This window comes from Triticum aestivum, chromosome 3B (genome assembly GCF_018294505.1).
Source record: "Triticum aestivum cultivar Chinese Spring chromosome 3B, IWGSC CS RefSeq v2.1, whole genome shotgun sequence".
NCBI lineage: Eukaryota > Viridiplantae > Streptophyta > Magnoliopsida > Poales > Poaceae > Triticum > Triticum aestivum.
Window position 1 is genome coordinate 659,271,124 of NC_057801.1, and position 72,089 is coordinate 659,343,212.

Here is a 72,089-nt window from a genome sequence, read left to right on the forward strand (position 1 = left end):
ACTAAAGTTGGAGAAACTGACACCCGCTAGTCACCTGTGTGCAAAGCACGGCGGTAAAACCAGTCTCGCGTAAGCGTACGCGTAACGTCGGTCCGGGCCGCTTCATCCAACAATACCGCCGAACCAAAGTATGACATGCTGGTAAGCAGTATGACTTATATCGCCCACAACTCATTTGTGTTCTACTCGTGCATATAACATCAAACTATAAAACCTAGGCTCTGATGCCACTGTTGGGAACGTAGTAATTTCAAAAAAATTCCTACGCACACGCAAGATCATGGTGATGCATAGCAACGAGAGGGGAGAGTGTTGTCTACGTACCCTCGTAGACCGAAGCGGAAGCATTGACACAACATAGAGGAAGTAGTCGTACGTCTTCCCGATTCAACCGATCCAAGCACCGTTACTCCAGCACCTCCGAGTTCTTGGCACACGTTCAGCTCGATGATGCTACCTGGGCTCCGATCCAGCAAAGCTTCGGGGAGGAGTTCCGTCAGCATGACGGCGTGGTGACGATCTTGATGTTCAACCGTCGCAGGGCTTCGCCTAAGCACCGCTACAATATGACCGAGGTGTAATATCGTGGAGGGGGGCACCGCACATGGCTAAGGAACGATCACGAAGATCAACTTGTGTGTCCATGGGGTGCCCCCTGCCCCCGTATATAAAGGAGTGGAGGAGGGAAGGGCCGGCCCTCTCTATGGTGCGCCCTAGGGGAGTCCTACTCCCACCGGGAGTAGGATTCCCCCTTTCCTAGTAGAACTAGGAGCCCTTCCATGTAGTAGGAGTAGGAGAGAAGGAAAGGGAAGAGAGAAGGAGAAGGAAGGAAGGGGGCGCCCCCCTCCCTAGTCCAATTCGGACTAGTCCAAGGGGAGGGGTGCGGCCACCCTTTTGGCCCTTTCTCTCCTTTCCCGTATGGCCCAAAGAGGCCCAATACGAATTCCCGTAACTCTCCGGTACTCCGAAAAGTACCCGAATCACTCGGAACCTTTCCGAACTCCGAATATAGTCGTCCAATATATTGATCTTTACGTCTCGACCATTTCGAGACTCCTCGTCATGTCCCCGATCTCATCCGAGACTCCGAACTCCTTCGGTACATCAAAACTCATAAACTCATAATATAACTGTCATCGAAACCTTAAGCGTGCGGACCCTACGGTTCGAGAAAAATGTAGACATGACCGAGACATGTCTCCGGTCAATAACCAATAGCGGAACCTGGATGCTCATATTGGCTCCTACATATTCTACGAAGATCTTTATCGGTCAGACCGCATAACAACATACGGTGTTCCCTTTGTCATCGATATGGTACTTGCCTGAGATTCGATAGTCGGTATCTCAATACCTAGTTCAATCTCGTTACCGGCAAGTCTCTTTACTCGTTCCGTAATACATCATCTCGCAACTAACTCATTAGTTGCATTGCTTGCAAGACTTATGTGATGTGCATTACCGAGAGGGCCCAGAGATACCTCTCCGACATTCAGAGTGACAAATCCTAATCTCGAAATACGCCAACCCAACAAGTACCTTTAGAGACACCTGTAGAGCACCTTTATAATCACTCAGTTACGTTGTGACGTTTGGTAGCACACAAAGTGTTCCTCCGGTAAACGGGAGTTGCATAATCTCATAGTCATAGGAACATGTATAAGTCATGAAGAAAGCAATAGCAACATACTAAACGATCGGGTGCTAAGCTAACGGAATGGGTCATGCCAATCAGATCATTCAACTAATGATGTGATCCCGTTAATCAAATAACAACTCTTTGTCCATGGTTAGGAAACATAACCATCTTTGATTAACAAGCTAGTCTAGTAGAGGCATACTAGTGACACTCTGTTTGTCTATGTATTCACACATGTATTATGTTTCCGGTTAATACATTTCTAGCATGAATAATAAACATTTATCATGAAATAAGGAAATAAATATGTCAGGACCCCGACTCGATGTCACATCGATCTAGCCGGTAACACCTCATATCACTTTGCGGCCTCACGCACGGTATCCCCATGGTGTCGCCTTACCTTTGCCCGGGACCGTTTGCGCATTTTGGCTCACGTATATGATAGTGTCGCTAGCATCCATATGATAAAGAGCCCGGGCTGACATGACTAGTCGTAAACCCAAAGTGGCACAGACTTACAGGGACAGGCATCCATGACCCAGCTTCGAACGTGTCGGTCATCAGCAAGTGGGTCCGGGCTGTAGCACTGGGCTAGCAGGACTCCGATAAACCGGGCTGTAGCGGGCTAACAGGACTCCGGTACTCAAAGCGTGACATGTCCCCGAAGGGACAGACACAGGAACGAAGAAGGACACATGCCGGCCAGCCTAAGTGTTCCAGAGCAGTAGCAAGCTACCATGGCTCAGCGGTAACACTAGGAGACATTTCCCGGTAAGAGAGGCTACTAAAGATAAACAACTAGATAGTCAGATCCCACACATACCAAGCATTTCAATCATACACACAATATGCTCGATATGTGCAAATACAACGAAGCATCACAACATGACTCTACGACACAAGTACTTTATTTAAGGCTCAGGGAGCCATACATAACATACACAAAGGTACGGGTCTCACGACCCAACATACAAGTCATACAGTCATACAAACCAGCAGCGGAAGTAACTTGTCTGAGTACAGACAACTAGTAAAATAAAAGAGGCTTGGAAAGCCTAGCTATACTACAAGGTCCTTCACAAGCTCAGGGTCACCACCTGGGTCTTTAGCCTACTCGTTGATGTCAACGTCTACATAGAACCCATCAGAAGGGGTTGCAGTGTCTTCTGTAAAAATGTAGATTATAGCAACATGAGTACAAAGGTACTCAGCAAGACTTACATCAGATCCTACATACATGCATATTATCAAGAAGGGTTGGTGGAGTTATTGCAGCAAGCCAGCTTTGACTCTTGGCTAGACTATCCTACGATACTCCAACTTGAAATGGTTTTTCGCACACGAGTCCACTACTCACCACTTCAATACACTACCGAGGATCCACCTCCGTCTTCCTACGGAAGAGCCATCCTCGGCACTCACACTTATCTTGAGGCTTTTAACAGTTTCCATTTACATTGTCTATGAACTGTATAGGCAACCAAGTAGTCCTTTACCGCGGACGCGGCTATTCGAATAGATTATGATAACCCTGCAGGGGTGTACTTCTTCATACATGTTTCCACCACTTAGCGTCTGCACACGACATGTGCTCGGCAGACTTCAAGCGAAAGCCGACGTGGGTGTAGACCACGACCTACCTAAACACTTAAGCCTCTAGTCCAGGTTTATCGCCTATTCAGGTTCCATCCGCAGGGAGTCCGGCTGAGGTTTCCCATACGGCCCCGAACGATGTGAACAGGGTTCCCGAGATACCTAACGGGTATTCGGTACACCGTGCCACGTACCTACCGCATCACAGCCCACCCCTACGGTCAGCGCTGTCCACGGCCTCCAGTAGGCTACAAACACCAGAAACTACTTGCAACTCCTGGACAGAGAGCTAGGGTGAGTAAGAAGTCGAGCGGGGTCATATTTCAGGGCCCAATGCATGGTACTAGCTGTATCTTAAATCACACATACAGATCTCAGTGCTTAAGGTCAGCTTCAATGAAACAACCCACCATGTACTCCTACATGGCCTCTCATCGATACCTTTACCAAATCGTGTTCAGCACACCACTCTTATTACCGACATAATCATTTCACTCTAGCCATCACCCAGATGAACCAGACCTGACACGACTCTAAGCATAGCAGGCATAGCAAGGTAGGAACAACACATACATAGGGCTCAATCAACTCCTACACATGCTAGTGGGTTTCGTCTAGTTACTGTGGCAATGACAGGTCATGCAGAGGAAATGGGTTCAACTACCGTAGCACACAGCAGTTTGAAACGCGTTGTCTTAATGCAGTAAAAGAGAGCAGGAGCGAGAACATGGGATTGTATCGATATGATCAAATGGTTGGTTGCTTGCCTGATGGTTCGATGCACTGATATGGTTCTTCGTTAGGGTAATCACGGTACTCCTCGGAGGCAGAACCTGTCGCAAAGGACACCGATACACAACCATCTCCAAACAATGTGCAACAATATGATGCATGCATGAAACATGGCAATATGAGTGTGTTGGGCTAATGCAACTAAAACCAGAAGGGTTTGAACAAATTTGAATCAAAGATTCAAATTTCAAACTCAAACATGGCCTTTTAAAGTGCTTTTCCTTGTTCTGCTTAAAACATCAATTTAACTTGTTTGATCATGCATGAAAATAGTACAGATGGATAGATTGGATTTTTCTGATCATTTTTCATATATAATTTGTCCAATTTGGAGTTACAGAATAAAAGTTATGAATTTTTGAAGTTTAAATAATATTCTGGAATTTCCTGATTAAATTTAAATCCAGAAATATAATTATTGCGCCAGCATGACGTCAGCATGACGTCAGTGGTCAACTGCGGCTGGCTGAGGTCAAACCTGACGTGTGGGGCCCACACGTCAGTGACAGGGGGGTTAAACAGGGTTAATTTAATCCTAATTACTAATTAGTGGCGCTGGGGCCCACTGTCAGTGTCAGGGGGGTAGTTAGTTTAACTGATTCGGTTAGTGCTAATCCTAATTAGCTACAGGGCTGGGCCCACCTGTCAGGGACACAGGGGGGTTCCTGCCGTGGTCAAGGTGGGTCAAACCCACCGGCGACATGACGCCGGCGAGGCCCGAGACGGCGGCGCGATGCGGGATCGCGCTACAGGGCACGGGCGAGGCCGTGCTTGGGCTCGTTGGAGAGCCCTTGCTCCCGCGCGTCGAACGGTGGTGGTGGCTGTGCCTGGGATGGTCTGTACCGTCGACGGCGAGCTCGTGAGCGGCGGCCGGAGTTCGGGTGCGGTCGGAATCGGCGTTGCAGGGCGTTTGGGGAGGCGTTGGTGCGTGCTGCGTGCTCCTAGTGAGGTGTGGAGCACGATGGTGTGCTCGGTTGGGCGCTACGGTGACCGTGGCCACGACGGCGACATCGCCGGCGGCGTCGAGCTTCGGAGCTCAAGGGGGCGGCAGCTACAGAAGGCTAGGGACGACGGGGCAAGGGGGAATCGAATCGGTGGCTCACCGCGGAGCTGTAGGGATGGTTAGCGGGCTCGGGGACGGCCGGAGTGCAGCGAATCGACGACGATGACCTCCGGTGGCCGAGGAGGGGAACGGCGACGTAGGCGGCGATGCAGGGCTTCCGGAGACCCGTGGAGCGGTGGGGAGGAAGAGGGGGTCGAGGCGGAGCTCCTGAGCTAGTCGGGGGAGCGAGGGGTGGCCGGTGACGGCTGCTATGGCGAACGGCGGCGAGGGTGGTGTTCGGCCGTGTGAGAGAGAGAGCGAGGGAGAGGAGGGAGGAGCCGAGGGAGAGTGAGAGAGAGCAGGGGGGAGGCGTGGCGTCGTCCGGGGCATCGAGCGAGGAGGGGAGGGCAGGCAGGCAGCCGAGCAGGTGGCGTGGCACGGTGGCGCGCGCGCGCGCCGGCCACACTCCCCTCCCTCTGTCGAGGACGAAGACGACAGAGGAGGGAGGCGGGCTGGGCCACCTGCTGGCTGGGCCGGCCAGCTGGCTGGGCCGCACAGTGGAGGAGCCCAGGTAAGCTCCTCCTGTTATTTATTTTCTGTTTTCTAATTTCTGACATTTGTTTTGATTTAAATAAAATATTAAATCATTTATTTACCTTATGCCAATTTTTGCAGGAGCTAGATATATTATTCCAGAGCTCCTTTATAATTGGCATAATATTTGGACATATATTAATATATATAATTAATATATCTCTAATGCAAATATTTATGCATTAATTCCAAATGCCCAAAATAAATACCTATGAGCTCTTAAAAATATTGGTTTGATTTTTATCTCTGTCCAATATTTTCTGAGAGCAACATGAGCATTTTCTTGGACCCTTTTGGAGAAATTTTTATTTGGATCATTTCAAAAATGATTCTGAGGGTTTCACAGATCCCCATTTCAAATTAAATGGAAAATTTAAACATGATGCACACACTCTGATGCATGACTAGCTAGGGTGTGACAACTCACCCCCACTCAAAAGAATCTCGTCCCGAGATTTGGGTTCCTCCGGGAAGAAGGCGGGATACTCAAGTCGAAGACGATCCTCCCTTTCCCAAGTTGCTTCATCCTCAGAATGGTGCGACCATTGAACTTTGAGAAACTTGATATTATGACGTCGGGTGGTACGTTCGGCCTGATCGAGGATACGAATGGGGTACTCTCGATATGTAAGATTATCTTGGAGATCAAGCGTTTCGTGGTCCACTTCACGGATAGGATCTGAGAAGCAACGCCTGAGTTGGGAAACGTGGAAGACATCGTGGACTCTGGAGAGGTGCGGAGGTAGTTCTAACTGGTAGGCAACTTCTCCTTGTTTGGCGAGAATGCGAAAAGGTCCAATGTAACGAGGAGCCAATTTGCCTTTGATACCGAAACGATGGGTTCCCTTCAGAGGGGTGACCCGAAGATAAGCCTTCTCGTCAACCTCGAAAGTCATAGCCTTATGTTTTCGGTCATATTGACTCTTTTGACGAGATTGGGCTGTTTTCAACTTTTCACGAACGATACGAACTTGTTCTTCTGCTTCCTGAATCATATCTGGGCCAAAGAATTGTCTTTCCCCGGTCTCTGACCAGTTAAGGGGTGTTCGACACCGTCGTCCATAGAGAACTTCAAAAGGGGCTTTACCCAAGCTAGATTGATAGCTGTTGTTGTAAGCGAATTCGGCAAATGGAAGGCACTTCTCCCAGTCCATTCCGAATGAGATAACAGAGGCTCGAAGCATGTCTTCTAGAATTTGGTTGACGCGTTCCACTTGACCACTCGACTGAGGGTGGAAGGCGGTGCTAAAGGAGAGACGAGTTCCCATAGCATTTTGGAAACTTTCCCAAAATCGAGAGGTGAAAAGACTTCCTCGATCCGAGTTAATTTCCAGAGGAACACCATGGAGGGACACTATTCGGGAGATGTATAAGTCTGCCAGCTGACTAGCGGTTATACTCTCACGAACAGGTAGGAAATGGGCTACTTTGGAGAGACGATCGACAACGACGAAGATAGCATTATTCCCTCTCTTGGTCCTGGGAAAACCGGTAATGAAATCCATACCAATTTTATCCCATTTCCATTCAGGAATGGCTAAGGGTTGAAGGGTGCCAGCAGGCCGTTGGTGCTCTGCTTTTACACGACGACAGACGTCGCAATTAACAATATACTGAGCAATTTCTCTCTTCATCCTAGTCCACCAGAACCTCTGGCGTAGGTCCTGATACATCTTAGTACTACCGGGATGAATAGTGAGAGGAGATTCATGAGCCTCCTTAAGGATCAACTGCCGTAGATGCTGGTTCTTGGGAACCACTAGACGGTTCTCAAAGTACACAACACCATGATCATTTGTGGAGAAACAAGTAGCACCTCCGCTAGCAATGTTCTCTTTGATTTTAGATATTCCCTTATCTCGCCTTTGGGCAGCGATGATTTGATCCGTAAGAGTAGGTTTTGCTACCAAGGTGGAAAGAAAACCTTGAGGTACAATGTGAAGGTTAAGCTTCCGAAATTCCTCATGGAGAAGCGGTTGACTTTGTTGTAACATCAGGTTGTTACAATAAGATTTACGACTTAGCGCATCAGCCATGACGTTGGCTTTCCCTGGGGTGTAGGTTATTCCTAAGTCGAAGTCTGTGATCAATTCAACCCAACGTCTTTGCCTGAGATTCAGATCCGGTTGGGTGAAAATGTACTTCAGACTTTGGTGATCAGTGAATATTTCGCAACGATTACCGAGGAGGTAATGTCGCCAGGTTTTAAGTGCATAGACTACAGCTGCAAGCTCTAGGTCATGAGTAGGATAATTCTCCTCATGTGGGTGCAATTGCCGTGAAGCGTAAGCAATTACATGTCGATCTTGCATAAGGATGCAACCTAGTCCTTGTCGCGAGGCGTCGCAGTAGATAACAAAGTCTTTGGAGAAGTCTGGCGGTACCAGTACGGGAGCAGAAGTCAGGCGTCTTTTCAGTTCCTGAAAGTTGTGCTCACATTGTGGAGTCCATTCGAACTTCTTATCTTTCTTGAGGAGTTCGGTTAGAGGTTTAGCAACCTTGGAGAAGTTCTCGACAAAGCGGCGACAATAGCTCGCTAAGCCTAGAAAACTCCGAACTTGCTTGACCGATTCAGGTGGAGTCCAATTAAGGGCGGCTTGAACTCGCTCAGGGTTAACAGCAATACCTTTACCAGATATTACATGTCCTAGATAGGTCACTTCTGACAACCAGAATTCACATTTAGAAAATTTGGCATAAAGGCGATGCTCTCGAAGTTTCTTCAACACTAGCCTTAAATGTTCGGCATGTTCTTCCTCGTTCTTGGAGTAGATGAGTATATCATCGAGGTAAACCACGACGAATTTATCCAAATACTCCATGAAGATTGAGTTCATTAACCGAGAAAAGGTGGCTGGAGCGTTGGTTAAACCGAAGGACATGACGGTGTACTCGTATTGGCCATAACGAGTAACAAAGGCCGTTTTAGGAATGTCCCCGTTTCTGATTTTGATTTGATGGTAGCCCAACCTCAAATCCATCTTGGAGAAGACTGAGGATCCAGCGAGCTGATCATACAGGTCGTTGATCCTGGGAAGCGGATATTTGTTCTTGATTGTGACCAAATTGACAGGTCGGTAATCTACAACCATCCGGTCCGTACCATCCTTCTTCTTGACGAATAGGACGGGGCAAGCCCATGGAGATGAACTAGGGCGGATGAAACCCTTTTTCAAGGACTCATCGAGTTGTTTCTTAAGCTCGGCTAGTTCTAGGGGTGCCATCTTATAAGGTCTTCTAGCAATCGGAACGGTTCCGGGGATGAGGTCTATTACGAACTCAACATCCCTGTCAGGTGGAACACCTGGCAATTCCTCTGGGAAGACATCCGGGAAGTCACGGACTACCGGAATGTCCTCAAGGTCTGGCAAAGGGCTGGCGTTAAGAGAATATAACTGTCGCTTGGCTATTCGGGTCAAGACATTGACTATCTTCCCCGAAGGGTGAGTGAGTTGAACAGTCCTAGAGAAGCAATCAATTTGGGCATGATGAGCTGACATCCAGTCCATACCCAGAATGATATTAATATCTGAAGATTTAAGGGCTATCAGAGACGCGAGGAAAACAAGTCTGTCGACTTGGATTTCATTTCCATGGCTTACTCTAGAAGTTTGCCATTTGGATCCCGGAGTTTGAATTACCATAGAGGTTGGCATATCACCGAATGCGACGTTATGCAAACGAGCATAATTTTCAGATATAAAAGAATGAGAGGCTCCTGTATCGAAAAGAACAGATGCCGGCTGGCAATTAACAAGAAGCGTACCGAGAACGACGTTGGGATCCTCTTGAGCTTCTTCGGCAGAGATACAGTTGACATGGCCACGTGAAGCGGTGACCGGCTTGGCGTGGAATATTTTTCCTGTCGGCTTGCCACGGCCAACAGCTTTAGCAGACTGGTTGGGGTTGGTCTGGGGACACTCACGCATATAGTGACCAGATTCCCCACACTTGAAACAGGTCACGGAACTGGTACGTGGAGGAGCATTGTTAGTTGGACCCCCATAGGGCTTGGCCGGTGCAGACTGTTGAACGGGGCGAGGCGCCTGGAAGGATGGCCTCGGTGTGAACCTGGGTGGCAGGGCGGTGTTGGGTACCCACACGCGGCGCTTCTGAGGACCAGCACCGGACGAGGAACCCATATCACGGCCATGCTTGCGTGTTGCGTCATAGTCAGTCTGACCAGTTTCAGCACTGATGGCTTTGTTGACAAGTTTCTGAAAAGATGTGCACTCATGCAGACGGAGGTCACGGCGAAGCTCAGGACTAAGGCCCTTACGGAACCTTGCTTGCTTCTTGGCATCAGTAGACACTTCCTCAGTTGCATATCGTGCGAGATTACCAAACTCCCTGCTGTAAGCATCCACAGAAAGTCGGCCTTGGGTGAAACTGCAAAATTCCTCACGTTTACGGTCCATGAGACCCTCCGGAATGTGATGTTCACGGAAAGCCTCGCTGAATTCAGCCCAAGTAGTGACATGGCCCGCTGGGCGCATAGCTCCATAATTCTCCCACCATAGACTGGCGGGGCCTTCAAGATGATATGCAGCAAAGGTGACCTTGTCAGCCTCCGCTACCAGCGCGGAACGCAGTTTGTGAGCGATACTGCGAAGCCAGTCATCAGCGTCGAGAGGCTCGACGGAGTGGTGGAACGTGGGTGGGTGTAATTTGATAAAATCACTGAGTGACACCATGTTAGTCCTCTGATGCTGTGCTGTGTTCTGTTCAATACGATCCAACAAACGGTTGGTCTCCCGCTTGTTTCTCTCAGCTTCCATCATAACCTCGGTTAGGGAAGGAGGATGAGGCAGATTTGCATCCCTGACTTCACTGCCTTCGGCCTGCTCTTGAGGAGCAGGGTTAGTGCGCGTGTTGACCATCCTAGGTAAACAAGACAAAGATTTAGTCAGGAGGATAAAATTCCGACATAGGATATAAAATGTAAGGAATAACTCGAAATGCAAGATGATCATCCGTATGACATGGTAGATACAGAAACTGCCTTTTTTATTCCATCGTCATACACACCATACAGGGTTTAGTACAAGACCAAACAAAGTACTATTACGGTGAAAAGAGGATTACATCTCATCGGAGGCATCCCAAGCTCCTATACATTATTTTTCTACACCTCCGGAAAGAGTACAAACTAGGTCATATCCCACGAGTCACGCGGGACGATAGATGACACAGCTAGTGCGAACTAGTGATATTATCACTAACTCAGACCGATCCGTAGTAGTCCTCGTAGAAGTCACCTCCATAGCCTGGAAGCTCAACATGATCATCCGGAAACAGACGATCTCGCGGAGCTTGTGGACCATAGGGGCTAGGATGAGGCCTTGGACCAACAGACGGTGGCCTGCGGGGACCACGAGGTGGGGTGATGCCTCCTACATCACGCCAACCCATCACGTCTGGCAGAGCAGATCTCACAGGATAGAGATCGCGCATATCTGAATATCCAGCTTGCACCGCTGGTGCAAACCGAGTCAATGTGGCCCAGTGGTCAGCACGGGTATTGAAGAGCTCTAACCTCAAGGCCCGATTTTCACGATCCTTATCCTCGAGCATCTCAGCAGTGGTGCGAGTCCGTGAATCCTCCTGAGTGGGGTCAGCATAGATAGCCTGGAGATACCCTTGTGCTCCCGGAAGTGATCCTGGCATATACCGGAAATCAGAGTCCCGAAATAGACCAGATCTGACTCGCATAATGGTCATCATAGAGTAGGCGGCGTCCTGCACAGCCATCTCAATAGTAACCCCGAGTCCATAGGAGCAGTGAAGGGGCTCGGTGGATCCAGGATAAGATGGAAATATCCGGACAGTGCAGAGATACTGGCTTTGATTGAAGTCCCGATATTGCTCTTCGACCGTGTACTCAGGATACCAACGGTATCCAGCCTCAGTCATTACCCTGACCAACTTGGCAGTATGGCCGGGTACATCTAGGCATCGAGTCAGGCGAACCACTTGATTGAGGTCACGAGTGGCCATCTGAAAGCACAATCATAATGCAAGGGCATTAGAATTTCTAGCAAAATTTCGGCAGCATAATAGCTGTAAATGCTCAAGAAGGATTTTGAGACATTTGACAAAGGATTTCGTACACACTCAACATCATCATATCAAAGTTCTGAATCCATTCTAACAACATAATGTGGTAGTAGAACTGAACTAGGCTTGTATCCATCAAACTTATAAGGTACTACTGATTAGTAACACGTGATCCTGATAGAGAGAACAGATCCTAATTCCTTAACCCCCGGTGGAAGAATGGACTGACTCAGATCAGAATGTCATAAGATAAAGGAGTAAAAAGAGCCTTACGTTCCAACCCACAAACAATTCCCCTACATATAACTAAAGAATTTCTAGACTCAACATCGACCAGTTTGGCTTGGAGAACCTACAGGCAGTCCGGCTCTGATGCCAACGCTGTCAGGACCCCGACTCGATGTCACATCGATCTAGCCGGTAACACCTCATATCACTTTGCGGCCTCACGCACGGTATCCCCACGGTGTCGCCTTACCTTTGCCCGGGACCGTTTGCGCATTTTGGCTCACGTATATGATAGTGTCGCTAGCATCCATATGATAAAGAGCCCGGGCTGACATGACTAGTCGTAAACCCAAAGTGGCACAGACTTACAGGGACAGGCATCCATGACCCAGCTTCGAACGTGTCGGTCATCAGCAAGTGGGTCCGGGCTGTAGCACTGGGCTAGCAGGACTCCGGTAAACCGGGCTGTAGCGGGCTAACAGGACTCCGGTACTCAAAGCGTGACATTTCCCCGAAGGGACAGACACAGGAACGAAGAAGGACACATGCCGGCCAGCCTAAGTGTTCCAGAGCAGTAGCAAGCTACCATGGCTCAGCGGTAACACTAGGAGACATTTCCCGGTAAGAGAGGCTACTAAAGATAAACAACTAGATAGTCAGATCCCACACATACCAAGCATTTCAATCATACACACAATATGCTCGATATGTGCAAATACAACGAAGCATCACAACATGACTCTACGACACAAGTACTTTATTTAAGGCTCAGGGAGCCATACATAACATACACAAAGGTACGGGTCTCATGACCCAACATACAAGTCATACAGTCATACAAACCAGCAGCGGAAGTAACTTGTCTGAGTACAGACAACTAGTAAAATAAAAGAGGCTTTGAAAGCCTAGCTATACTACAAGGTCCTTCACAAGCTCAGGGTCACCACCTGGGTCTTTAGCCTACTTGTTGATGTCAACGTCTACATAGAACCCATCAGAAGGGGTTGCAGCGTCTTCTGTAAAAATGTAGATTATAGCAACATGAGTACAAAGGTACTCAGCAAGACTTACATCAGATCCTACATACATGCATATTATCAAGAAGGGTTGGTGGAGTTATTGCAGCAAGCCAGCTTTGACTCTTGGCTAGACTATCCTACGATACTCCAACTTGAAATGGTTTTTCGCACACGAGTCCACTACTCACCACTTCAATACACTACCGAGGATCCACCTCCGTCTTCCTACGGAAGAGCCATCCTCGGCACTCACACTTATCTTGAGGCTTTTAACAGTTTCCATTTACATTGTCTATGAACTGTATAGGCAACCAAGTAGTCCTTTACCGCGGACGCGGCTATTCGAATAGATTATGATAACCCTGCAGGGGTGTACTTCTTCATACATGTTTCCACCACTTAGCGTCTGCACACGACATGTGCTCGGCAGACTTCAAGCGAAAGCCGACGTGGGTGTAGACCACGACCTACCTAAACACTTAAGCCTCTAGTCCAGGTTTATCGCCTATTCAGGTTCCATCCGCAGGGAGTCCGGCCGAGGTTTCCCATACGGCCCCGAACGATGTGAACAGGGTTCCCGAGATACCTAACGGGTATTCGGTACACCGTGCCACGTACCTACCGCATCACAGCCCACCCCTACGGTCAGCGCTGTCCACGGCCTCCAGTAGGCTACAAACACCAGAAACTACTTGCAACTCCTGGACAGAGAGCTAGGGTGAGTAAGAAGTCGAGCGGGGTCATATTTCAGGGCCCAATGCATGGTAGTAGCTGTATCTTAAATCACACATACAGATCTCAGTGCTTAAGGTCGGCTTCAATGAAACAACCCACCATGTACTCCTACATGGCCTCTCATCGATACCTTTACCAAATCGTGTTCAGCACACCACTCTTATTACCGACATAATCATTTCACTCTAGCCATCACCCAGATGAACCAGACCTGACACGACTCTAAGCATAGCAGGCATAGCAAGGTAGGAACAACACATACATAGGGCTCAATCAACTCCTACACATGCTAGTGGGTTTCATCTAGTTACTGTGGCAATGACAGGTCATGCAGAGGAAATGGGTTCAACTACCGTAGCACACAGCAGTTTGAAACGCGTTGTCTTAATGCAGTAAAAGAGAGCAGGAGCGAGAACATGGGATTGTATCGATATGATCAAATGGTTGGTTTCTTGCCTGATGGTTCGATGCACTGATACGGTTCTTCATTAGGGTAATCACGGTACTCCTCGGAGGCAGAACCTGTCGCAAAGGACACCGATACACAACCATCACCAAACAATGTGCAACAATATGATGCATGCATGAAACATGGCAATATGAGTGTGTTGGGCTAATGCAACTAAAACCAGAAGGGTTTGAACAAATTTGAATCAAAGATTCAAATTTCAAACTCAAACATGGCCTTTTAAAGTGCTTTTCCTTGTTCTGCTTAAAACATCAATTTAACTTGTTTGATCATGCATGAAAACAGTACAGATGGATAGATTGGATTTTTCTGGTCATTTTTCATATATAATTTGTCCAATTTGGAGTTACAGAATAAAAGTTATGAATTTTTGAAGTTTAAATAATATTCTGGAATTTCCTGATTAAATTTAAATCCAGAAATATAATTATTGCGCCAGCATGACGTCAGTGGTCAACTGCGGCTGGCTGAGGTCAAACCTGACGTGTGGGGCCCACACGTCAGTGACAGGGGGGTTAAACAGGGTTAATTTAATCCTAATTACTAATTAGTGGCGCTGGGGCCCACTGTCAGTGTCAGGGGGGTAGTTAGTTTAACTGATTCGGTTAGTGCTAATCCTAATTAGCTACAGGGCTGGGCCCACCTGTCAGGGACACAGGGGGGTTCCTGCCGTGGTCAAGGTGGGTCAAACCCACCGGCGACATGACGCCGGCGAGGCCCGAGACGGCGGCGCGATGCGGGATCGCGCTACAGGGCACGGGCGAGGCCGTGCTTGGGCTCGTTGGAGAGCCCTTGCTCCCGCGCGTCGAACGGTGGTGGTGGCTGTGCCTGGGATGGTCTGTACCGTCGACGGCGAGCTCGTGAGCGGCGGCCGGAGTTCGGGTGCGGTCGGAATCGGCGTTGCAGGGCGTTTGGGGAGGCGTTGGTGCGTGCTGCGTGCTCCTAGTGAGGTGTGGAGCACGATGGTGTGCTCGGTTGGGCGCTACGGTGACCGTGGCCACGACGGCGACATCGCCGGCGGCGTCGAGCTTCGGAGCTCAAGAGGGCGGCAGCTACAGAAGGCTAGGGACGACGGGGCAAGGGGGAATCGAATCGGTGGCTCACCGCGGAGCTGTAGGGATGGTTAGCGGGCTCGGGGACGGCCGGAGTGCAGCGAATCGACGGCGATGACCTCCGGTGGCCGAGGAGGGGAACGGCGACGTAGGCGGCGATGCAGGGCTTCCGGAGACCCGTGGAGCGGTGGGGAGGAAGAGGGGGTCGAGGCGGAGCTCCTGAGCTAGTCGGGGGAGCGAGGGGTGGCCGGTGACGGCTGCTATGGCGAACGGCGGCGAGGGTGGTGTTCGGCCGTGTGAGAGAGAGAGCGAGGGAGAGGAGGGAGGAGCCGAGGGAGAGTGAGAGAGAGCAGGGGGGAGGCGTGGTGTCGTCCGGGGCATCGAGCGAGGAGGGGAGGGCAGGCAGGCAGCCGAGCAGGTGGCGTGGCGCGGTGGCGCGCGCGCGCGCCGGCCACACTCCCCTCCCTCTGTCGAGGACGAAGACGACAGAGGAGGGAGGCGGGCTGGGCCGCCTGCTGGCTGGGCCGGCCAGCTGGCTGGGCCGCACAGTGGAGGAGCCCAGGTAAGCTCCTCCTGTTATTTATTTTCTGTTTTCTAATTTCTGACATTTGTTTTGATTTAAATAAAATATTAAATCATTTATTTACCTTATGCCAATTTTTGCAGGAGCTAGATATATTATTCCAGAGCTCCTTTATAATTGGCATAATATTTGGACATATATTAATATATATAATTAATATATCTCCAATGCAAATATTTATGCATTAATTCCAAATGCCCAAAATAAATACCTATGAGCTCTTAAAAATATTGGTTTGATTTTTATCTCTGTCCAATATTTTCTGAGAGCAACATGAGCATTTTCTTGGACCCTTTTGGAGAAATTTTTATTTGGATCATTTCAAAAATGATTCTGAGGGTTTCACAGATCCCCATTTCAAATTAAATGGAAAATTTAAACATGATGCACACACTCTGATGCATGACTAGCTAGGGTGTGACAAAATAATAACTTTATTATTGCCTCTAGGGCATATTTTCTTCAATGTGTCCACCCGCCAATCGGTGTGCTAAAACACTGAAAAATAGTAAATAAATTACCATACCCAGATGCACCATTCTCATTGTTGCCCATAATCATGTTGACAGACTTGGAGTCCTGTCCTGACTTCTTAAACTTGTTTGAGCACTTGTTGGCCCAATGTTCAACCGAACCACAAGTAAAGCAGCTCGCATCCTTCTTGTTCTTCTTGAAGGTCTTCTTACCCTTCTTCTTAAAGTCGGTATTGTGCTGTGGGAGTTGAAGTTCCTCTAGTTCACCATGTTGGTGACAGAAGTCCCTTCGGCCAGTTTTCCGTGCGAGTCATTTGCCCTTGAATTATGTGCAACACTCAGATGGCTAATGACATTCTCCACAGAGAATTCACGCCTCTGATGTTTCAGAGTGGTGGCAAAGTTCCTCCAGGAATCAGGGAGCTTAGCGATCATGCAGCCTACGACAAACTTGCCCGGTAAATCGCACTTAAGAAGCTCAAGCTCCTTAATGATGCATATTATCTCACGAGCCTGCTCCAATACATGACGATTCTCAACCATCTTGTAATCGTGGAACTGCTCTATAATGTACATCTCCCCCCCCCCCGGCATCGGTGGCCCCGAACTTAGATTCGAGCGTCTCCCACAAGTCCTTTGACGATATGCACATGTAAATATGCGTCGACCAGTTTATCTCCGATCATGCTAAGAACTGCTTTGAGAAATATGATGGTGGCATCCCTGAACGCCTTCTCCTGTTCAGGAGCAATCGTTCCCATGGACACACAGGCGACCCAGAACATGTTCATAGCCGTGAACCATAAAGTGGTCTTAGACTGCCAACGCTTAAAGTACGTACCGGTAAACTTACCCGGTTTCAGTGCAGCGGCAAAGCCACTTGCCGAAAAATTCCTACACATAATAGGTTTTTGGATTGTTGAGTAAATAGGAAATTTTTCAGCTAATTTAATCCATAGATAAATCACTAGCATGGCATTGATAGAATTAACGACATACTGATTCTGATCTAGACAAGCACGTACTACGCAAACAGTAGACACATTTACATATAATGCTAGTATTGCTAATGCGGAAATAAACGGGAGCGGGATAAACGTGGTATACCCTCCAGTAAGCCAGGCAGAAGCCGCGGCGGCGGTGGCGGCACTGGCGGCCTTCTTGTCGGCCTCGAGCTTCTCAGCGGTGGACTAGGAGATGGTGATGAAGGCGATGCGGACGTAGATGAAGCAGACAAATGGAGGTGAGAAGTCGCGTAGTCGCTTCCCAAAAACCTATTTTCACCTCTCCCGTACAGGATCTGGAGAGGCGGGGTTTCGAAGACCTGATCTCCCGTCGACCGTGTACGCGACGGACGGGATGAAGTCACCGGCGGCAGCAGCAGCAAAGGAACGACGGCGGGCGGTTCGCGTGGAGCATATGTGATATGTTCGTGGCAGCAGTCGCGTGGAGAGACGTGGGCTCAACCCATGTTCGAGCTGTGACAGCCCACGATCCGACGTCTCAGATCGTGGCCAAGCTGTCGGAAAACTCTATGTTACTGACTGGCAAAAATAAGCGCGTAGGTGTGAGCTCGACTCAGCTGTGCGGTGAGGCGGGCAGCAGAGGAGCAGTGCGTGAGGGCCTCTTCTCTTCTCAAACTCCAATAGCATGTAGAAGAGAAACCCTTATAAGGAGGTCCAACTCCTCTCCAACTTCCAGGGTGGGACTAAACTTCTCACTATACCTAGTGCCACTAAACCCACATGGACCCTTAGAGATTTTCAGAAATTGCTAGATGGGCCAAAAGCCCACCTCATATTTCAGCAACAGCAGCCGCAGGTGTTGCAATGCCGGCGGTATCGTCAGCATGCTACGAGCGTCAAGCGCGGTGCCAGGATACACATGCAAATGCGATGTCGTGGTGCAGCGGACCGCCGTTGCTGGGTGCTGCAGGGGTGGGACAGACGCCAGTTTCCGTCGTGTTGCCGACGTGGCTTCATGAGCGTAGGAGGGTGATGCGGCTGCGACGAGCAACACTACACAAGGGCGAAATCACTAATTAAGGAGTACTCCTTGCGGAGATCACTCCAACTTCCCCAGGTTACGACAAGTGGCGCGCTGCATGTGCGCCACTTGTCGCAATCCGAGAGTTTTCCCTTTTTTCATAGATCCGTTTATTCAAAATGTTTTATCTCTTAAACCGTGCGTCCAAATCTCGAACCACTTTCACCATTGGATTCCTTGCGTCGAGATCTTCAAAACTAGATCCCATGTTGATAGGTATTGACGAACTTTTTTTTCACGAAAAAAACGGACAAAAAAAACCGACGAAAAAACCGAACCGGAAACACGAGTTTTTTTTCTTTTCGAAAGAGGCACGCCCGTGCCTCTGACGAAAGCACAACCGTGCCTCTGGCGGAAGCAAAACCGTGCCTCTCGCGAAAGAAAAAAAATCAGAAAATGCATTGTTTTCCCTTTTCGAAAGAGGCACGTCCGTGCCTCTCGCGAAAGCACAACCGTGCCTCTCGCGAAAGAAAAAAACAGAAAACATGTTTTTTCCCTTTCCAAAAGAGGCACGCTCATGCCTCTCGCGAAAGCACAACCGTGCCTCTGGCGGAAGCAAAACCGTGCCTCTCGCAAAAGAAAAAAAAATAGAAAACGCGTTTTTTTCCTTTCCGTTTCCTTTCCGAAAGAGGCACGCCCGTGCCTCTCGCGAAAGCACAACCGTGCCTCTGGCGGAAGCAAAACCGTGCCTCTCGCGAAAGAAGAAAAAAAAATAGAAAACGCGTTTTTCCCTTTCCGAAAGAGGCACGCCCGTGCCTCTCGCGAAAGCACAACCGTGTCTCTGGCGGAAGCAAAACCGTGTCTCTCGCGAAAAAATGCATTTTTTACTCAAAAAAATTTATTTTTTTTGATTTTTTTTATCAAAATGCTAGGGAAGACCGGTAGAAAACCAAAACGTCAAAAAAACCAAAAAAACCTTTTTAAAAAGCCGAAAACGCGTGCGTAAAAATAAAAAAACAAAATTCGAAGGGAGTGCCCAGAGCGCGACACGTGGCGAATGACTGTGAGCGCGCCAAGTGACACTGATCGTTGCGAGGCTCCCGAAGGAGCGCTCGTTAATTAGTTGCTCCCACATAAGGGGGTGTTGCGCGGGGTTGGGTGGTGTTAGGAGCCCACCTTGCCTATGTGGGTTTGCCCCGTCCAGCTCATGGGCCTGGCCCGCTTGAGAATCACCAGATTACAAGTACGCGAGAGACCCCTAAAAAAAACAAGTACGCGAGAGGAGCCGACAAAGGAGGCCATCCAGTGGATCAGAAACAGCGGCGGCGGCACCTATCTTCGTGTTCCTCTTGTTCCTCATTCCCTGTAGGTTGGTGATTGTAACTGAAGCTTGTATCCTGAATTCGTGAGCTATACTAATAGATCGAGAGAGGTTACTACTAGTTCCTTACAGGTCGGACACTGCGTGAGGATGAACTGGGTCAGCCTATGCTGGCCGTTGCGAACTTCGATCAGCGGATACGGGTCCAGATCGGACGGCAGGCCAGCCGACTAGCAGCCGCCGTAAAATTTATACTACTCGTACTATGCGATGCGATGCATTGTCATTGGATAAGTACGGAAGGCTGTCCGAGTTGGTTGATGCCGACCGGGAACGAGCACAGCCAGGCACACGCTCGGCTCCACGTTGTGTAGTCCCACACCGCTCCCGTGCAAGCAATCTAGCCAGCTTATATAGCCTTGCACTGATCGTTGTATCGGCTTAGGAGGCATTCGCGGACCAGCCATGCTAGCTGGTCGCTGGTCGATCGACTTTGCTCAGGCGACTCCGACGACGCAGAAATGAGCCAGCTAAGCTTGGCCTATCAGGTCTGCCGAGGAAAAAAAGCATTCACTGGCCTAGCTAAACCAGTGAAGTAAGTCTTTTTTTGTTTTGTTTTCTCTTTATTCCATGCCGCTAAGATCATTGATCATCATTTTTTTTGTATTCCTTGTGCTAAAGAACGTTGATCATCATTTTTTTCTTTTCTTTTTTCTTCTTCATCGAACCATGGATTATTAATAGCAGCTACTATTTAAATTCTCATTTCCTTCCACTAAGATGCCAAGCAAATTTTAAGATGGTCTTAACTATTATGGATAGTCCACATCTTCTTACTCTTTGTGCTAAGATCGTTGATCATCAAAAATAAATATTTCTTTTTTTCTTCATCGTACCACAGATTATTAATAGCAACTACAATTTCTATTCTCGTTTCCCTCCGCTAAGACTCCAGGCAAATTTTAAGATGGTCCCAACTATTATGGACAATCCATTATTAAACATCTAGCTTCGTTTCCCTCTTGCATGTAGAGCTGGGCACTTTCAACCTGAAAACCGAAACCGAACCGTTTTAACCGAAGTATAGGCTAAATCGGTTTTTGGTTATTTGGTATGGTTTTAAAAATAGACACTATTTGGTGTTCAGTTTTAAGTCGGTTTTCAGCTCAGAAAAACCGTATACACCGAAGTAACCGAATTGTTAGTGTGACACCCTCATCTCTCTCCGGCACAAGCAAAACAAGCTAGCCGATTAGTTTAAGTCACTAGCTATCAAAGTGAGGAGTAAAACGTCCCCTAAAAAAGCGAGGAGTAAAACGAAGCAAATAATCAAAAATTCCACTCTACGTGCCACCGTGCTAGTGACAAACCGACATCAACGAGATTCCCGACCACGAAAGCATTCACTCAAGCTTTATTAGCGAAGCAGGCCTGAAGGGTTCTGCAAGCCCCCTCCTCTTTGTGCGTCAGGGTCCTCAAGGCCCGGTATTTCAGCGAGGATACTATCTTGACAGCAACCTGTCCGGCCACGGCTTTGTACACTTTCCAGAGTATATTGCATGGAAGAGATCTACTTCGGGAGGGTCTAATTTGGCGTATCGGAGATGGGTCTCAGGTGCGCATACACCATGCCAATTGGATCCCCCGAAATAACATTATGAAACCTTTGGGACAAGTATATATGCCCGGGGTCACAAGGGTAGCTCACCTTCTTACCTCGGATGGCAAGAGCTGGAACGAAGGAAGACTTCAAGCCATGTTCACGCCGGATGATGTCCAGGACATTAAGCAAATCGCGGTAGGTGGACCAGGCCGGGATGATTATCTTGCATGGAACTTCACGAAAGATGGACGCTTCACGGTCAAATCGGCATGTCACCTGAAGATGTCAACCCTACGAGCAAGGTCCGGACAGCTAGAGGCCTAAGCATCATGGATTCATGGCGCTATGGGATACACAAGTGCCAGCCAAGGCCAAGATCCATATGTGGCGACTTATCAAGAATGGTTTGGCCGTGGGAGCCGAACTTCATCGTCGTCGGATTAACCCGGAGTTTTTTGTGTTGCATGTGGAAGAGAGGAAACTACGTATCACAGATTCTGGGCATGTCAACATTCCGTTCTGTTTTGGCAGCTTCTACACTCGGAGAGGGGAGTTTCGGCGGCGATCCCACCGTGTCAGGTTGGCTCCCAGAGTGCTCTAGCTAGCTGGCTTTTGGAATGGTTCTCGGGTGCGTCTGGCGAAGAGAGGGAGATGATGATACAGGCTACATACGGACTGTGGCTAGCTACTGTTGTAGCTCACTTACAGGAGTGGAGGGTTGTGCATCCGGTGCAGCAGTAGCCAGCTGTGCCAAAATCACGTCAATAGTGGTAGCCACCTGATGAGGGATGGCTTAAACTCAACACGGATGGTGCAACGTCGCGACATGGTGATAAAGGAGGAGGGGGTGTTATGTTGAGAGATCATCACGACGCCTTTAGGGTTGGGCTATGCCATCACTTCCCCAACATTGTAGATCCAGAAGCTGTGGAAATCTTGGCCTGCAAGAGGGCTTTGGAGTTGGCTCGGGAGGTTAATGCGGAAGGGTTACATGTCGAGCTTGACATCCAGAGTGTGGTGAAGATGCTCAACCAGCCCATGAAGAGCTTGGGCATTGCTGGTCCTTGGGTGGAAGACATAAAGATGATTTTTTTTTTAGATTGACAAGGGGGCAAAAAACCGCACCAGTTGTTATATTCCAACTTGAAGGTGACTTGGCGGTCAGTACAGATACAAGTAAGCGTACAAAGTCGCAAAATAAAATTACAGGGGAGGGCAAGAGAAAGCCCAAAACTAGAAGAAAGAAACAAAATGGAGGGGAAGGCTGGCAACAGAACCAAATCGAAACCCCTAGAGGCCGGCAACTCGGGTAGCGAGCTCCGCTGAGTAGCTTGTTCCACCCCTGACGAAGAACCACAACTAGGCCTAGGGAGAAACATATGGACACCAGACCAACAACTCACAATGGAACATCACAGGCACGAACGAAGGGCGTCGGATAGCCGAGTTCGGGCGGCGACACCGGTATGCGCCGGCGAAGCCAAAAGACAACGCACCACCGAGACCGAAGGGCGCGGCACCGGTGTACCGCCACCGAGGTCAAAGGGCGCGTGCTGCCGAGGCCACCCCAGGATGTCCACGTGAATGTCGTTCAGGCCACCATGAAGCACAGCCCTGACGGAAAGGAGACACCGAAGTAGAAGCATACTGAGAAGCATCACTGGCGCGAACGAAGATCGTCGGATAACCGAGTTCAAGCGGCGGCACCGGTGTGCCGCCGGCGAAGCCAAGAAGGCAATGCGCCACCGAGACCGAAGGGCGCAACACCGGTGTACTAGCGCCGAGGTCGAAGTGCAGCGTGTCGTCGAGGCCACCCCAGGATGTCCAAGCAAGCTCCACTCGAGTCGCCAAGAACAATGGCCGGCCAAGATCGAAGCCAAGGTGGAGATGAAGCAGCAAGAGGCGAGTCCAACCGAAGTAGAAGAAATCCAAGAAGATGCCCCCAAGGAGGAAACGGCGTAGAGACGTCGACACCATCTGACACGGGGAACCCCGGGTCCGAGATTTCTCTCGGGATCTGAGAGCTTGGGGGAAGGGTAACAATGCCAAACTCGACACCTTCAAGAAGGGAAAATGGCGACTGCAGCCATCATCGTCGATGAAGTTTTCACCCGGCAATGCCTCCTCCACCTCGCAACCGGAGCAAGCCAACCACCACCGTAGCCCATCGGTCTAGGCAGCCATGAGCTGCGAAGCGAGCTACGGAGGGCCAAAGAAGAAGCAACATATCGGGCCGCCGCACGCAGAACAAGGCGAGGCCGAGGTGCACCACGGCCAGCGCGAGGCCGCAACTAGAGAGCACTGGGAGCCGGTCGATGAGGCCATGCGAACCCGCCCGATTTGGTGCAGAAGAGCGACCACCAGGAGACCGGCGACGGCAGATGGACGAGTGGTGGGGCCCACCTAAACCCGTCTTATCTGGCCAGAGATCGGCAATGGCCTCGCGAAGGCGGCCAGCTGGGACCCCATTCGCGACGGGGAGGCAGGGGACCGGCCAGGCGGTGCACTAGCCGCACAGATCAAGCAAGGGGAGGCACCGAGGCGTAGATCAAGCCGCCGGCAAGGACGAGGTCGTCGGCCGGAGCCCGAAGCAGCCCGCCGAGAGGCGGCGAGGACGCGTGCAGCCGCCGCGTGAGGCGCCTGGGAAGACGCGGAAAGGAGCGCCAGCCAGGGGAGCTTCACCAGACGACGACGGAGACCGCCATGGAAGTGGGAGGGGCGGAAGTGGGGAGGAGCCGCACGGGGGCTACACCTGACGACGTTAGCCGGCGGCGGCGAGGAGAGGTGGTGGAGGAGGGGGTCTGACGACGGGGGTATTGGGGTTCCGCCCGAGTCGCCTCTAGGAGACGACGCGGGGGCCTGCCATTTCTCTGGTCGTGCGTCGACATAAAGATGATGTTGCAATTGTTTGCAGGTTTTAAAGTGTTTTTTTTTAGCATAGCATTTTTTTTAGCATGGTTTTAAAGTATTTTGGATCGGTGTTCAGCCGATATTGCTGCGCATAAATTTGCTAGAGTAAATGTTTGAGATGAATTTTGTAAGGTTTGGTCAGGGGCTTCCCCGGACTTTGTTGCTGATGTAATCTCGGATAAATAAAGCGGCGATATTTTTCCCTAAAAAAAAGCGAGATTCCCGACCGACCCGATCACAAATTCACGGTACACTCGACCCGTCTCGACGGCACCATGAGCTGCAGCACCAGCGGGCACTTCACCGACAGCGTGCTCGCCGAGGTCGTCATCACACCGCCGTACCTGTACCGCACTTTTCCGTCGAGCCACAGGTCCACGGGGAAGACCGCTGCCGTCAGGTCATCGGCCGAGGTCCCTTGGAGCACGGCCCGCACGCGGTCCGCGCAGTTCGCGGCCTGGAACGACATGGGCAGGGTGATCCGGTCGAAGCTCCGGCCGCGGTAGATCCCCTCCGCGTGCAGCAGGTCGTAGTAGACGGCCACGCGCCTGTTGGGGTTGGTGATGATCAGGCCGGCGGTGAGGTTGAACGACAGCACCGGCGGGGCCGTCGTCGAGTTCACGACGACCCGGGACGACAGCGTCGCGGCGTGGACGGCCACCTGGACCCCGCTGGGGCGGTAGATGAGCCACACGAGCAGCGCGACGACGCCGGCGAGCGCGCACGCCCCGACGAAGGCCAGGATGAAGATGCGGAATGGGCTCAGCCGGCGGCGCGGTGGAGGAGGCTGGGGCTGATCATGGTCAGGGCGGGGGGAAGCGTCGGCGGCTGCTGGCACGACGCCGACGCCGTGGGCGGGCGCGGCGCCGGCGCTGTAGCCGTAGGCGTGGATTTCTTGCGGCGGCTGCTGCATGGCTGGAGGCAGATAAGGCGACGTGACACGACTCGCACGAAGAAGATATATAGTTGGGCGACGTTGTATTTTTTTGACAGGCGAGGACGACGTTATAGAAGGGTGATACGATGCTGTGGCGTTGTTTCAAGGCTAGATACAATGCCGGTGCAACACGTATGGCAAGAATCCGACGAGACCTTCAAGGCTCGTAGCTGCAGTACAGCTGTTTTAAGTGCACGACGACAGGAGATGCCTAAGAAACTCCGGCAGCACGGACAAGAAGGACAGAGGGTACAACCGTGGAAGTACGCAGCGAAGTCTAGCCCAACTACTTGGAAATTGATAAGCGTGGATGAAATGGAGCAACGACAAGTGATAAACATCAGGAATAGGAATCAGAGTGTGAGATGCAGCAACCGAAGCTTGCTGACTGGATAATTAGTTTGCGCTGCTACTGTGTGGGGTGGGACAAGAGTTGTCCACAAGCAGAATATACTTGACAGCAAGCATAACAAACACACCCTCTCGAATCCGAGCAAGTTTGATAAACAGATACTCCCTCCGTCCAAAAATACTTGTTATCAAAATAGATAAAAAGAGATGTATTTAGAACTAAAATACGTTTAGATCCATCCACTTTTATCCATTTTGATGACAAGTATTTCCGGACGGAGGGAGTAGATAAATAGTGGGCCTTTAATCGCGTGGCAAGTGTGACAAGCAAGTTTGATAAACAGATAGTAGATAAATAGTGGGCCTTCAATATGCATACCTTGGTATGCAGATTTAACATTATTTTTTACATGTCTTATTTCCGTTTACAAGTCTAGGCTATTTACAGAATGTACCGTATACAACTGGGAACCACTATCACACAAACATGGGACTAATATACATATAGCACGTGAAATGAGGGGGCCTGAGGTGGTCAAACTTTACAGATTTCGATATTTCAGGGCATAAATAAGAAAAGAAAAAGGTTAATGTTACGGGCACTCACGTTGAGCTGCGACTCGCTTCATCATTCATCATCCCTTGAAAACTTCTGGCCAACCAGATCGCCGTTTCTCGCGGGGACACCTTAGCCTTCCCGAACGGCCTCAGAACCACCGCAAGCTCCTCCAACCTGTTGTTTTCCAGGAGATCGGCAGAAAGCTCCAAGAGCCCTTCAAGAGCCTCAGACCGTTGCCTGAAGGACTTGACATCAAGCATTTCCTTTGCTGAGGTTGCCAGTATTTCCTTTGCTGGGGTCGCCTCCTCCTTAAACGCACCGTTGGTCTCCGGAGAAGTAGAATTTGCTTCTGGGATGGCGGGCAATTTTGCCACATCTGAATTGGCGAGTTTCGGACCGATAGTATTATCTTCTGAAATGTTGGGCTTCACAGCGGCAGAACCAATAAGTCCGCAAGGTATAAGGCTTGGTGTGATGCTTCTCACATCCACTTCTTCTTTTATAACATCGCAAAGTTCGCCAACATCTCTGCTTTGGGCTTCCATTTCAGCATTCCCTACTGCCGGCTCATCACTGACGCTGAAACCGCTGGGCCTTATGACATGTATAATGTCCTCAACTGGAGGACTCAAACAAGGAACTGGTGATATCTCTGATGAATGATTGACGGAATTGGATCCTTTGTCCAATGCAATTGTTTTAGTTGCTGAAGCATCAGGAGCAATGTATGGTACTGATGAGAGCAGTTCTTGTACTGTGAACTTATCTTCCTCACTCTGTACAGTGATAGTGGGAGTGCTCTGCACCATCTTACTGCAGGGAATATCATCCTTGCAAATAAATTCTTGCACATTTGTATCAACAGATGGGTCCAAGGCTGAGCTTACACTACTATCATCATTACTAGCCATACTCTTCTGCAAATTGGTGGTGTTGAGCTCTGAGCTTGGCATATCAGTTTGATCATGCTTTTGTATGGCAGTGTCCAGGGTTGAGCATTTGCAAGATGAATCCAAGTGGGTTAGTGAATCAGGTTCAGATGGTTCAGACTGCTTGGTGCTGTCAGCATAATCAATCATGGAACTGGAGCAAGCACTGCTAACTTCTTTGGTTGCTACATCTCTGGGTGGAGCACATTCCGCCTGTGAATTGCCAACTTTCATTTGATTACCCCCCAGGGGGCTTGGAGGAGCCATTAGAACACCTGGAAGCTCAGTAAAAGCATTTTTTGGACTATGGACAGGTCGAGAAGGGCTTTTTGCATGCTCTATGGTGACCTTACTGTGAGCTCGTTTTGTCCCAGTGTGCTGTGGACTCTCTGCTCCCATTTGTCTACGGGGAGGGAAGCTGGTGCGTCTACTAAAACTGAGTAGAACCCTATTCTTGACCTTCCCTTCAGCAGCATCAACATCTTCAATTGTCTGCTTGGTAGGGTCTAGCTGCTGCGGCTCATCCGCTTTGACCTTAATTTTTGGAGAATGTTCAACAATTGGCGACTGCATGACAGGATCAGAAGAAAATTAGCAACAAAAAAAAGGTGATTCAGCACAAAGAAATGATTAATCCTCATTCCTCACCAAATGCTTCAGGGGAGGAGATGCTTGTATGTGTTTCACAGTATCACGGTTGACCTTTGCTGGTGCATGTGGCGTCACTTCACTAGATTTTACACTGGAGGAAACACTGTTATGCTCTGAATCATCAGACAAGAGCTCTCTGTGACTAGGTGAATGTAGCTTTACACGGCTAGCTCTCAAAGGTGAATTGTTTACCCTGAGCTTACTAGTCTCCTCTCTTAGAGTTGTTAGTATCTTCTTGATGATTTTTGGCTGCTTACTCCCGTATTTGGGACGCTGATCAACATGTATGGATTTAGGTGAGTCTTGTCTCTCCAGTTCAGGACTATCAATGTCCTTATGGCTTTTAAGATCACGTGGTGTTGAACATGTTTTAACTGACGCATCATCAGTAGCTTCAGCACCTTCAGTACCAATGGTGGTGTTGTTGGAACTTGTAGCTAGCCCTGACGTGTTTCTTTCACTTGATTGTATACTGTCCAAATCACTGCCAGTGCCAGAAATGCTGCTACATTGGCTCCCAGACATGCTCCTCCGACTGCTCCGTGAACTGGTAATGGATTTCCCTGGTGATCGCATGGGATGCGGTACAGCGGTAAATGCGCGGTGCTGATCAACATAAGGTTGCAGATATGGATTTTTCAGAATATCAGATGCCTGTTTACAAATAGTAATAAATAATTAATGTCAGAATCGAGTAAATTTGGTAAACAGGGATTGTAGTGAGATTCTATGCGCATAGTAACTTACAGTAGGCCGGTGTTCAGGATTCTTCCTCAACATGCTTTTGATAAGCGTTTTCCTGCAAGCAACGGCCAAAGGGGAACCTTTTAGCTAACAATGGACTAGGAAGCTCATCAAAATATGACAATAGAACAATGATGTTTTGTAATGGGATAAAACGTGCTGCATTTTCCAGCAGACATCGCTTGACTTTGAAGAAGTTGAAAGACAACGTATCTAAGAATTAAATGGTAGGTTTAGAGAGGATAGAATGGTCCATAATATGACAACAACAGATATGACAATAGAAGTCTGAAATTACTTTAAACAAGAGTGATAAGGAAAACCAGAGTACCAGACTTCCATGCATGCCTACAACTCCCTCCGTTCCTAAATATAAGTCTTTTTACTACATACGGAGCAAAACGAACAAACCTACACTCTAAAATACGTCTATATACATCCGTATGTAGTCCGCATTGAAATCTCTAAAAGAACTTATATTTAGGAACAGATGGAGTATATGTAGCATGAAGGTGCACTTACATAGATGGAGAGTAGCAAGTAGGTATAGGGCCAATGGAGGAGCGATTTATTTTGCTTATCAGTCCAGCCATATCCTGAAAGGAGCAAATTTAAGCACAAGTAAGCTTTTACGATTTCGAAACCAATAACGCCATCACAATGGTAAACTGTATTCACTAGTATGAACATTTAAGGGAAACCAATTACGCCATCATAATGGTAAACTGTGTTGACTGTATGAACATTTAAGAGAAAAAATGGAACAGATACTACAGTCCAGCAATTCGACAAAAATACCGTGCAGGGAAACTAATAATCAGCATCATTTTTTCCAAAGAAATCTTGACTTCGAGTTAGTTTAAGTAAACATGGATCTGCGTAAAAGCAAAATATTCATACTTAAGAGAGAGCAGTAGACCTCTTCAAACATATTTTTGAAGGTCAACAAGACAAAAGATCTGCATCATTCACATAAATCCAGAAATGAATTTCCTGGATGGATCGTGGATAAGTATGTTTCAGTATGGTATGAATATGGAAAGAAACCCATCCTTCTCTTATAGCACAATGTTAGACATGTGCATGAAAATTGCACACGTGCGCGCACACACTCACACACACACACAAAAGTCGATATTGCGAAGAGTTCTACACAGAATGAAGACATCAGTGCTTCTTAATTGTCGAGTGGTTTTCCTTAGCTGACTTCAATGAATGTGAATAGAAGTGGGGTCATACTTCCTTCGCCTAAAAGAGAATTTAATTTAGCGGCTCTTTCTAAAAGGCGTGAATGCAAATAAAAAACAATCCCTGGATAAGCCTCATGGCCGGGAGGTCTTCTTAATAGAAGGGACAAATTATTCAATGCCGATGCAAATGCCACAACCTCTCAAATGGAAGCTACCAATGATCACTCTTTCCCTACTAATAAAAGAGGCTGGAAGCCATACGGTCCTTACATTGGGTTCGTGGCCATTTGTAATGCCACAAGAAAGTGCACTTGAGGTTTTCTATATGTTCCATTCTGTTTGTTGATAGCAACTACATGCTTTTTTGAAGTATTCTAGTAAATCTTATCCTTCTATGGGGAGTCGGCAGGCACTTTCTAAATACTACAAGCTATGTAGCATTGATTACAAGCTATGTAAAATCCATGGAAATATAATTACTGCTAGGTAGGAGATCGTAGTGATATAAGAACATGAGCTGATAAGAACTCACAAAAGCCTTGAAAGCAGGTCGATGAGCAGCCATCTCATACATACAACATCCTGTACAGATATATACCAGTTAAAAACTAGGCTATATGACATTGCTTTTTAGAAACAAGGTTTATAAATAAAGCCAAATGGCATAAATTTCCTAAAGTATCTCCATAAAAGTAGGTAGTTACCAAGAGACCATATGTCTGACTTGAATCCATAAGGAATGTCGGTAAGAAGCTCTGGGCACATGTAATTTGGTGTCCCAACAACCTAAGAAAGCATCATGCTAACATATTAGATTCAGGGAATAAAACAGAACATGATTAATCAGTATCTGTATATGAGATAGAAGGATATCACAGAGAAGTTTACCGAAGATGTTAGATCATCTGCCTTTAAGGTCTTAGCAAGGCCAAAATCCCCTACAAGTAAACTAGAGATATTTAAACTCCAGCAATGAAGCATTGCAGAGTGCAGACGTAATAATAGATAAGAGTTATTTGAGTCAATGTGAGGCACTAACCAAGACGGATGTCATGATCTTTTGTGAGAAATATGTTTGAGCACTGCAGAAAGGACAAGGACATGCTATATATTACTGGTTGCTTGATGAACTAAATGACAGCATCATCCCTGTTTGTCACTTACCTTGAGGTCCCGGTGCAAAACATAGTTCGAATGCAAGTAGTCAACAGCTAGAGCCAATTGAGCAAACCATCTCAGCAGTTTCTGATGGTTGTTCACAACAGTTAGCACACTTCTGAATATTGCTTACCTAAAGCATGAAACAAAAGGAGTTGAAAAAAAATCGTAATAACCTCTTCTGGGAAGTATGTCCCATTTGCCTTTTTCATCAGTTCAGCCCTACCAGAAAGAACACAGCAAAACAAAGAGTCAACAGGAAGTGAACAACAAAACATAATCTCCCAGACTCCCACTATCTGTAAATTACACTCACACATCGCCACCTTCGCAGTACCCCGTCACAATGCAAACGTAGCAACCCTGTAGTCACTCGCACAGAGTAAGCCAGAGGAAAGATGTAACTAACAAAACAAAAGGCAGATGTATGCATGCTCCTAGAGAACAAACCTTCTCAACCCATGCCTCCTTGAATTCAACAGTGTAAGGATGTTGAAGGCGGGCAATAAGGGCCATCTGCAATTTTTCTTTCATGTGTCAGTTCCTGAAATCGATACTAATCGATGAACCAGTAAAGCCTTACAGTTTGTGGTGCTTCACTAACCTCTTGATGAGCAGACTTGCGGCAGCGCTCTGTTTGCCTCGCGAGCCGGATTTTCTTCAGCACATACCTGCAAATCAATCATATATCAATCACCTTTCTTTAAGGTTCAGTAAAATAGTAAAAATAGAAGCAATCCTGCATCATACTTTTTTTTCTCGGTCTTGTGGTTCACCAGAATGGCGGCACCAAAGGCGCCACGGCCAATCTGCTCCATAATCTCGTATTGATCCATCCGTGACTCCATGGTGCCCAGCATCTTGAACACAACTGCCACCGCAAAATTCAATCTCTAATGCACATATCTTGTACACGACACAGTTCCGATCAGCTCCACGTCCTAGGCGATTTCTGCAAAAACATATAAATAAACAAGCATAAATCAGCCAAGATCAGCGCACGCCTTGCGTTCGAATTGATCAAACCCCTATTTGTTTCTGTATTTTGCAAGGGAAATCCTAGCACCTAATTAAAATTAGAGAAGAAACAGTAAACAGCTAGTCACATACTATCATCTGGGCACACAAGTCCGTGGGCGGAGTTTAGCGGCTGTACTTGGCACAGGAAAAAGAGTAGAAAGCCATTTTCACGCGGAAAAGCGAGAAGTTGGGCAACTGTACTACCGCGCAGTTGGCACCAACCGCCACTGGCCGGGACAGACAGGGACCTTACGGCGGCACCGCTACGCCGGCATTGGCCGGCACGGGCGGGGACTGCTCCGGCCACGCTGCGGCCGCTCCCCGGCGGCGGCGGCTGGGCTCCGATTCCGGCCGAATCCGCCGGCGGCGGGATAGGGCGGGGCGTAGCGGCGTGTCGTCTCGTCGCCGACGCCTATGCCCTCCCACGCCGGCCGCGTCCGAGCTCTCGGTGCTCCTGCGGTCTCGGCTGCTACGCCGCCCCCTCCGGTTTGGGATTCTGATTACTGTTGCCTGTTGGCTTCGCTCTTGCTTCTCTCTCTCCTCTTTGTTTGTTTGTTGTGGTGTGCTTTCGGTTATTTAAATCGTCAAATGGGGGAAGTGGGAGCGCCTGCTTATATACGACGCCATGGCCGCCAGTAGTGATTAGTGAAGAGGGATTAACACTTAATTAGTGTAGATTATTTATGTTTATTTACAACAGTTTATTGCTAGAGTACAGTGGTACGCCTAATTTGCAACAGTTTATTTATGTTTGTACTAATGACGACATAATAGCGAATTAATCGCTCTCATCAGCATTAACCCCAAATATCCGTACTGATTTGATGTCCAAACCGAAAGCGGTTTCCGTCATCCCGCACCCAATTCTTCATTTCCACCAGATTTTTAAATCGTCGTCGTCAAATTATGGTCTAGACTGCTACACACCACGTAGTGTTACAAATTAATTGAGGGCCTGATATATATCATGGAGCATGATTAGATTTGGAGGTCACATCACGATGTGTTTCGTGCCCGTGCCCGTGCCCGATGATTTATAAATCCGCACCGCACGTCTCGCTTGCTATGTGCAGCCAAAGCACCCACACATTTCCTGACGGTTCCTCTTTCTTTAGTTTCGCGTGCGTGTGAATGATGCTTTTTGGCTTCGCGGGAACACTTTGGCGATCCAAAAGGAGCCGATAAAAACTTATCCTGTTGCGGTCGAGAAAAAAGAGGGCCTATTAATGGCAAGAGGAGAGGATGGTGAGGTGATGGTTCAACGGTCCTGTTTGGATCATGGAGTTAGAGCTAGTTTGGGTTAGTTGGGCGCTCAAATAACCCAAAAGTATTCAAACAGGGAGGGTTAAGTGAGTTAATTCCATCTAACTCAACTATCTCGGTGGAGAGGTGCTTATTTGGATTAGAGTGGGTTAGCAAATAACTCTAACTCTAACTGTGTTAGAGTATCCAAACAAGGCCAACGTCTTCGTTCTTGGTTGGTTGGTATGGTCGGTCTGCGGCACTGTGGCTTTATACAATTCCAAACAAGCTTTTGTTTCTTGCCACCAAATACCTGGTGGTACGCGTAGACGAATGCTGACGAGAAGCGATCCTATCTTTAGGTTTGAATTATGGTTGTGTGCATCGTAGGCAAGAGCTATTCCTTTTTTAGCACATCTTCAACGGTAACCCGTAAAAATTCTCCCGCATCCGTTCGAGGATAGGGGGGGCAGTCCACGAACATGGATGCGGGAGGTTTACATCCAACGCTAGTCGCATATATTTCAAACTCCTTTTTAACAAACTGCATGAAATCATGCAAACACGACCGGACTTTGTACAAACATGACGGATTTTATACAAGCCGGACGAGAACGATTACATTTTGAACATATTTTCAACTAAAAAGTTAAAACCATGTGTACGTACAGTCACGCGGAGCTCCACTCCCACGAGACGGATACACTGTACTAGTCTATGGCCGACCGCAACTTGTCTTCCCCATGTCCGACAACCCGGAATAACCGGACTGCCGGTAGCCCCGGAGGCATGTTCTTCCCCCATATCTTCCCTATGTCCGGATGTGCCACTCATCGGTGTGGCAAAGAGGGTGCTTCAGCCGGAGGGAAAGGGTGCTTCTGTGGAGCTCAGGCGGGTGCTCAGGATGGTCTGAGATAAAGGAGAACCGACCGGGTATCCGGCGGTGGCCTTCCTGGAACCACTGTCTAGGCAACAAAAGTGTCGCTACTCCTATCCAAATGATGAAGGGATACTCATAGTCTGGGTCTAATATCAAACAGACCTCGCAGCCATACCTAACATCTAAGACCTGAGGTCCCAACCATGACGCCTGCCGGGTATGGGCACCCACCAGTCCGGCGTGCTCCTCAACCAAGACGCCTGCCGGGTATGAGGCCGCCGTAGTCACCTGCCACCAATCCATCTTCAGAGTTGTACTGCTGCATGAACCTTGCCCGGTCTAGCTGCCGCCGGCGCCACCACGACACCAGACAGCGTCGACCTCCGGCGCGAGTCCATCATCACACATCAGACGCCTAATCTCCAGAGCGTCGTGCCATCGAGATCCGACACCATCAATGTGTGTGATGAAGCACCACTCTCCTCTTGTCACCTTCAGCCATCACTTGCTCCAAAACGATGCCCCAATGAGGGAAAGCGCTACTAAGAACGCCATCATCGTCCGATCCGGGAGACCCAGATTTAGGGTTTCCCGGAGCATCCCGAGCCTGATGAAGCAAACTGCAACGACGATGCCTCGACAAGGGAACAACATCTAAGACGCCGCCATCGTCCGCCATGACCGTAGTCGACGCGATTTTCGTCGGCAGTTGCTCCACCAGACGTGCGCCGCCAGCGTCGCTGATCCCTTCAACCGGAGTAAGCTCCAAAACGATACCGTGAAGAGGGGTTACGATGCAAAAGCACCGCCATCGCTCAATCCCAAGGAGATCTAGGGTTTCCCCTGGAGTTGCCCGTGCTGTCAAGGACCAGACAAGGGAAGAATCTCTGCGGATCCGCCCAGCTACCGACGAGCGGCACCCACCACTACGCCGACAACAATCCAGTGACCAAGGCCCACGCCTGGACCCAGATCCGGCCATGCCGCCGCGAACCCATCTGGTCACGCCGCCGCCATCCCTGGCGACCGCGACGCACCAGACCATGAAGCCTCCTGCCGCGGGGGAAGAGAACCGCCGAAGCGCCGCCACCACCCGCCATGGCGTCCGGCCTGGGGGCGCCGGCCCGCGCCAGCCCCATAGGAGCGGGAGGACCACAAGTCCCCGCTGCCGCCGGCAACGGCAAGGCTTCGCCTGGCCGTGCCCTTGGGCGACGGCGAGGAAGGAGGAGGAGGAGAGGTGGAGACCGGCGATGGGATCTGGGAGCCTCCCGGCCGCCACGCGGGGGGCGACGCGGTGTTCACTCGGGATAGATAGATGCACCCAAGCAATCCATAGCATAGGTAAACCTGGTTAGGTTCAGGCTAATGCACCACCTTTCTTAATCATCATCTGTCCAACAGGTTAGTGGGTAGTACTCCGTTATTGAATGGCTGTAGGACCGTCTTCTTCCTAATGGCAACTGCTGGTTACTGCTGCTGATGGCTCTCCTCCATACGTCTGTGCCACACCGACACCCGAGCTTGAATTCCTTCGAGGTAGCGATCGAGAACAAGAACACGGGAATATGCCATGATTTTGCTCCTTGGCTTTCTTGTTCTTGACCACGTTCAGAGTTCACATGATTGAGTACTGGAGATGTAGTTACTGCTCCTGACACTGTGGGATTAAATTTCCATGGACGACGAGCGTGATATCCATTCAATGGAGAAGAAGAGTCGTCAGCACAGTGATGGCAGCCGAAGCAAATAGCTCAGCTGATTCACCAGCTGTGTAGCGCTCGAGCCCTCCACCCAAGTTGATGACAAGTGGGCCCCTGTGACCAGGGGCAGGTGTGGCAGGTTGTCCATTGAGTATATAGCAAAAAACTATCACATTACAGGCTATCGTTTCAAAAAACTACCGTTTTTTTTAATCTTTCAAAAAACTACCACAAAAGTGATGGGCTGTTCCAAAAAGCCCAAATGACCAAGCAATTGGGAAATAATCCAGTTTATGACAGGTCGGGCCCGCTCCTAAACAAACCGTTAGTTGACTGTTTGTTTGACCATTAACTTACATTTGGATCCCACATGTAAGTACTCTCTCTCTCACCCTTATCTTCCTTCTCTCCCTCTTCTTCCCTATCACTCTCCCGAGCCATTGCTGGGCACCATCACGGGCTGCCGCAGTCAGCACCACACCAGGCACAGCCACGGCCACCGCCACCTGGGCCGGCCACCACCATGCTATGGACACGAAGATGGGAAGAGGGCGGCGGATGGGCAGCTCAGAGCGGCCCGCTGGTGGTCGGAGTTGAGCTCGTACTCCATGGCAGCACCCACGCCGCCGTCTCCTGCTACGCTCCGCGCCGCCGCAGAGAGGAGGTGAAGGAGCTCCGCCCCGCCGCCTGCTTAGCTCCGCGCCGCCGGACGCCACAAGGACGCGCCTAGCTTAGCTTTGCGTCGCCAGACAGCTCCACGCCGGCTGGACGCGGCTCTGCCTAGATCCGCCCAGCAGAGAGGAGGAGGAGGAGCTCCGCGCCGCCGGACAGCTCGAGCACGGGCGGGGAGCAGCCAAGCAGCACGGCCGGTTCCAGCCCGCTGCCGCTGCTGATTCCCGCCGGCCATGGCTGTCGCAGCCAGCAGCCATCTTCTCCAGGCGTGTTGCTGGCCGGCCCTGGCGACGAGCTCGCCGGCGTGGTGCTGGCCGGCTCCGGCGAGGAGCTCGCCAGCGAGGACCCGATTGCTTCTTTTTTTTCTTTCAGGGACCCGATTGCTTTATATTTTTTTCAGGGGCTTGATTGCTTTTAGTTTTCATTGTAGGGACCTGATTGCATGTCAAAAATATTTGAACCCTACCTGTCATAACATGTCAATGGTCAACCTAACGGTCAAAGATAACGGTCAACCTGACGAGTGGACCCGAGCTGTCATAATTTCATTTAAAACTTAATGGTTCAGTCACTTGGGTTTTTTGGAACAGCCCACCATTTTTGTGGTAGTTTTTTAAAAAATTAAGAAAAGCGGTAGTTTTTTAAAAATTAAGAAAAGCGGTAGTTTTTTGAAACGATAGCCCGTAATGTGGTAGTTTTTTGCTATTCACTCTTGTTTATCAGGTTAAGTCCAAGATGGACAAGACAAGCTGTCATGGTAGGCTTTAGCTATACTCTATACTTCCCATGGTAAAACCAAAAGACATGGACTCCTCCATTGTCCATTGCCGGTAGTTCAGGTCTTCAGGACCATTACGCCATTACCTCCATCTTAAACAAAAATGGCACTGACCACCAGTGATCATGTTGTCATGGTAGGTTTTGTTTGTGATAAAGCGTCCCCATGAATGTTGTGCTGAACCTAAACAATGATCGACGTTGAAGACATACACAATCATGGCCCCAGCAAAGGTTTTTTCTAGTCCTCGGAGTCATCATGGAAGTAGGTCTCTGGACACCACAGGTTCAGTGCCCGGTGCTTCTTCTCTCCAAACCGAAAAGCGGAGGCCCTTGATGAGAGGGCGTGCCTCAGGTAGTGCTTAAGCATCTAGCACTATGATCTTAGTTAATGGTTGGGCAAGTATCGTGGCACAGAATTCGTATCATTGCAATGATCAGGATGGTCATCTTTTGAAGGTAACTAGCATAAGCTAAATGCTGCAGTTCCATGGTGATCTTTCCTGAGCTCTTTAGCTTTCTGATCTCCTCATTGCTAGAACTAACTTGCTGATGCTAGTTTGAATTGAATACTGTACGAATCGTATTCGTATCTGAGGGTGGGTGTACCGTCGGGGTCGATAGCAAAGCAAGATGCCTAAATCATTTTATTTCCTTTAAAAAAAATTCTAACAAAAAAGGAGATGCCTGGTTCTTTTGTAAGTTGCCCACTTTCATACCGGAAACTCGGAACACTTGGCACCCATTTTAAAAACGAGGTCAGAGAATGATGGTGCAACCTTCACCCAGCAACTATCCTCAAAAGAAAAATCATAATACATGAGAAAGCTTGCACTGTGTGCACCACACTATTTGTTCAAGAAAACAGAGGGACGACCAAGCATGAACCCAGCGAGATCGATGGGGTGATTCAGTTCATACCTAAACGTACGAGGAAAAAAGAATCAGTTACTATGACATGAATAATTTTAATTTTCAAAGTCAAGAGTCATGCTAACTAAGTCTGAGCCTTACAAGAACACTTCCGACCCACCCCCCCCCCCCCCCCCCCCCCCCCCCCGCGCAAAGAAAAGAACGCTCTTGACCAAAACAAAGATCGTCCAAGGCGAATCTGGCAGGCCCACCATGAGCCTATCTCGATGCCGCACCTTCTTCGCATCACCAGAGCCAAAGAGTTGTTATAGCCGATAACTAAATTTTCAAGAGCGTCGACTTGGAAAGAAGGCAAAGACCGAATGTGGAGACTCAACCCTACGTCGGGCCCGAAAGGGGCTCTTAGAATTGTATTGACGACACCACCTGCGCCACCACAAACCAATACAGAAGCATCATGATTGACGGCTCTTTCCCACACCGACGAATGTGAACTGGGAGAACCGACCCTCATGCACCCCGTGACGCCGAAACCAATGCCACCACGGCAAAATGGAGCTATAGGTACTTATTTCGTCACACCCACTGCCCGAACAAACAAAACGAGGACACGAAAAGCCCCCCCCCCCCCTCCACGCACCGAAATCGAAACCACCTGTCAAAGTGAGGGGGGCCAATGGAATCAACCGACGAGGACGCAGATTGTGTGGCGGCTAAGGTTACGGGGTACTCTAGGTAAAACACGAAAGGTGTGATCGTTCGTAACATGAATAATCTGGATTTCTAATACTCCATCTGTTCACAAATATGAGATGAGTAAACAAACACAAACTAAAATGTGTCTATATATATCTGATTGAGAAATAATTAGAACATCTTAGAGTGTGTTTGGATGCAAAGTATTTTTGCTGTTTTTCTAGAATACCGTGATTTCTTAAAAAACTTTGGTATAAAATACTTTGAGATGTTTGGATGAAACAAATACTCCAGTTTAGAATATCCTGGTATCTCTCATACTGCAATTTTTTTTATGTATCTAAAAAAGAGGCCCCGACCTCTTTTTTCTAGACTGAGACGAAAGAAACTGGGGGAGCGCTCAGCCTCCTTCGACTCCTCAATATGCTGTACGTATATCCGTTAAACGAAGTTCAATCTATCTTCTGATTATTAGTGTTTCAGTTTGATGATTAGTTCTTTACGGGCGGCGGCTGGGCACATGTTACTTTTCTAGTGATCTTGTACCCTTATATCCGGTCGATGTCTGCCCATTACACATGACTCGAACGAAGCTCGCTCGTGGAGTAGATCAATTCGTGGTTGGAGCACACTCGTACACAGCAGGCTAAAAGCTAGCTAGTTGTCAGTTCTATGCGGCAAGAGCATGGATGTTTGCATTGGGCGGGTGTTTCTACACACAGATCATGATCTAACTGATTGTAGCTGAGATTGGTGCAATGTGTCAAAACTATGGCAAAATAGCACTTGCCAAACGCATAGACTGTTTTGCCAAAACAGAAAAAAAACTACCAACTTTGGAAACCGAAGTATTCATTGTCCACACATTGAAAAACTGAGGTTTTAAATTACTACATTTTAAAAAAATTGTGTTGCCAAACTAGACCTTATATGTATGAACGGAGTGAGTAGTTTTCTTCGAGGGGCACACTGTGCGAGCTGTTGTAAGTCTATGGTAATATGTTGCCCTGCTTAGAGTATCTCCAACAGCCGCGCTATATAAGCGCTGCGCTGGAAATTTCAGGTTTTTAGCGCGCGCGCAACCGCTCCGGAAGGTCAAGCGGAGGCGCAATAACCACGCACGCGGCATAAGTAGTTCAGCGCGCGGTCCGAAACGCCATCGCACGTCGTTTATTTGCTGCGCCCGCTCCCGCGCGCTGCACACTCGAAAGCCCGCGCCGTACCTTCTCTGCCACGCCGCTTTCGCCCCACCCGCGCTGCCCCGATGAATTCGCCTGATGGACGGACGCACCGGCATCCCCCTCACCCCTTCCTACACCCGCGGCCACTCCGCCGCCGCAAACCCTAGCACGGGGAGGTTTGGCTTCGCCTCTGCGGGTGCTCCTCCGAGCACCGGCATCGCGCGCGGCCTTCTCATGCCGCCACGGATGACCTCGGCGGCGGGTTGCGTCGCGCCGGCGCCCGTCGTGAAGCCACATGCCCCCCTCTCGAAGCTCCCAAATGCGGCACGGGCGAAGAAGGGCAAGGTGCCCACGAAGAAGAACAAGGCGGTGGACGGCTCCTCTAGGTGGCCGAAGAAGAAGCTTGCAGGGCGTGCGACAGACGCGGTGGCAACCGAAGCGCCGGCGAGCTCACTTGTTGAGCCGGCGGCCGACACGCACAAGGTGTTCGATGAAATGCCCACGAGGTAAAATTTCGTCAACTTTTTGTTGTTGTTTTTTGAATGCATACATATCGATAGCTTATTTGCTTTGTTGTATATACTTTGTAATTTCAATGAGGAGGCATATATGTCAACTATGGGTGTTGGCTCCAACAATTCTCATTGGTCTCAAACCAATGAGATGCATTTCGATGATCATGAGTTTGGGGTGGATGAAGATGGTGAGGGCATCGTCGTTGCACCAAAAGAAAGAGGGGGCAACTACACCATGGACGAAGACATCTTGCTATGCAATATTTGGTTGCAAGTGTCGAGGGATCCCTCCGTTGGAGGGGATCAAAGTAGAGATGCATACTGACTCCGGATGAAGGAGCGCTTTGATCTACACAACAAAAGTGGAATTGACCGCTCCGGAAGATCTCTTTGCTCCCGGTTGTCGACAATCAACCGAGATTGTCAAAGGTGGGCGGCCGCACTTAAGGCGGTTGACTCGTTGAACCCAAGTGGCACCAATGATAGAGATAGGGTAAGTGTCATTTCTTTCATGATTCTTCCATGTTCATCATGCTTCTTCTTGGTGTTTCAAGTGCTAACTTGTTCTTTTGTTTGTAGCTCACTATTGCACAAAACTTATTCCAATGAGAGCAGAAGAAGACCAAGAAAGGCAAGATCAAGAAAGGGAGACCATTTACCTTGCCTCATTGCTATGAAAAATTGAAGGATGGTGAGAAATGGAAGCCCCGTGATGGTGTCGATGATGAGGAGAGCGACAAACGCAAGCGAACTATTGATTTGGATGATGATGAGGAGGAGGCATCAAGTGATGATGACAAGAGAAGCCCTACACCAAACTCGATTTCGTACTCCAAGCCAAAAAGACCGGATGAATGCAAGAAAGACGGAAAAGAAAAGAAGAAGAGGAAAGAAGATGACGAGCTAAAAATGTTATGGAAGCTATTATGAAGGCAAGAAAGGAAGCGAACGAGGTGAGGAAGATGCCAATGAACCAAGATGCAGCGGCCGGGGAGAGGAGGGTGGCGGCCGAGGAGAGGAAGGTGGCATTGAAGGAGAAGAAATTGGCCATGGAGGAGCGAACTAGGTTGTTGGAATGGGAGAAGTACTTGTTCTTCATGGACACATCTACCCTCGATAAGAAGCAAAAGGGGTACGTCAATCTTGCCTGTGAAGAAGTCTTGGTCCAAAAGAGAGCCATGGTTGGCATGGGTGGCGGTGGCATGGGCGGCATGGGAGGCATCAGTGGCTTCAGAGCTACCATGGGCAGCATGGGTGGCTTCGGAGCTACCATGGGGGCCATGGGAGACATGGGTGGCTTCGGAGCTACCATAGGAGGCATGAGTTTTGCGTCTCTCATGGGAGGCATGGGAGCACCTCCGGGCGGCATGGGTGGAATGTCTTCCGGTGTGCCCGTCACACACCTTCGCATAATGCTGTTGAAGATCTTGCCAACACCTTTCGAGCTCCACATGATGATGCGGCGCGCGACAATGAAGAGGAGGAGGAAGAATCATCTTCGGATGAGGATGATGAATCGGAGGAAGAGAAGGATGAAGACGAGGACGAGGCATGATTGTTGAGGTGCCATTCGTTTGTGTGAACTTTTATGTCATAAACTTGGTTCGGATTTTGAACTTGGTTGGATGATGTTATGGGGCATGAATTTGAACTTTTATGTCATGAACTTGTTTGGGTGATTTTAAACTATGCCATGTCTTGTTTTGATATTTGAAATATCATCATATTGTCTCCAAAATGCAATATATGACAAGGGCCGGCTGCTCGCGCGCGCTGCAGTTTACCGTGTCTGTTGGAGCGGCTCGGGCACGCTATATTTTGCAGCGGCCGCTGGAGCCAGTGCACCGCGACGCGCAAAAGCTGACGATTCCGGCGTTGTATACTGTTTTTTAGCGCACTGCGCGTTGCGCGTCTATTGGAGATGCTATTAGGTAAGGTGCTACGGTCTACCTAACAGTTGGCACGTCTGAAATAAGTTTCCTGGCCTATTGATGTCTCCTAATTATCGCTGGTAGTACAGGTCTATCCTGTAGCAAGCCCACTCGGATCGATAGCAGCCTCTGCGCTAATCCAAAGTTCTAAACCACTTTCTCTGCAGTACTGTGCAATCTACAGTAGTTACAACTTGCAACAGAAATAGAAAAAAATTGTGGGTTCCGATGGTAGTCCATGATGATGCGGGGAGAGCAGGCAGTGCTACCGCTGGGTTGGGGTTGGGGACCAAGACCAATGGCTGCTGGTCAAGCGTACTACATCGCCGGTCAGAAGAGCATCTCCGTCCGCCATGTGCCCCACCCAGCCCCCAGCGCAAGAAGGATACACGCAATACCTCCGTCCGCCGTACCGTATCCAGCCAGCTCGGAGCCAGCGGGGATCCATCAAAGGCGCCAGGCTGCCATGCCATGTCCACGTCCATGTGTGGGGCGCCATGTGCGCGCGCCCAGTCCACAGGCATCGCCAGGACGGACGGGGACGCGTGCCCAGTTCACGCGGTGACGTAGCATCTCGTCGTCTTCACGGCAAATCCAAGAAGATGCGGCTTCGGGATTTGATCAAGGGAGAGAGATGGATGGGGCGGCGGTGACGCGTCCTCTTGCTGTAAACGTCGATGACCAGCCAGCGACCGGCCGCACGCACCGCACGGCGCGGCGCCCATGATTGGGCTGGGTGGGCCACCGGCGATCGTTGGCGTGGAAACGCGCGGTGGTCCACGGCTCGTCGATCGGCGGCAGCGATCGAGGGCTCCCCCTCCCCTCCCCCCGTGCGCAGCGACCTTCGCTTATCCTGCGGCCCTCCGAGTTATTGCTCTCCATCGGTCGATCGGCAGGTGGAGGTCTGTTAGGTGGCCGGAGGACAAATTTTCCGCACGCATCGGTATCATCGACGACGCTTTGGCATGTGGCCATGTGGGGGGAAGCCAGCCGCCTTGGTGAAACTGGCCATGCTCTGTTTCCTCTTTGTACTACTCCCTATCTTGAGTAGTATTATCGATCGACTCTCCTCGACTTCTCGAGTGCACAGCAGGAGAACGCTCTTGTCCATTCCCGAGGAATCAATCATGATGCATGTACACATCGGTCACTGTACTTGAGCTCCGCGCCCGAGCACCTCAGATGTTTTTAGAGAAGAAAAAAAAGGCTAGATTTGCCAGTTGTGTTGCCCTGTTGACGTCCGCAAAGACGAAGCAATTGTGCTTTTTTTTTCTCCAAGAAACTTCTATCTATTCATCTTCAATCATGGTAGTACGAAAAACAACAGAGGTAAAAAATTATAACCATATCCGTGGACCACCTAGCGACGACTACAAGTACTGGCAGAGCCAGACAAATCTTGTTGTAGTAGATAGTCGAAAGTCATCATGTCATCATGTTAGGCCACATATGACCAACGCACCAGAGTAGCAACGATCACCGACGAAAAAAGTCATAGTTAGAAGGATCAAATATGTAAACACCCAAACGAAGACGATCAAAGACCGAATCCAAACAAATCCATCAAAGACCAACACCGACCGAATCCCGCGAGATCCGATAGAGACAAACCTCCACACGCCCTCCGACAATGTTAGACGCACCATCGAAACGGGGATAGAATGTGGGTTTATTCCTACTGAGGGACATCGCCGCCGTCACACAGCCTCAACCAATACGCATAACCTAACAAGAATAAGAACGGGGTCCCTCCCGCCGGCGGGGGGTCGAGATCCTCCACATGCCCATGGCATTGAGGCCATCGTTGATGGGGCGGACCGGCGACGACGCCGACGAAAGGAGAAGAGCTTTTCTTGTGGAGGAGGGAAGAGTTAGGCTAGTGTCCTTCAGCAATTGTGCTTTCTTAACTTGCTGCGTAGACTCAAAGCTACTGGTCAAGCTTTGAAAATCCTTTTTTAGGGGAAATTTTCGTTTTATTTTGAGAAAAAAATATTTTCCTTTTCTTTTGACAAAGCGAGCCACCATGCAGTTTAGCCCACATTCATGGCCCATACGGTAGTTTTCCTGTATGTGGCCTTTAGTGTCTGATACAAAAACATGATCAGCCTAGAAGTAATATTGTATCGTTGTGCGACAAATTAATACCTCCTTCATACTAAAAAAATAAAAATATCTCATTCATCCCAAAATCCTTGTGGTTCTAAATTTGTTCTAAGTCAAACATCTTTATCAATATTATAAAATATAGTTCATGATGAATCTATTGAGCTAATTGACCTTGATTGTGTGACAAACATGGTCGGATGCCACGGCTTTTATCTTTTGATGTGACATGTTGAATTTCTGTTTTTATTGAAATTTGTAGGATTACAGACACATATGTCGTGGATGTTCAAAATTTTCCACAATTTTCAAATACTCTTGTATTTGAATCTCGTGCAAGTTTTTTTATTTGCGAGAAAGAATTTCATGCAAGTTTGTATCTCTGGTAGCAGTAGATATCAATGTGATTTGTGCTTGGAGAACTTAAAAAAATCCTAGAAAAAATACTCCCTCCATCACAAATTACTTGTCGCAAAAATGAATGTATCTAGAACTGAAAATATGTCTAGATAAATCAATTTCTGCAACAAGTAATTCAGAACGGAGGAAGTAGTCTCAATCATTACATCTGAGAAGCTGGGTTCGGTGTCAAGCTTTGAAAATCGATTTTTTTCCATTCCTCATTTTGTCTACTGTGGCCCATATTCATGGCCCATGCGATAGTTTTGTGTAACACGGCCTTTACTGTCTAATGCAGACACAATCTGTCGAGAAGTTCTATTTCTCAAAAAGAAAAGAAAAAACAGGCTATATTATAGCATTGTGGAGACAACGAACACTGAAGGTTCTGTACAACAGTAAAATTTACGATGGGGGAACTCTAGCTAGCCATGTACAAGTCAATTAGCTGAATACATATGCAAAGTTTACGTCCTTTTTCCCTTTTGCAAGGGGTTGTGCTAGCTTCCCCCCTAACACTTTGTTTATTTGCGACTGTGATCTTCAAGAAACCAAACCAAATCATGAGCCTGGCCACAAGCATGGAGTGAAATTACAGCTTTGAGTTGGCGCGGCTCAACGTTGCTTCGATGGTTCCATGTGGTTCGTCAGTCGGCATGTACACATCATCAGCAAACTGTACATAGAAATGACTCGGTTAAATATATATACCTCAAGAACGTTTTTGGACTACCAAGTATTAATATTCTGAAAACAGGACAAACAAATGTTGTACCCATTGTTCTCACCTTCACCAATCCTGGATTTTCTTTGCCCCCTAGGTTCACGGGAATAAAGTGGAGGTTTGGCATCCTAAGCTGAACAGATGCTATGTCTGGGAACCTGGGAGTTGACATCATATGTTCAGGCATACATAAAAGTAGGGGCTAAATACGGCTGACAAAAAGCTACAGCCGGTAAGAAAATAATGGCCAAATCTCAAAAAGCTGCAAACCTGGTAAGAACTTCCCTAGCCATGAGGTATAATGTATTCTGCACTGATGGGCTATATACACCAACATCAGGTGGACCAAAGAATGTGTCTGCGAGAACTTTCTTTACATCCTGGTATCTTTGTGTGAAGCAAAATGGCTTTGACGGAAGCTGGGAAATATGCTCGAACGGATACCTGAAACAAAAGAGAAAGCATGATGGTAATCAATTGGATGGATTATGGCAAGTTTGTCATTTAAAAGACTACGAAATCATGAATCATGACTTGGAACATGAGCTCATATTAGCTTTGTGTGTGTGTGTGTGTGTGCATGGTAGCTCATATTAGCTTGAAAGCCCAAAAGATCTGGCAACAGTATTTGTAAAGAATTATGCTCATCCAAGACCAACAGCAATAGAGAAGTTATTATGGTAATGCTTAGTACACTTGATTTATTGCCTTGAATCTAAGAACTACTATTGACAATCATAAAAGGGTTCACTGATATCAGAATTGTGGATAAGAGAACATTTCAGGCAGATGGGAAAGAGTGCCCAAACCTCCACCAAGCAGTTACTTCTGTTGCTACAATTCTTTCTCTTGTTTCAGGAAGAAGAGTGTAGCGGTCCCTCACAAATCCTTCAAATCCAGACTGAGATAGATAGTGATGAGAATTTAGTATTTATTACTTGCACCTGCAGCCTATTTATGTAATACTAAAGTAAAACAGTTCCGCTTCAGCTAAAACTAGTTAAATTATTTTGCTTAGGTAACACTACATCTAACAAAATTCCTGCCTGCTGACATGTTGCATTCGATCCCCAAAAGCATGAATACATGACATATTGAAATAGCTCTAGCATGTCCATTCCTATTTCAACGGTCTTCTACAAGGACTACCTCATATCTCATCAACTATTGGAAAAACTTCTGGTAAGGCTACATATATCTTCCTACTTAATAATCTCCTTTAAATCTCTATCATATCAGAACTCATAACTTATTCAACTATGTACTGCGACTAGCAAACTCAACCAGAGTTGGAGAAATATGCAGAAGTGCATTTCTTTGGGATGGTGGCATGAGGACCAAGACAAATAAGTGAAATAAACACCTGAGTTGTCTTTAGCAGGGAGTATCCTTGTATCCCAGAATTTATAAGCAGGCTTCCAGACTTCTTCACGTTGACCTCAGTGGTGTGCTTTTCAGAACCAAGTTTGAACCCTGCAAAGAAGTCCATTGCCTAAGTTATCAGATAACTCTAAAATAATTCGTCAGGGAGGGACTGTTTTCCTTTACCGTCGCAATTTGCAATAGAAGCTATATAAATGCAAATATGTATCACAATAAATGTGAGAAAGTTATTTGTCAAAACAAAAAATAAATCAGCAAGTAGTTGATAAGAAACAGTCTGCTCGATTATCATAATTCTCCTTTTTGACTATCAGTGGATCTACCAGGAATCTAAATTTTAAGGAGAAAATGGAAGACATGCAGGTAAGGGTACTGTTTATGCTCCGCACTATCCAACTTGCAATCACAATGATAATGATGTGAAATTATTTGAGAGCACGATAGGAAAACTATTTTTGACCAATAGTAACTGCATGCTTAAAGATTGAGTGGCTCTGGTATTTAACTTATTGGCCAAGTCCCATTTGGTTCTGTTCTCTAATAATAATGAAATACATTTCACTAGTTGGAAGAGGGATTTCCAAACAACATGCAAAACTGTGCATGTCACTACTTAAATATTCAGTATCAAGTATATGTTTGGCAAAAAACAGTTAAATGATGATTGCGCATCTTCATGCTAGATAAAAGCGACATGATGTTTGCTGGCACCTGCCAACATAGTCTACCTAGTTGGCTGAGTTGTTGATAAATATAAATTGCCAAGGGCTTTCAGTGTCTAACATTCCTTTTCTCTAGCTTTACTTCAACTGCTACTGCTTGTTGATCTTTACAATGCTTTTCAATGCATAGACTGTAGCTAAAAAACTGTTCATAATGAACGACAGATTGTTCAGAAATGTGGAAGAAACATACGAAACATAATTTTATCATAAATCCTAATGTCCTACTAGAATAGATGCAATTCATCCTATTTGCGCATGGATCCAATACCGTGCTGACCTACAAGAAGAGGCGGATGAGCATTTCGTTCAAAATGGTTCAGAACTTCTATGGCAGGTGACCACTGAAACAAGAGTGGGGGATGGAGCATTTGTCACATTGTTTTATGCTACTTCTTTCATATAGATTGTAGGCAAGTTTGGCAATTCAGGGATGTGTAATCCCTGGCGTCTGATCTCTGCTTTTACATACTCAGCCGCTAATTGGAATGTCTGTAATATAATCTGGTATTGTTAAGTAACGCTGGGGGGTGTGGCCCTCCTGACTTGGCTTCCATTTGAATGAAACTTATTATGGCATCATGAAAGCACATTTTGCTTACCGCGGCACAAGTAAACAGCAAGAGTAAGCGATAGAATTCTTCTCACCATGCGAATGGGGCTTCCCGTCCACAGCCACACGCTCCCACGGGCGCTCCACGATTGTCACTGTAGCCTCTGAGACCTGCTCGAACAAGAACACTTTCATAAATGGCCGGGCTCCACTGCTTTTATACAACAGAACACAGACCATAAATGGCTGGGAAAAATTCCCATCCCCACCATTCCCTACCTGCGAGTACAGTGAGGTGAAATGCCTCCCGAGGATGACCGCGAATTCCTCCATGGACACCACCTCCGTGCACTCCTTGGCCTTCACATACACCTGATCAAGCAAGCGAAAGGCACAGCGGATCAAGGGACCAGGACCGAGACTGACCGGGGAGCATCGCCGGGCAGAGAGAAGGGAAGGGAAGGTGGGCGCACGGTGTTCTTGATGGAGTCGGTGGCGACGATGGCGGAGTTGTCGTCGGAGGTGTAGGAGGGGAGGCAGTCGGAGACGACGCTGACGGCGACGCTCCACTCGACGAAGAGGTGGCCGCCGGCCTCGGCGGGGCGGCGCCAGACGCGGGAGACCCGGACGCGGGACTTGCCGTGCCTGCCCTGGAGGTCGAAGCGCCCGGCCATGGGTGGGGATCCGATCTGCGCTGAAGGGTGGATGCGGATGCGGATGCGCGAGGTGGGATCGATCGGTCGTGGAAGTGACGCGCACGGGAGTGCTACTGCTTCTTTTGTAGAGAGGGAGCGGGGATGTGGGGACCGCGCGCAGTCGGCGAGGGAGATGCCCGTCGCGGTGTCACTCTCGTTCGTCGGCCGTGTGTTGCCACCTCGGAGGGGATCGAGCCGATACGTCCGCCTCTGACACCGTCGAGGTTTTGCTATGGTACAATACAATGGGCCGCTTCGTCATTTATTGCCCTGTCCATGTTGCTCCGTGTATTTGTTGCCCAAGTACAAATGGGAATACATATTATATACCGTACTGCCAAATCGGTGCGTGTCTATTTGTCCAAGTGGCTGACCGAAGCTGGTATACACGTCGGTGCAAAAAAAAAGCTGCTATACACGTAGCATGCCAAGGATAAACCGCTGCCTGCACACTGTTTCAGTAGAGCAGCTGCAGCCCACTGTTTCCGCGTAGCAGCCGCGGCACATCAGTTAGGATTAGTTAATTAGTTTAATTAATGGTGCGGTTTTCTTTCCAGATGGGTCGCGTCCTATTGTAACGGACACGCCCCTCAATCCCATCTCCTGTGTTGTGAACATCGCGTCTGTGCAACACGCCTCTTTCAGGGGTATAAATTTGTACATCATCGCAATCGATCGACATTAGTGTTTAATGTTCATTGCACTGTTTCTTCACACGTTATCACGCACACACATCCAGTGAGAGAGACACGCCACACAAGCACAAGAACTCGCCGGAGAAAGACTTGGAACAAACTTCAAGGAATAATACAATAGAGGAGAAAATGTGTTTAGTGGATAGTGCCTCTACTAACACGATACTTAGGGAGATAAAGTATTTCCAGACACTCGAGAAGAGTAATGGAAGTGTCATGACAATTGCTGGTCGAGACACGATAATTGTTGGTTCTGGTCAAGCTACAATTACACTCCCTATGGGTACTAAATTGGTAATTCGGGATGCTCTACTGCATCCAAATTCTACTCATACCTTGCTGAGTTTTAAGAATATCCGAAAAAATGGTTTCCATGTGGAAACTAATGAAGAGAGTCAGACTGAATGCCTACTCATAACTCAGCAAAAGGGATTTTGAAAGAAAGTCCTTGAGAATTTGCCTTTTCTATCTTCTGGGTTGTATTATACATACATTAAACCAAATACGCATATGGCGTACAAGATAGTTTTTCAGAATCTTGATAAGTTCAATATTTGGCATGATCGTCTGGGCCATCCTGGTATTGGGATGATAAAAAAAATTATTGATGATTCTGTTGGACACAACATAACGGATAGAAAGTTTCCAAAATCATCGGATTTTGTATGCAGAGCATGTGCAACTAGGAAATTGATCACAAGGCCATTTTATGTGAAATTAAAAGATGAGCCGCTTAATTTCCTTAAACGCATTCAAGAAGATATTTGTGGTCCAATACAACCGTTATCTGGACTATTCAGATATTTCATGGTCCTAATTGATGAATCAACAAGATGGTCAAATGTGTGTCTACTGTCAACAAGGAACCATGCTTTTGCAAAGCTAATTGCTCAGATCATTAAATTGAGAGCAAATCATCCTGAGCATATGATAAAAACCATCAGAATGGATAATGCTGCGGAATTTAGTTCACAAGCATTTAATGATTACTGCATAGCTTTGGGCATTTCTGTGGAGCACTCAGTACCTTATGTACATACCCAAAATGGTCTTGCGGAATCACTTATCAAGAGGATCAAGTTGATAGCAAGACCGCTCCTGCAGAATAGTAATCTTCCAGCTTCATGTTGGGGTCATGCAGTTTTACATGTTGCAGAATTGATAAGAATTCGACCAACTGCATATCATACGGTCTCCCCATTGCAGTTAGTACGTGGAAACCAGCCAAGTATTTCCCATCTGCGGCAATTCGGGTGCGCGGTATATGTACCGATCTCACCACCGCAACGTACATCAATGGGCCCTCATAGATGAATGGGGATCTATGTGGGGTACAATTCTCCGTCAATCATTAAGTACCTGGAACCCCTGACAGGAGATTTGTTTACATCCCGGTACGTTGATTGCATTTTTGACGAGGACAATTTCCTGACAATAGGGGGAGAGAATAACCACAAAGAATTCTGAGAAATAGATTGGGATGTGAAAGGCATCCAGTCCTTAGATCCACGTACGAATGAGTCTGAACTCGAGGTTTAGAAGATTATAAATTTGCAAAAAAATTGCAAATAATCTGCCAGATGCATTTACTTATTATAAAGGTGTCACAAAATCAAATGTTCCCGCTATGAATGTGCCAGAAAGAGTGGATGTGACCCATAGATCTACTCAGCCACCTAAGAGGGGGAAGAATTTGGACACAAAGGACAAGGCTTTGCAGAAGCGTCCAAGGGGAATGAGAATCATCAAAAAGTAAATGCAAGTCAACAAAATGTTGATATTCAACCTAGGGTTGAAGTACATGATACGTCCATTTTGCATCATACTTTTATATCAATATTTATTGCATTATGGGCTGTCATTACAATTTATATCTCAATATTTATGGCTATTCTCTCTTATTTTACAAGATTTACCATAAAGAGGGGGAATGCCGACAGCTGGAATTCTGGCTGGAAAAGGAGCAAACATTGGAAACCTATTCTGCACAACTCCAAAAGTCCTGAAACTCCATGAAACAACCTTTTGGATTTATTAAGAATTTATGAGCGAAAGAAATAGGCCAGGGGCCCACACCCTGTCTAGGAGATAGGGGGCGCGCCCCTATCTCCTGGGCCCCCTGGTGGGCCTCAGGCGTCCATCTTCTGTTATATCATCACTTTTACCCTGGAAAAAATCGTGGGTAAGCTTACGGGACGAAACTCCGCTGCCACGAGGCGGAACCTTGGCAGAATCAATCTAGGGCTCTGGTGGAGCTGTTCTGCCGGGGACACTTCCCTCCGGGAGGGGGAAATCATCACCAACGTCATCACCAACGATCCTCTCATCGGGAGGGGGTCAATCTCCATCAACATCTTCACCAGCACCATCTCCTCTCAAAACCCTAGTTCATCTCTTGTATCCAATCTTGTATCAAAACCATAAATTGGTACATGTGGGTTGCTAGTAGTGTTGATTACTCCTTGTAGTTGATGCTAATTGGTTTACTTGGTGGAAGATCATATGTTCAGATCCTTTATGCATATTATTACTCCTCTGATTATGAACACGAATATGCTTTATGAGTAGTTACATTTGTTCCTGAGGACATGGGTGAAGTCTTGCTATTAGTAGTCATGTGAATTTGGTATTTGTTCGATATTTTGATGAGATGTATGTTGTCTTTTCTCTAGTGGTGTCATGTGAACGTCGACTATATGACACTTCATCATTATTTGGGCCTAGAGGAAGGCATAGGAAAGTAATAAGTAGATGATGGGTTGCTAGAGTGACAGAAGTTTAAACCCTAGTTTATGCGTTGCTTCGTTAGGGGTTGATATGGACCCATATGTCTAATGATGTGGTTAGGTTTACCTTAATACTCCTTTTTGTAGTTGCGGATGCTTGCAATAGGGGTTAATCATAAATGGGATGCTTGTCCAAGTTAGGGCAATACCCAAGTGCCGGTCCACCCACATATCAAATTATCAAAGTACCGAACGCTAATCATATGAACGTGATGAAAACTAGCTTGACGATAATTCCCAATGTGTCCTCGGGAGCCGTTTCCTCATTATTAGAATTTGTCCAGGCTTATCCTTTGCTACATAAAGGATTGGGCCACCTTGCTGCACTTTATTTACTTTATTTACTTTTTGCTCGTTACTATTTGTCCTATCACAAAACTATCTATCACCTACTATTTCAGTGCTTGCAGAGAAAACCTTACTGAAAACCACTTATCATTTCCTTCTGCTCCTTGTTGGGTTCGACACTCTTACTTATCGAAAGGACTACGATAGATCCCCTACACTTGTGGGTCATCAAGACTCTTTTCTGGCGCCGTTGCTGGGGAGTGTAGCGCTTTTGGTGAGTGGAACTTGGTAAGGAAACATTTATATAGTGTGCTGAAATTTTCTGTTACTTGTCACTATGGAAACTAATCCTTTAAAGGGCTTGTTTGGGGTATCTTCACCCCAACCAGAAGAGCAAAGAGATGCTCCTCAACCTACTAAACCTTATGAAAATATTCACTTTGATATTCCTTCGGGTATGATAGAAAAACTGCTAGCTAATCCTTTTGCAGGAGACGGAACTTTGCATCCCGACTTACACCTTATCTTTGTGGATGAAGTTTGTGGATTATTTAAGCTTGCAGGTATCCCTGATGGTGTTGTCAAAAGGAAGGTCTTCCTTTATCTTTGAAGGGAGATGCAATGACATGGTATAGGCTATGTGGTGATACGAGATTTTGGAATTATAAGTGACTTGGAATTTCACCAGAAGTTCTACCCTATGCATCTTGTTCATCGTGATCGTAATTACATATATAATTTCTGGCCTCGCGAAGGAGAAAGCATCACTCAAGCTTGGGGGAGGCTTAAATCCATGTTATATTCATGCCCCAATCATGAGCTCTCTCGGGAAATGATTATTCAGAATTTTTATGCTCGGCTTTCTCATGATAATCGCAACCTGCTCGATACTTCCTGTGATGGTTCCTATATGCCAAAGACGATTGATTTCAAATGGGACTTACTGGAAAGAATTAAACGCAACTCTGAAGATTGGGGTTTCGACGATGGTAAGTAGTCAGGTATGACACCTAAGTTCGATTGTGTTAAATCTTTTATGGATACCGATGCTTTCCGTGGATTTAGCTCTAAGTATGGACTTGACTCTAAGATAGTAGCTACTTTTTGTGAAACTTTTGCTACTCACGTTGATCTCCCTAAAGATAAGTGGTTTAAATATAATCCTCCTGTTGAAGTGAAAGTAGTTGCACCTATTACAGTCAAAGAAAAGACTATTACATATAATGATCCTATTATTCCTACTGCTTATGTCGAAAAACCTCCTTTTCTTGTTAGGATAAAAGATCATGTTAGAGCTTCGACTGTTGTTCGTAAGAGTAATACTAGGACTTATACACCTCCTGAGCAAATTAATGTTGAACCTGGTATTGCTATGATTAAAGATCTCTTGGATGAAGACTTAGATGGGCATGCTATCTCTTTCGTGGGTGAAACTGCTAATATTTCTAGACCCGATACTAAGACCCGTAGACCTGTTGTAGGCACGCCTGTTATTTCCGTTAAAATAGGAGATCATTGTTATCATGGCTTATGTGATATGGGTGCTAGTGCTAATGCGATACCTTATGATCTTTATAAAGAAATTATGCACGATATTGCACCTGTTGAATTAGAAGACATTGATGTCACCATTAAGCTTGCTAATAGGGACACCATCAAACCTATTGGGATTGTTAGAGATGTTGAAGTCTTGTGTGGAAAGATTAAATACCCTGCTGATTTCCTTGTTCTTGCTTCCCCACAAGATAATTTTTGTCCCATTATTTTTGGTAGACCTTTCTTGAATACTGCTAGTGCTAAGATTAATTGTGAAAAGAATATGATCATTGTTGGCATAAATGGTATGTCTCATGAGTTTAATTTTGCTAAGTTTAGTAGACAACCTCGTGAAAGGGAACCACCTAGTAAGGATGAAATTATTGGTCTTGCTTCCATTGTTGTTCCCCTAGCTGATCCATTAGAACAATATTTGTTAGACCATGAAAATGATATGTTTATGAAGGAAAGGGAAGAAATAGATGAAGTGTTCCTTAAACAAGAACCTATGCTAAAACATAACCTTCCCGTTGAAATTCTTGGGGATCCCCCTCCACCCAAGGGTGATCCCGTGTTCGAACTCAACCCCTTACCTGATAATCTCAAGTATGCTTATCTTGATGAAAAAGAAATATATCCTGTTATTATTAGTGCTAACCTTTCAGAGAAAGAAGAAGAAAGATTATTGAAAACTCTGAAGAAGCACCAAGCTGCTATTGGATATACTCTGGATGATCTTAAGGGCATTAGTCCCACATTATGTCAACACAAAATTTCAGTGGAGAAAGATGCCAAACCAGTTAGAGATCCTCAAAGACGATTAAACCCCAAAATGAAGGAAGTGGTGAGAAAGGATATTCTAAAACTCCTTGAGGCAGGTATTATTTATCCCATTGCTGATAGTGAATGGGTAAGCCCTGTCCATTGTGTCCCTAAAAAGGAAGGTATTACCGTTGTTCTTAATGATAAAGATGAATTGACCCCGCAAAGAATTATTACACACTACTAGAGAAAAGCTTATCAGTAGCGCTTGTTTTGGTGCTACCAGTAGCTCGGGTACCAGCGCTACTGCTACGACGCTACAACTATTTTGTAGCAGTAGCGTGTTTCTAGACCAGCGCTACTGGTAAGTTCAACTACTAGTAGCGCGTTTTTAGGCCAGCGCTACTGCTAACATTTATGTTTTCTTTTTAATATTTTGGCGTTGTACATGTTTAAACAGATATATCTTTTATACAATAACAACTCATCATGAACTAGTCTGTTTAAATAGCATATTCATTACCAGTAGTCATCACCACCAAACAATGTTCGTCAATGAGACATCATATATATAACAAGTTGGTCACTAGTCATAATCACAACTCCTCATCCTCCTCATCAACTCTAACACATTATAGCACATAATAACACATTCTACCTAGGACCTACTCCTCTCATAGGACCTACTCTACCCTCTCTTAGGTAAAATATCATAAAACAAGATAGGCATTGACTCTTCATTAAGGAAACTGAACTCTCCATAATGAAGAACGGAGATCATCCTGTCTCCAAGTCTTGGCCTACGCACAATGTTGCTTCCAAGTAGCTCTCTACGATGGTTGAAACATTTTTTCCAATCATTTATTATCATGGCTTCCTCGCTTTTAGAAATCCGGTATGGACAGGAGTGATGTGGATACTGTGGCTGACCTGGCCGTGGTGGCCGTAAGCTCATAACTTCAACGCGACCTCTTGGCAACATCAGATGAGGCACACAATCCATCGGGATTTTCTGTTCAAAAACATAGTAATAACTTTAGTTAGCAATGTAGTTAGCAATGTTCAAAGATGCACGGATGTCGTAATAGTAGAAAATCTTACCATGATATCTCCATTGATGTTACCGTAGCACACCGCGTGCACTAGTGGCACATATGGACCATAATTTTGAGGAATTCGATAATAGCTATTGTAATTCTCAAGATCAGTAAAAAAAGTGATAAGACCATCTTTCTCCTTATAAGTTAATTGTGCTTCATCATTGTAGTAGTAGGTTCTGTCTACCATCTTCCGTACATTTTTTGAAGAATGAAAATAAGCTGTCAATGGAAATAAGCTGTCAAATATTTTGAAATTAACAATATAAATTACTTAGTAAATATGTTTAAGAAACTCACACAGCGGTAGAACTGGAAGCGTGTCAACAAGGACCCAAATGGTCATATCATTTTTGTCGATGTTAGGATCACCAAGATCGAAGGTGAGAAGCATACCCTCATGAAAATCATACGTCTTGGAAAGGGCTTCCCAATTCGGGCAACCAAAATTGGATGAGTTCACAGAATTGTATAGTTTTACAGCAAAATCATAACCATGATGGGTCCTTAGTTGAATTATCTTTATCTCCGTGCTTTCATGATCTTCAAAACCCATCTTCTCCAAGACATAGCATCTTGCATGGCATGGGATAAGCTAGTCGAATTGTAAAAGACGAAAATTACACGTTGAAGAAGCAGAGAAGTCGTGCAAAAATAACATAAAAAACTTGTCATCGTTGCATACCGTATCAACATCGAAGGTCTCTTGGAGCTTGATGCTGAAGCGCCGACCTTCTACCAGGTGAGGCCTGTCGCACATACCGCGCTTATCTTCGCAGTAATCGCACATAGCGAATTCCCTTTCATCGTCAGACATTTCCTAATAGGTAATTAATAATCCATCATGAATACATATGTCGTAGTTTGTAGCACAAACCGCGCTCATCTTTTGCATTCAATAAGCAAATAACTAATAGGTAATTAATAATCCATCATCGAATACATATATAGTAGTTTGTAGCAAAGATCATCATATAATAAGACTAATACATCTCGAATAATAGCTCCTCTAGGTTCAGTGGGCCGCGGTGGACACCCAAAGAGAAGGAACCATCACCAGATCATAGCTCCGGTGAGATCCCCAAATAATCTGCCAGGTATTGGAGAACCGGCCGTTCGCCAACGCAACCAAGTAGCGCTGGACGTGCGCGTTCTCCTCTGTGACACGGTGTTGAACCACCTGCGCGGGGGACTGAAGCCTCTCCACCGATGCAGGCCCACGTGACCGCCACCAAAGAAGCTCCGGGTCGACGACGGGCTGGCTCCTCACTAAGCTGCGCTCACCAGAAGGTAGCACAACCCAGTACCAGCCCGGCGGAGCCCAGTCCCGGACATGGCCCCTCGGCTCAAGCAGGAGTCCTCCGCCGAGTCGACGACGAGGATGCGGGATAGGCATCGTCGATGTCGAGAACAAAATGCTTAATTATGAAAACAAAATTAATAAACACTTAGCAAAATTTGACATGACCTTTGCTAAAAACAGGACCAATCGAGCGCCTGAAATTTGCCAGAACGTAAACGAATCGACATTTCTGGCAAAACATAGGCCACTCGGAAAAATATGACATGTCCAAAATGTGACATGTTCAAAACATGACATGTCCACTGCAAATTTGCATATAACAGGAAAAATTGCTTTAACTAAAAAAATAACAACAATTGCTTTGACTAAAAAAATACCTAAAATTCTGTTAACTACACCTAAAACAACTAAAACACCTAAAATTCTGTTAACTACACCTAAAACAACTAAAACACCTAAAACTCTTTTAAATACACTTAAAACACCTAAATTCTATTAACTACACCTAATTAAAAACCTAGCTGAATTTTTGTCCTAACTTTAAAACATAGCTAAATTTAAAAACCTAGGGTTCATACGAATTAACTAGGGTTCATACCTAATCTGTCCTAGCAAGGGTTCGATCATAACCTACATTACTCTAATAACCTACATTTTTTCAACTACATAGGATTCAAAATAACTACTCTAATAACTATAACTAGGGAGGGAGGGAGGAGGAGGAAGGAGGAAGGAGGGAGGAGTACCTATCGGTGGAGGAGGGCCGGCGCGGGGGCCGGGGCGAAGGGCGGAGGAGGAGACCGACGCGGGGGAGCTGGGTGGCCGGCGGGGAGGAGGGCCGGTGAGGGCGGCCGACGCAGGGAGGAGGGCCGGCACGGGGGACGGCAGTGTGCGGGGGTCAATGGCGGCACGCGGGGGGGGGGTGAGGGAGGAGTGCGGAGTGTGAGTGAGAGATGAGGCCGGGGCCGGGGGGGGGGGGGGAGGTAGTGGGCTTAACAGCAGCGCGGGCAATGGGCCAGTGCTACTGCTAAGCCCACTAGCTGTAGCGCTGGTTGGGCGAAAAGCGCTGCTAACATTTATTGATCAGGGGGTGTGTTGTTTTACACTTAGCAGTAGCGTGTGGCTAGATAACAGGCGCTGCTGCTAACAGTTACCAGTAGAGCTCTTTCTAGGCGGCGCTACTACTAACTACTAGTAGCATGGGGTCATAAACAAATGCTACTGGTAAACTTCTATCTATAAGCGTTTTCCTAGTAGTGACAGACTATAGGATGGTAATTGATTTTCGTAAGTTAAATAAGCTACTAAGAAATATCATTACCCTTTACCTTTTATTGATCAAATGCTAGAAATGTTATCCAATCACACACATTTTTGCTTTCTAGATGGTTATTCTGGCTTCTCTCAAATACCCGTGTCCGCGCAGGATCAATCTAAAACTACTTTTACTTGCCCTTTTGGTACTTTTGCTTATAGACGTATGCCTTTTGGTTTATGTAATGCACCTGCTACCTTTTAAAGATGCATGATGGCTATATTTTCTGATTTTTGTGAAAAGATTTGTGAAGTATTCATGGATGACTTCTCCGTCTATGGATCCTCTTTTGATGATTGTTTGAGCAACCTTGATCGAGTTTTGTAGAGATGCGAAGACACTAGTCTCGTCCTAAATTGGGAAAAGTGTCACTTTATGGTTAATGAAGGCATTGTCTTGGGGCACAAGATCTCCGAGAGAGGTATTGAAGTTGATAAAGCCAAAGTTGATGCTATTGAAAAAATGACATGCCCCAAGGACATAAAAGGTATAAGAAGTGTTCTTGGTCATGCCGGCTTTTATAGGAGGTTCATTAAGGACTTTTCTAAAATCTCTAGGCCTCTGACTAATTTATTGCAAAAAGATATTCCTTTTGTCTTTGATGATGATTGTGTAGAAGCATTTGAAATAATTAAGAAAGCTTTGGTCACTGCACCTATTGTTCAGCCACCTGATTGGAATTTGCCTTTTGAAATTATGTGCGATGCTAGTGACTATGCTGTAGGTGCTGTTTTAGGGCAAAGAGTCGATAAGAAATTGAATGTTATCCAGTATGCTAGTAAGACTCTTGATACTGCCCAGAGAAATTATGCTACTACTGAAAAATAATTCTTAGCAGTTGTGTTTGCATGTGATAAGTTTAGACCTTATATTGTTGATTCCAAAGTTACTATTCACACTGATCATGCTGCTATTAAATATCTCATGGAAAAGAAAGATGCTAAGCCTAGACTCATTAGATGGGTTCTCGTGCTCCAAGAATTTGACTTGCATATTATTGATAGAAAGGGAGCTGAGAACCCCGTTGCAGACAACTTGTCTAGGTTAGAGAATGTTCTTGATGACCCACTGCCTATTAATGATAGTTTTCCTGATGAACAATTAGAGGTTGTCAATGCTTCTTGTACTGCTCCTTGGTATGCTGATTATGCTAATTACATTGTTGCTAAATATATACCGCCTAGTTTCACATACCAGCAAAAGAAAAAGTTCTTTTATGATTTAAGACATTACTTCTGGGATGATCCACACCTTTATAAAGAAGGAGTAGATGGTATTATTAGACGTTGTGTGCCTGAGCATGAACAGGAACAAATCTTACGCAAGTGTCACTCTGAATCTTATGGAGGACACCACGCGGGAGATAGAACTGCACACAAGGTACTACAATCTGGTTTTTATTGGCCTACTCTTTTCAAAGATGCTCGTAAGTTTGTCTTATCTTGTGATGAATGTCAAAGAATAGGTAACATTAGTAGACGTCAAGAAATGCCTATGAATTATTCTCTTGTTATTGAACCGTTTGATGTTTGGGGCTTTGATTATATGGGACCTTTTCCTGCCTCCAATGGTTATACACATATTTTAGTTGATGTTGATTATGTTACTAAGTGGGTAGAAGCTATTCCAACTAGTATTGCTGATCATAACACTTCTATTAAAATGCTTAAAGAAGTTATTTTTCTGAGGTTTGGAGTCCCTAGATATCTTATGACTGATGGTGGTTCACACTTTATTCATGGTGCTTTCCGTAAGATGCTTGCTATGTATGATGTCAATCATAGAATCACATCTCCTTATCACCCGCACTCTAGTGGTCAAGTAGAGTTGAGCAATAGAGAGCTCAAATTAATTTTGCAAAAGACTGTGAATAGATCTAGAAAGACGTCCAAAAAACTTGATGATGCATTATGGGCCTATAGAACTGCATACAAAAATCCTATGGGTATGTCTCCATATAAGATGGTTTATGGAAAAGCATGGCATTTACCTCTTGAACTTGAACATAAAGCATATTGGGCTGTTAAAGAGCTCAATTATGACTTCAAACTTGCCGGTGAGAAGAGGTTGTTTGATATTAGATCACTTGATGAATGGAGAACCCAAGCATATGAGAATGCCAAGCTCTTCAAAGAAAAAGTCAAACGCTGGCATGATAAGAGGATACAAAAGCGTGAGTTTAACGTAGGAGATTATGTGTTATTATTCAACTCTCGTTTAAGATTTTTTTGCAGGAAAACTTCTCTCAAAATGGGAAGGTCCCTACGTTATCGAGGAAGTCTATCGTTCCGGTGCTATAAAAATTAACAACTTCGAAGGCACAAATCCGAGGGTGGTTAATGGTCAAAGAATCAAGCGTTATATTTCAAGTAATCCTATCAATGTTGAAACTAATATTATTGAAACCATAACCCTAGAGGAATACATAAGAGACACTCTCCAGAATGTTCCAGACTCCGAAAAGGCATAGGTACGTGGTATGGTAAGTATACCGACTCCAAAACAACTCTAATGGCAATTTTTATCAGTTTTGGATTATTTAAGAATTTTAGGAAGAAAGAAGTAGTACGAAAGGGACACGAGGCTCCCACGAGAGAGGAGCCCCCCCCCCTATAGGGCGCCCCCCTGTCTCGTGGGCACCTCGTGTGCCTCCCGGACTCCGATTTCTTGTATGTTACGTATTTTGGTCGGTAAAAAATCATTATATATACTCCCGAAGGTTTTGACCACAGTATCATGCAAATATCTTCTGTTTTCGTTTCAAGCTGTTTCTGTTTCAGATCTAGAGCCACATGTCATCTCCAAGCGCTTCCAAGGACAAGTTTTTCGAGAGGGTTATTAACCCCTATCTTGCGGAGGTGTTGCATCACCCTCAAACCATTGAGATGCATGAGGGGGTGCTGCACATCCGCGATGCGGAGGGACCAAGGCGTGCCGGGAGCATGGAGACAAAGCTCGAAGCCATGGAGCAAGAAGTTTTCAAGTGTCAAGGGATGGTGGAACGTGGACTCAATGCCAACCAAATGATGATCATGGAGTTCACCAACAACCACAAGTTGGATGCCAAAGTCATTGGGGATACCATCTTCAAGCTTCAAGAGAAAATCGAGCACCTCCAGGCCGAGATTTATGACCTGCAGAACCAGAACTGTGAGTATGAATATAGATTCAAGCGAATGAGTTTGGCTGCAGATTTAAGGATCCTGGAGACTCGATCATCCTTTTATGATGGAGAACCTATGCCTTGGAAGATGGACGACAAGCCTACATCATCAACAATTCCCACCTCACCACCTCCAAAGAAATAATTACATGGGTATGGGCACTCCCCTTGACAACCACCAAGCTTGGGGGAGGTGCCCCGGTATCGTATCACCATCACACTCCTATCTTTACCGCTTTATTTAGTTCGATCCTTTTAGTAGTGTCTTGATCTAGTAGATTGAAGTTTTGATATCAAGTAGTTTTGAGTTTTGCATTGTGATCTCTTTATGTAAGCGAGTCCGTGTGCTATTTATAATAAAGATTAGTGTTGAGTCAAGGGCTTTGCTATGTTGCTATGATCTTGAGAGAGTAGAAAGAACAAAAGAGTTCATATTGATCTTATGGATAGTGATAACTTCACACATAGAAAGTGTGAGGCATAAAAATTGTTGAGAGTTGATGAACGTAGCCTTGGTCATCATTGCAATTAATAGGAAGTGATAAGGAAAGAGGGGTTCACATATAGATATATTATCTTGGACATCTTTTATGATTGTGAAGCACTCATTAAGTATGACATGCTAAAAGAGTTGATGTTGGACAAGGAAGGCAACGTAATGGTTTATGTTTTCCGACATCTCAGTTAAAGTATATTGTCATTGACCTTCCAAACATGTTGAGCTTGCCTTTCCCCCTCATGCTAGCCAAATTCCTAGAACCAAGTAGAAATACTACTTGTGCTTCCAAATATCCTTAAACCCAGTTTTGCCATGAGAGTCCACCATATCTACCTATGGATTGAGTAAGATCCTTCAAGTAAGTTGTCATCGGTGCAAGCAATAAAAAAATGCTCTCTAAATATGTATGGCTTATTAGTGCAGAGAAAATAAGCTTTGTACGAACTTGTTGTGGAAGTAATAAAAGCGACGAATTGCATAATAAAGGTCCACATACAAGGGGCAATATAAAGTGACGTTCTTTTGCATTAAGATTTCGTGCATCAACCCTAAATGCGCATGACAACCTCTGCTTCCCTCTGCGAAGGGCCTATCTTTTACTTTATGTTTTTACCTTATGCTTGAGTCAAGGTGATCCTCACCTTTCCCTTTTTCATTTTATCCTTTGGCAAGCTCCTCGTGTTTGAAAGATCATGATACATATATCCAATTGGATGGAAGTTGGCATAGGCTATTATTGTTGACATCACCTAAAGGTGAATACGTTGGGAGGCAACACAATAAGCCCCTATCTTTCTCAGTGTCCGGCTGAAACTCTATAACCACAAGTATTGCATGAGTGTTAGCAATTATGGGAGACTACGAGATAATTGAGTATGTGAGCTTGTTGAAAAGCTCTATTATTGACTCTTTCTGATGTTACGATAAATTGCAATTGCTTCAATGACTGAGACTATAGTTTGTTAGTTCCCAATGAAGTTTATGAGCCATACTTGACATTGTGAATTGCTTATTACTTGAGCATAAGAAATCATATGACAAAATCTATATATGTTGCTGTTATTAGAATGATCATGATGCCCTCATGTCCGTATTTTATTTTTATCGACACCTCTATCTCTAAACATGTGGACATATTTTTCGATTTCGGGTTCCGCTTGAGGACAAGCGAGGTCTAAGCTTGGGGGAGTTGATACGTCCATTTTGCATCATGCTTTTATATCAATATTTATTGCATTATGGGCTGTCATTACACTTTATATCTCAATATTTATAGCTATTCTCTCTTATTTTACAAGGTTTACCATGAAGAGGGGGAATGCCGGTAGCTGGAATTCTGGCTGGAAAAGGAGCAAACGTTGGAAACCTATTCTACACAACTCCAAAAGTCCTGAAACTCCACGAAACAACTTTTTGGATTTATTAAGAATTTATGAGCGAAAGAAATAGGCCAGGGGGCCCACACCCTGTCTAGGAGACAGGGGGCGCGCCCCTATCTCCTGGGCCCCCTGGTGGGCCTCCGGCGTCCATCTTCTGCTATATCATCACTTTTACCCTGGAAAAAATCGTGGGCAAGCTTACGGGACGAAACTCCACCGCCATGAGGCGGAACCTTGGCGGAATCAATCTAGGGCTCTGGCGGAGCTGTTCTGCCGGGGACACTTCCCTCCGGGAGGGGGAAATCATCACCAACGTCATCACCAACAATCCTCTCATCGGGAGGGGGTCAATCTCCATCAACATCTTCACCAGCACCATCTCCTCTCAAAACCCTAGTTCATCTCTTGTATCCAATCTTGTATCAAAACCACAAATTGGTACATGTGGGTTGCTAGTAGTGTTGATTACTCCTTGTAGTTGATGCTAATTGGTTTACTTGGTGGAAGATCATTTGTTTAGATCCTTTATGCATATTATTACTCCTCTGATTATGAACACGAATATGCTTTGTGAGTAGTTACGTTTGTTCCTGAGGACATGGGTGAAGTCTTGCTATTAGTAGTCATGTGAATTTGGTATTCGTTCGATATTTTGATGAGATGTATGTTGTCTTTTCTCTAGTGGTGTCATGTGAACATCGACTACATGATACTTCACCATTATTTGGGCCTAGAGGAAGGCATAGGTAAGTAATAAGTAGATGATGGGTTGCTACAGTGGCAGAAGCTTAAACCCTAGTTTATGCGTTGCTTCGTTAGGGGTTGATATGGACCCATATGTCTAATGTTGTGGTTAGGTTTACCTTAATACTCCTTTTTGTAGTTGCAGATGCTTGCAATAGGGGTTAATCATAAGTGGGATGCTTGTCCAAGTTAGGGCAGTACCCAAGTGCCGGTCCACCCACATATCAAATTATCAAAGTACCGAACGCTAATCATATGAACATGATGAAAACTAGCTTGACGATAATTCTCAATGTGTCCTCTGGAGCTCTTTCCTCATTATTAGAATTTGTCCAGGCTTATCCTTTGCTACATAAAGGATTGGGCCACCTTGTTGCACTTTATTTACTTTATTTACTTTTTGCTTGTTACAATTTGTCCTATCACAAAACTATCTATCACCTACTAGTTCAGTGCTTGCAGAGAAAACCTTACTGAAAACCGCTTATCATTTCCTTCTGCTCCTCGTTGGGTTCGACACTCTTACTTATCGAAAGGACTACGATAGATCCCCTACACTTGTGGGTCATCAGTACACCCGAATGATGTTGGACATCCAGAACCCAGCACGAGTGTGCACACAAATTTTGGTGCTGGGACATCAGAAGACCTTGATCCAATTGTTGAGGGAAATCACGAAGGATCAAAAGGTATTGATGAGATATCCATTAACTATATTGATTCAGGAGAATCATACAATAGAAAGACTATAGTTGTCGACATTTATTTTGCCTCTAGAATTGCAGAAGACCTTGATTTGGACTGCGAACCTAAGTCCATGGCAGAGTGCATGAAGCACTCAAACTGGTACAAATGGAAGGCAGCAATTGAGGATGAATTGTGCTTGCTCATAAAAAGAGGGGTATTTACTGTAGTAATACCCACTCCTCAGCTTGTGTTCCCTATGGGAGCAAAATGGGTTTTCGTTCGTAAGAGGAATGAGAACAATGAGGTGGTGAGATATAAGGCGAGGCTTGTAGCACAGGGGTTCATGCAGAGACCCGACATCGATTATGATGAAACATATTCTCCTGTTATGAGTGGAACAATGTTCCGATATTTAATATCACTGGCAGTGAAAATGAATTTATCTATCCAACTAATGGATGTTGTGACTGCATATTTTTACTGGTCACTGGATTCAGATATTTATATGAAAGTTCCTGTGGGAATGAAGTTTCCGAATCCAAAGGCTAATCACAACATGTATTGCATAATGCTTCAGAAGTCATTGTATGGCTTGAAGCAGTCGGGAAGAATGTGGTATAACCAACTAAGTATATTTCTTCTTCAGAAGGGTTACTCAACTAATAATGATTGCCCATGTGTGTTTATTAAGAAATCTAAGAATGGATTTTGCATTATTTCTATGTATGTGGATGATCTGAATATCATTGGGACTACACAAGAAATACATGAGGCAAGTAATCATCTTAAGACGGAGTTTGAGATGAAATATCTGGGTAAGACTAAATTTTGTTTGGGCTTACAACTTGAACATCTTCCTTCAGGAATACTTGTTCATCAATTTGCTTATATCCAAAAGATTCTTGTGAAATTTAATATGGATAAAGCATAACCATCGAAAACACCAATGGTTTTTAGATCTCTTGATAGATATAAAGACCCATTTAGACCTAAGGGTGATGATGAAGAGGTATTAGGGCCCGAGTTTCCTTACCTCAATGCTATTGGAGCACTAATGTATCTAGCGAACTGCACCAGGCCTGATATATCATTTGCAGTAAATTTATTGGCTAGATTCAGTGCATCACCGACAAAGAGGGATTGGGTTGGTGTGAAGAACATTTTCAGATATCTTCAAGGCACCAAAGATCTTGATTTGTTTTATCAAAAAAATCAAGATAAGACCATGGTGGGATATTGTGATGCTGGATACCTATATGATCCCCATAATGCCAGATCACATACTGGTTTTGTCTTCTTGAGTGGAGGTACGACCTTTTCTTGGAAGTCGACAAAACAAACTCTGGTGTCTACGTCCATGAATCATTCTAAAATTATTGATTTGTTTGAAGCATCACGTGAATGTGCATGGCTTCGCAAAATGATTAACTTTATTGAAAGTTCAAGTGGGATTGGACCATTGGAATCACCCACTATTATCTATGAAGATAATGCTGCATGTATTACACAAATGCAAACATGTTATATAAAGAGTAATATTACAAATCATATTTATCCTAAGTTATTTTATCCCCATGAGTTGCAACAGACCGGGGAGATAAATATTTTGCAAACAAAGTCATGTGATAATCTTGTTGATTTGTTTACAAAGTCATTACCAAGTTCTTTATTTGAGAAGTATGATGTCGCTTGAAGCTACGTTGGTATTTCCCCAAAGAGGAAGGGATGATGCAGCACATCGGCGGTAGGTATTTCCCTCAGATATGAAACCAAGGTTATCGAACCAGTAGGAGAACCAAGCAACACAACGTAAACAGCTCCTGCACACAGATAACAAATGCTCGCAACCCGACGTGTTAAAGGGGTTGTCAATCCCTTCTGGGGTACGACGCCTCAAGATAGGCAAACAGACATGAGATAATTTTGTAGTTGATAGATAGATCACAAATAAAATAAATAGAAATAAAATGCAGCAATGTATTTTTGCATTTCTAGTTTAATAGATCTGAAAATAAATGCAAGAGAAAAGTAGATCGCAAAGGCAAATATATGAAAAGAAAGACCCAGGGGCCGTAGGTTTCACTAGTGCTTCTCTCGAGAAAATAGCAAACGGTGGCTGAAAAAATTATTGCTGGGCAATTGATAGAACTTCAAATAATTATGACGATATCCAGGCAATGATCATTACATAGGCATCATGTCCAAGATTAGTAGACCGACTCCTGCCTGCATCTACTACCATTACTCCACACATCAACCGCTATCCAACATGCATCTAGTGTATTAAGTTCATAGAGAAATGGAGTAATGCAATAAGAATGATGACATGATGTAGACAAGATCTATCTATGTAGAGATAGACCCCATCGTTTTATCCTTAGTAGCAACGATACATACGTGTCGTTTCCCTTTCTGTCACTGGGATCAAGCACCGTAGGACCGAACCCACTACAGAGCACCTCTTCCCATTGCAAGATAAATAGATCAAGTTGGCCAAACAAAACCCAAATATCAGAGAAGAAATACGAGGCTATAAGAGATCATGCATATAAGAGGTCAAACAAACTCAAATAAATTTCATGGATATAAAAAGATAGATCTGATCATAAACTCAAAGTTCATCGATCCCAACAAACACAACGCAAAAGAGTTACATCTATGGATCTCCAAGAGACCATTGTATTGAGAATCAAGAGAGAGAGAGAGATGAAGCCATCTAGCTACTAACTACGGACCCGAAGGTCTACAAAGAACTACTCAAGCATCATCGGAGAGGTACCAATGGAGGTGGTGAACCCCATCCGAGATGGTGTCTAGATTGGATCTGGTGGTTCTGGACTCTGCGGTGGCTGGATGAATATTTCCTCAAAGCCTTTACGGTTCTAGAAATATTCAGGTATTTATAGAGCAAAGAGGTGGTCCGGGGGGCACCCGAGGTGGGCACAACCCACCAGGGCGCGCCTGGGCCTCCTGGTGCGCCCTGGTGGGTTGTGCCCCCCCCTCGGGGAACCCCCCAGGCGCAGCCAGGGCCTGTTGTGTTCCTTTTGGCCCATAAAAATTCTCCATAAAGTTTTGTGGCATTTGGACTCCGTCTGATATTTGATTTTCTACGGTGTAAAAAACACAGAAAAAACAGGAACTGGCACTTGGCACTATGTCAATAGGTTAGTACAAAAAAATAATATAAAATGACTATAAAATGATTATAAGACATCCAAGATTGATAATATAATATATGGAACAATAAAAAATTATAGATACGTTGGAGAGGTATCAGCATCCCCAAGCTCAACTCCTACTCGTCCTCGAGTAGGTAAGTGATAAAAACAGTATTTTTGATGTGGAATGCTGCCTAACATGTCATATCATATTCTTTTCTTTTTAGCATGGACATTTGGACTTTTATATTGTTCAAAGCAATAGTCTAGTTTTGACATAATGATTTAGATACTCAATCATATCAATGAGCAACCATGTCTTTCAAAATATCAACGCTAAAATAAGTTATCCCTAGCCCATCATGCTCAAATATTGATCCATTCATGAAACACACTCGAATATTAGCTACACCCAATACTTAGGTACGATCATACTGCCTCCTAGTTGGTGCTTTTTATAAGAGAAGATGGAGACTCAAAATAAAAATTGCATAAAGTAAAAGAAAGGCCCTTCGCAGAGGGAAGTAGGGATTTGTAGAGGTGCCAGAGCTCAAAGTGAAAAACTTAGAGATAAAAACATTTTGAGAGGCGTATCCATCCCACCAACGAAAACCACTTAGAGTTCCGAACACTTTCCATGCTAGATATGCCATAGGCGGTTTCCAAACAGAAAATAAAGTTTATTCCTTTTTCCATCATACTTTCACTTTCCATGGCTAACCGTATCCACGGGTGCCCTCCATACCAACACTTTCCAAGGTATTTATTAGTCCCTCCATTCCAAAATAGATGACCCAACTTTGTACTAACTTTGTACTAAAGTTAGTACAAAGTCGAGTCATCTATTTTGGAACGGAGGAAGTATTTGACGACATAAAGTAAATTCATTTTTGCATCTTGGGACTGGGCATCCCTAAAACCTTTGCCTTACTCTTGTGCAATGACAAGTGAATAAACACTCGTCGTGAGAATAACACATCCAGCATGGAAAATATTAGCCACCCCTCACTGCTCCGCGAGCGAAACAAACACACAAAAGAGAAGTTTATTTTGAAAATTAGGGATGGCACATGCAAATTTTCTTAGGACGGCAAAAGAATACCGCAAATAGGTAGATATAGTGGACTCATGTGGCAAAACTTGTTTAAAGGATTTTTGATGCACAAGTAGAGATCATACTTGGTGCAAAATGAAGGCTAACAAAATATTGAGAAGCGACCAACCAAGAAACGGATAATCTCATAAGCAAGTATTAAGCATAACTAACACCGAATAATGCACCACAAGTAGGACATAATTTCATTACATGACTATTAACTTTCATACTTGCATAGGGAATCACAAACCTTAACACCAATATTCTTACTAAAGCATAATTACTCATCAACACAACTCGCATATCACATCATCATATCTCAAAACTATTACTAGGAATCAAGTTTATTTTGTCCAATGATCTTCATGAAAGTTTTTATTATATCCTTCTTGGATATCTATCACTTTGGGACAAATTTTAATGTGTTGCTTTTCATAAGCTCAAACAAATATAAGTGAAGATCATGAGCATAATTCTTTTTCTTTCTCTCCAAATAATTTAAGTGTAGCAAGATAGAATTTCTTCAAAAATACTATGCACACCGTGCTCAAAGAGATATAAGTGAAGCACTAGAGCAAGTCCATCACTACAAGAATCAGCTACTTTGCCATCTGCCACGGCGGACAACAAAGGCATGAATGGTGGACGGCAAAGGTCTTTGCCGTCCGCCACGAACGGCAAACGTGGACGGCAAAGAAAGGTCCGGTAAAGAGCTACGTTGCCGTCTGCTTTTGGTGGCTGACGGCAAAGGGTCCTTTGCCATCAGCAGCGGACGGCAAAGAACACAGACGGCAAAATTTCCGTTGTTAGTCTGTTAGGTGGCTAATGGCAGGACTTTGCCGTCCGCCGTTGACGGCAAAATTCGTCCTGCCTTTGCCGTCCGCCGCTGACAGCAAAATTCTTCCTGCCTTTGCCGTGTTCCACTGAAAGGATTGTTGCATTACGCACAAATTAGCTAATGAAATGAAATTGTCTAATAGAATTTACCGTTTGTTTTAACCAAGAGATGAAACCGGGATAGCCGCCTCCTTGCTTTGCGAGAAGCTCATACTCTTCGACGGAATCCTTTTGGATCACCGCTCCATACGAGAATAGGGAGACGTATTGACTGTATGAAATATCTAGGAATAAGAGCAGTTCAAAGGAAATAGAAGTTGGGAAACAATGTACCGAGAACTTACTCGATGTACGGCCGCACTTGGGAATATGAAACCAATCTACACATACTCGGGCTGTCCATGGATAGCTTTGGACAATTCGGAAGAATCAAGGCTATAAATATGCAAATGCATGCATATTTATAACTATGACGCTTTCGAATAGGAGACACATATTGGTTACGCATACTGATGATTCAAGACACATATATAGCTAGCTATCAAATTTCATCGACACGAACACCGGAACAGAGCAAATAATTAATGGGGGAGGAGGACATGTCATTTGTGCTCACCCATGAATGAAGGGGCAGAGCTCGTCAAACGCATGGCGAGGTCGTCGAACACCAAACCTGATAGCGGTGAAACAACTGCACATTTAAATCAACCCGATCAACACAATTATATATGATGTTTTTCATAACAAAATCAAAAAATATATGACCTAACTAATAATTCACAAATATAAGAACCCGTCGGCCTCGGGGGGTCGGGTGTCGGGGTGTCGTGTCGGGGTCGGGGTGTGGTGTCGGGGTCGGGGTGTCGGGGTCAGGGGTCAGGGGGTCTGGGTGTCGGGGTCGGGGTGTCGGGGTCAGGGGGGTCAGGGGGTCGGGGTGTGGTGTCGGGGTCAGGGGGTTTCCTTCTATCCTTCTTCTTCTTTCTTTCTCTTCTTCTTCTTCTTTCCTTTCTTCTTCTTCTTCTTTCATCTTTTTTCTACTTTTTTACTTCTTTTCGTTTCTTCTTTTCTTCTTCTTCTACTTCTTTTCTTCTTCTTCTTTTTTCATCTTTCTACTACTTCTACTTCTTCTACTACTTCTAATTCTTTTCTAACACTAACACTAACACAATCTAGCACTAACAATTAAACAGCAAAAAAATTGAAAAAACAGAAAAAAAGTAGTAGTCCCTCACTGGAGCAATGGGACGGTCGGCGCGGGGGGGGGGGCACCGGGCGACGGGGCATCGGCGGGTGGGGTGGGTGCGGAGGGTGGTGGGGTGACGGGCCAAGGGTGCGGGGGCGGGGGCGGTGCCGGGCGGAAGGGGCGATGCTGGGCGGCGGGGTGGGGACGGCGGCTGGGGCGGCGCCGGGCGGCGGGAGGCGGAGGGGTGGTGGGGCGACGGGGCGTCGGCGGGTGTGGTTGGGGCGGAGGGGTGGGGGGCGACGGGCCAAGGGTGCGGGGGCGGGGGCGGGAGGGGCGGGGGCGGCGCCGGGCGGCGGGGGCGACGGTGGATCTAGCTAGGGCGGGGCGTCGGGGAGGAGAGAGGAAGAGAGGAAGAGAAGAGTGATAACGGGCGGGGGTGGCGTCCGTTAGTTACTCGGCTCTTTGCCGTCCGCCACTCTTTGCCGTCCGCCATTTTCTCTCTTGGCCGTCCGCTAGCAGACGACAAAGAGGTGGGGCGTTAAGTTTTTTTAAAGAAATGGCGCATGGCAAAGAGCTTCTTTGTCGTCTGCCATTTCTTTGCCGTCGGCTTTTCAGTGGCTGATGGCAAAGAGCTTCTTTGCCGTCCGCTAGCGGACGGCAAAGATCTGGCAGATGACAAAGTAGCTGATTTCAGTAGTGCATAGCTCATAAAAATTTAAGTGAAGCATAGAGAGCAATTCTAACAAGTCATGACATAATTTTGGCTCTCCCAAATAGGTGTATCCAACATGGATTGATGACTTAAAACACAAAATAAAGCAAGCAAAGACTCATATCATACAAGACGCTCCAAGTAAAACACATATAATGTGACGAA

The 72,089-nt window shown here is 46.1% G+C and overlaps 2 protein-coding genes across 6 annotated transcripts; both read right to left on the minus strand.

Moving 5' to 3' along the window:
- Nucleotides 1-25,719: 25,719 nt before the first annotated feature.
- Nucleotides 25,720-32,210, minus strand: LOC123071521 (serine/threonine-protein kinase Nek5). 5 transcript variants are annotated; one of them, XM_044495097.1, is made up of 15 exons: nucleotides 31,892-32,210; nucleotides 31,369-31,570; nucleotides 31,223-31,289; nucleotides 31,069-31,134; nucleotides 30,935-30,981; nucleotides 30,795-30,840; nucleotides 30,625-30,705; nucleotides 30,500-30,542; nucleotides 30,349-30,398; nucleotides 30,165-30,246; nucleotides 29,993-30,042; nucleotides 28,793-28,866; nucleotides 28,274-28,325; nucleotides 27,524-28,180; nucleotides 25,720-27,442 (listed from the first exon to the last, which is right to left on the minus strand). In XM_044495097.1, exons 2-15 carry the CDS (start codon nucleotides 31,476-31,478, stop codon nucleotides 25,991-25,993), a joined length of 2,877 nt encoding a protein of 958 aa, XP_044351032.1. In that variant the 5' UTR covers nucleotides 31,479-31,570; nucleotides 31,892-32,210; the 3' UTR covers nucleotides 25,720-25,990. The 5 variants fall into 5 exon arrangements, with proteins under 5 accessions (XP_044351032.1, XP_044351033.1, XP_044351031.1 ...); XM_044495098.1 differs by having other exon boundaries at nucleotides 31,887-32,210; XM_044495096.1 differs by having other exon boundaries at nucleotides 31,843-32,210.
- A 12,718-nt stretch (nucleotides 32,211-44,928) lies between these two features.
- LOC100037659 (uricase) lies at nucleotides 44,929-48,817 on the minus strand. Its single transcript, XM_044495100.1, has 8 exons — nucleotides 48,463-48,817; nucleotides 48,269-48,361; nucleotides 48,085-48,160; nucleotides 46,695-46,804; nucleotides 46,141-46,232; nucleotides 45,602-45,775; nucleotides 45,396-45,489; nucleotides 44,929-45,283 (listed from the first exon to the last, which is right to left on the minus strand). The coding sequence occupies exons 1-8, from the start codon at nucleotides 48,661-48,663 to the stop codon at nucleotides 45,200-45,202; spliced, it is 924 nt and encodes a 307-aa protein (XP_044351035.1). The 5' UTR covers nucleotides 48,664-48,817; the 3' UTR covers nucleotides 44,929-45,199.
- Between the last annotated feature and the right edge of the window lie 23,272 nt (nucleotides 48,818-72,089).

Excerpts from the sequence above, each read along its gene's own strand:
- LOC100037659 (XM_044495100.1), bottom strand. The coding sequence starts at position 48,663 with ATGGCCGGGCGCTTCGACCTCCAGGGCAGGCACGGCAAGTCCCGCGTC. Across the intron at positions 45,490-45,601 it reads GCTAGGGAAGTTCTTACCAG|GTTCCCAGACATAGCATCTG; the intron begins GTTTGCAGCTTT and ends GTCAACTCCCAG. Across the intron at positions 45,284-45,395 it reads AAAATCCAGGATTGGTGAAG|TTTGCTGATGATGTGTACAT; the intron begins GTGAGAACAATG and ends TTCTATGTACAG.
- LOC123071521 (XM_044495097.1), bottom strand. The coding sequence starts at position 31,478 with ATGCTGGGCACCATGGAGTCACGGATGGATCAATACGAGATTATGGAG. Across the intron at positions 31,290-31,368 it reads CACAAGACCGAGAAAAAAAA|GTATGTGCTGAAGAAAATCC; the intron begins GTATGATGCAGG and ends ATTGATTTGCAG. Across the intron at positions 30,399-30,499 it reads AGATCATGACATCCGTCTTG|GGGATTTTGGCCTTGCTAAG; the intron begins GTTAGTGCCTCA and ends GTTTACTTGTAG.